Source organism: Mus pahari, chromosome 2 (genome assembly GCF_900095145.1).
Source record: "Mus pahari chromosome 2, PAHARI_EIJ_v1.1, whole genome shotgun sequence".
NCBI lineage: Eukaryota > Metazoa > Chordata > Mammalia > Rodentia > Muridae > Mus > Mus pahari.
This window is the reverse complement of record NC_034591.1, coordinates 106,306,230-106,375,973: the sequence shown is the minus strand read 5'-3', so window position 1 is coordinate 106,375,973 and position 69,744 is coordinate 106,306,230. Positions and strand designations below refer to the sequence as shown.

The following is a 69,744-nucleotide window of genomic DNA, read 5'->3' as shown; positions in this document are numbered from 1 at the left end:
AGTGCAGTCTGCAGGAGCCTGGAAATCATGGGGTTGAGGTCTCTTACAGCCTGGGCCTGGGCCATCTCTGGGGAAGAAGAGGGCTCAGCTGAACTCTGGCTGTTCTCTTTGAAGGGCTGAGGAGCAGCATCCTTCCTGGAGCCTTGAAGAAGGGACCGATCATGGGACCACAGACCATGGCCCCCGTGCCCTGCAGTCTCTAACTGAGCACCCGTATGCCTTGAGCGTGGGGCTGCCATGCTCAAGAAACAGTATGTGCTACTGATTGAAAACAAATAAAGCAGATGTCTTTGTTTGCAGTCATTCACTCATTGGCACCCAGTCACTTCTGTTGACTCTGTGTCCAGCCGTCTGTTGGTCACCAATGACACAGAGCCTCACAGGACAGACTGCTTCTCTGGGGGAATACTAGGCCTGGCAGTGGATAGCATGGAAACCCATAACTACATGGTCACACAAAAGCCACCATGGAGCAAGTATGAGAGGAAAGAAGAGAAGTGGTATTTTGGGGGGATGGTGCCAGCATCCAGAAGGACCTTCTGTTTGCTCTCAGGAAGGCTGGTAGGTAATTGCAGGACAGAGCAGAGCCGTGAGGAGTGGGCCCCAGGTAGGGAGGAGCAAGGTGCTCTGTAGCTAAGGGGGCAGTGGGCATGAGAAGAAAAGGAAGTTGGGGAAGGGGCATCAGGGCTGGGAAAACCAGGCCTTGAGCAGAGGCAGTGCTGTTCAGGCACCTGGAGCCATGTCATTCTCCCACAGGAGAAGACTGAGGTAGGGCCACACCAGAGAGCACTGTGGTCTGCATTGCCCAGGAAGATGAAGCCACCCTGCTCTCGTGGGCCAGAGCAGGCGTCTGAATAGGAGATAGACAGGGTGGACAGCTTTCAAGGCTCTAATACGGTGCAGGTGGCAGCACTGTGGTTCAAGTGTGAGGACTGGCCTGCCAGTGCGCAACCTTCTCTATGACAGCACACCAAACACCAGGATCACACTGTAGCCTGCATTATGTCCTGTTCTGACATGGGTTTGGGTGGAGCTTGGGGTTCTCTGGCCTTTCTGCTGGTAACCTTGTACTTCCCATTCAGGTTTGCTCAGGGAGTCCCTGCACCATCTGGAGCTGAATGCCCCACACTCTGGCTTAGCAGCTCATCCCTGTACTTCTCCCTCAAAGCCCAAGGGAAATGAATATTTGAGAGACACTCACAACCTAGCCAGGTTTACCTGACGGTCTTATTTAGCCACACTGTGGGATCAGTGGTCAAGAAAGGCAGCACCCTCCCTCTGTGTTCTGGGTGAGTGCCTCACAGTGTGTAGGGAAGTTGAAGAGTGCCCTAGCCTGAGCCCTGCAGGGAGAAAAAACTTGCTGGGATGAGAGAGGTCACAGGTCACATGGCTTATTGATTGACCTTAAGTGATACCAGAGCAGTCCTCTATCAAGGAACAATGATCCTTTCAGACCCTCCCCCAGAGACCTGGCTACTCCACACTGTCTGTGTTGGAAATCCCAGAGTGGCAGCATGCAGACGTCCCTCCTGTTGTGCAAGCTTAGTCAGACTCCAGGGCTAGGCATCCGACACTGCCAGGTGTGTGAGCACTATCCTGTGCCAGCTCAGTCTGCTGGAAAGCAGGCCTCCCCCAGACCTGGCATAAATGGCAGCATATATGTGACTTCCAGCACTGCTAAGCAGAGCTTCTATCCTGCTCTCTTTCAGCTTCCCGGTACCTTGCTTGTATCTGCAGACACTGGCAGGTCAACAGGCCACTGGCCCCTAGGATCTCCCTCTCACTCCCCTGCCCAGCAACTGCCAGACTACATAGCTTTCTCTGTGTCCCTCTGCAAGCCAGGACTGGTCTCGAGCTCAAGCCATCTGAGCAGTAGCTGCAGCAGATACATACTCCCTCACCCCTGGCCTACAGCCTCTAGTGTAAGTGCATTGGTGGCACTGCTGGCTGCTTGAGGTGGAGAGGGAGGGCTGTCTTGGCCTCAGAGCCATTCTCTGGGAATGGCAACACTGACCAGCCTCAGCTGGGGTCTGTCTAAAGAAACCCTGGGGCTGGAAGACAGGAGCAGCTTGTCAAGGCATCTCACTGACAACAGGTGGCTGTGAGGCTTATCTAAACTACAAAGCCTAGAGGGTCTTAGGACCAAAAAAGCAGAGCTCAGAAAAAGCTGACTTGGGATAGCCTGAGGAACTCCAGTCTTTATCAAAGGTCAGGACAGTATAGGGGCACGGGTCCTTGGGCTATATAGTGTTCTGCAGGCTGCCTGACCCTCCCTGTGCCCTTTATACAGAGTCTCAGCCTAGCTTCCTGGCCACCTGAATGATGGCAGCCATCGAATCACAGCAGGGAGGAAGATCTTAATTGGCTTTCACTTGTCATTCTAAAGCTGGGAGATGCCTAGTCCTATGAAATGATGAGTGTCTAGAGCCAAACAAAGGAGGCTGACTTCCTAGAAAGTGCTGGGGAAAGCAGAAACCCAACACAGGAGATTAGCCACTTCAGAGTTAGTCCCCTTAAAGAAAGCACAGAGGGGGGCACTGCAGCGAACTTTCCCTTGTGATTGGCCACTGAAGGGGCTCCTGTTCTAGGAAAACTGGCCCATTTCAGAGTTCAGCGGGAGGACTTAGAACCCAGCAGGAAGGAGTAGCTTCACTCTAGAATGGTCTTGTCTACTAGGGCCCTAGAGAGGCTAAGCTGAAAGATGGCCATCTGTGAACTGTAACAGTGCTGTTAGCCTGGGTCTCCCAGCATTGTGTCTCTCCACACAGCACATACATACAGTTCACACCACACACCAAACACAGACAGACACACACACCTCACACCAGACACAGACACACCTCACACCAGACACACACCCACCCACACACCTCACACCACACACAGACACAATACACCTCACACCAGATACACACACACACACACACACACACACACACATCACATCACATCCTTCTGCTTTTCCTTAGCTGGTGCTTAGCCCTAAGAGCAGGTTGTACTGTTCCAAGTGCAAGTGGGCCTGGCTCCCCCCTACTACCTCCCCAGAACTCAAGGCACACCACCCCCAGCCTCTACCCTCCCTTCCCACTATACCACAGGCACCCCTCCTGGCAGCAGAACCTCAGGGAAAGCTCTCCATAAAGTCTCTGCCTCCACCTCCCAGTGCCACCCTGACAAAGCCAGCCCATCCAGACTGAGGTCCTTGAACCTCCACAACTCCTGAGACTTGAGTGGGGAGAGGAGCCAGGTCTGAGGAGTGGACAGATTACCTATCACAAAAGCCTCCATCCATCATCTCCTGCGCTACACTGTTTGCTTCTGGGATGGGTTGTCTCTAGCTCAGAGTGGGAAAGCTGGCATGTGATTACCAGAGAAAGAACTTGGGCCTCAGACCTAGGGACTCAGTCCCACAAGTCCCTGAGCTTCAGATTCCTCATCTATAAAACAGCTAAAGCCAGGTCCAGGATCTCTAGGGGTAACTGTGACTTGTTGTGTTCTCTTTGACAAACAGTTCAAGTTTGCAGGGAGTGTCCCCTCCTAGCCCTAGTCTCCCCTCCTCCCCCAGAAGAAGAGGGTACCCAAAAGTAGAGCGGACAGAGACACACCACACGTGGTCAGAGAGCCTGGATGGGCCAGACCGGAAGCTAACAAGGCTGTTTCCTTTCAGGTGTGTTGGTCAGAGGTTTTCTGTCGTTTGCAGCAGAATCCCCAGGACAGAGCATGGTAGTAGAAAAAAACCCTGTCACGGTATCTTGACTTCCCCTCTTCCTGAGCTAGGCTGTTGGGCTGAGGAGGGGCTGCAACGATGATGCAGCAGCATCTTCCACAGGCACCCGAGGAAGTCTTCCATTCAGCTTTGGTCAAGTCGGGGACAACAGTGCTGGGAGGGGAAGTGGTCATCTCAACTAGGCATCCTACCCACCCTTAGTGGCCCTGTGTCCCCACCCCAACCTTGGTACTCCAAAAGAATGAGGGTGTGTTAGCTGCCTCCATCAGATCCCTGTCTCTGCGTGTCCCCAGGTGGGATTGGAGGGGGAATGGCTGAATTCTCACTGCACCTTTCTCTTCCTGGGTCACAGGTTGCATGTGTGTGGTGTATGAGTGTGCAAGTGTGGGTGTGCCCATGTCCATAGAGGAGTGGGAGTTCTGTGCTTTGTGTATGTCTGTATGGTCCGGTATATGTTCTCCTGTGTATACTGTTGTGTGCCTAGATCTTATGTCTGTTCTGTACCCAGGTGGCTAGCCTCCCTCAGCACACCTGCTAATATAGGCTTGATATAGGCTTTCCCCAGCCTGGATCTCATCCCATCTCCATGCCTTCGCTGATGCCAAAAGCAAGGTTCCTTTTAGGAAGTGTGTGTGTGTGTGTGTGTGTGTGTGTGTGTGTGTGTATGGGGGGGTGGGAGAGGAGAGGAGAGGGAGACAATGCATGGTGTGTTCCTGTCTATGCACATTGGTACACCCAGAACCTTGCCTGGAGGAGGTGTATGTTAGACAGTATGCACTTCAGGAATGTCCTGAAACAATGCTGGTAATTCCTGCTGCTGGTGAACAATGTGATTTGTCATTCTCAATGCTACCAGAAAAGTAGAGAACAGCATGATTATTGAGGCCAGAGGGAACAGAAAGAGGCAAGAACAGAAACCTCACTGGGTGTTGTGATGAGCAACAGCAGGAAGCTCCTGGCCCACCAGGACTAGAGTCACAAGGAGAAAGGATTGCTGGCACCATGGTGATGCCAAGGGGGTGCGAGGCACAGCTACAGAGGAAGGGCTGCCCATGGAGGAGAAAGAACTGTCCCCTGCTTAGTGTGCTTCATCCCATCACCCATCATCACTGAGCCTCCCCAGCTGGACACAGCAGGGAGCCAGAGGCTCAGGAGGCTGAGGGAGATTCAGCTGCCCCTACTGAGAAGAAAGGGTCTGAGTCGTGGCGCAGCTGCTCACTGCTCTGCCTTAGCATGTATACCTGTGCCCAGATGGCCATGAGCAGTGGGTGTCAGTGCAGGGATGGGCATGGACCTGTGTGGTTTATACCCTGTCTTAGCAGGTAGTGGACAGCTGGCGGAGAATGATACCAACAGCCAAATCTAGCACTTAGCAGACTTTAAACAGGAACCAGAACAGTGCATGTTTGTTTAAAGCCTTACACAGCAAGATGGCATAATTACTGCTTTAATCATCTCATAGATAAGGACAGTATGGCGTAGAGAATGTGAGTAACTTGCCAAAGAGTACACAGGAAGATCCAAAGACGGGACTCAGAGCAGCCTGGCTGGCCTTCAACCCCTGCCCTCAGACTAACACTACACCACCCATTGGAGGTGGGCCCTGGCTGTGTCTGGGACAGAGCTACCCTTAACCGGCTCCTGAAATGCCCTTGCCTGTTCCTGGCTAACCAGACAGCAACTCTGACACAAGTCCAGTGTTGGCTATAGCGGCTATATGATGACAGCCCTTTCCTCCATCATGACATTACTGTCCACAACAATGAGTCAGCATCAGCAGCCAGGTGGCCTTGAAACTCTTGCAAATTGGGACAGACTAGATCTGCCCCACTTTGTCCTTCCATTGTCACCTTAGGCAGACAGACACCCAGAGTTAGTGCAGGGGGCTACAAGAGGATGAGAGTACTCAGTACAAAGCAGGGCAGTCACTGTGACTTCCTAGGGGTGCTGGCTGGGTGAATGCATCAAACTTTGTCTTTTAAAATGCAGGATCCCAGGGCTAGAGAGATGGTGCAGTGATTAAGAACCCTGGATGCTCTTCCAAAGGACTCGGGTTTGATTTCCACCACCCACATGGTGACTCAAAACCTTCTGTAACTCCAATTTCCAGATCAAACTTCCACTAGCCTCCACTGACACCAGGCACACAGAGTAGTGCAGAGACATATGTGGATGCTAAACGCCCATGTATAATTAAGTAAATGCAGCCTCACAGAGCATAGTAGTGCATAGCTGTAATCCTGGCTAATCAGAAGGCTGACAGGAGGACTGCAAGTTTGAGACCAACCTAGACAACTAAATTAATAAGACCCTGTCTCTAAAATAAAATATTCCCAAGAGCTGAGGATGTAGCTCAGTGGTAGATTTGCCTAGTAGCCAGGCTGTGGGTCCAGTGCCACAGACTAAAAACAGAGTTTCCAAGTTCACAAAAAGCAAGCAAGCAAAAGCTTTCTATGTGCTGCCTACAGAAGATATCACCCTAGCTCTGGGGGCACAAGATGACTAGAAGAAAAGGGGGCAGGGGTAGAAAAGGACATGCCTGCAGCTGCCTCCAGGAGAGTAGAGGAGGCAGCGGTCTGAGACTGAGACAGAGGGTACTTCCAGACTGAGCCTTTTGGAACAACAGGAGACAGTTCACGGGAGCCTTACACACCTTACACTAAAGCTGCAACAACAGGGGGGAGGGGGACAGCTCATGGGAGCCTTACACATCTTACACTAAAGCTGCAAAATACACAAGATCAAATTTGCAGATTTGACTGAATAAGCCAACACTGCATTTACAGATTTAGGATTTGCATAACTCATGTCCAGTGGTTGTCAGAACTGGTGCTAGAAGTCGGGGGTGACGGGGTGGGGAGAGTTAGTTTTCACATGGATGTGTAACAAACAGTATTGATCCAGGCATCTGCTCAGGCCAAGATGCAAAGGCCTGACAGATGAGCCCAAGCCAATTCTTCCATTGGCCATGAGCAGCTCTTGTGCCATCTACCTTCTCTCTTTATATGTATCCATACAACCTGCCAGTGGAAGGAGCTGAGACCCCACCTGGTTCCTCCAAGACCTGCCACTGTGGGCTGCTGGTAGCCCTACACTGAGTTCTTCCTTCAGGAAGGACAAGCTGAGGACTGGATCCTACATCTGATGGGGAGTGACTCAGGCTGGCTCTTGTGCTCAGTGTGGGGTAACTTAAAAGGTGGACCTTGCAGGGCTGGGCAAGGGCTAGGAGACTCTGGTAGCCCTGCTTCTCCCTCTGCCTCTACTGCCTGCCCTTTGCCAGCACAAGTTTTCTCTACAAACATCCTGCAGGCTCCTCCTTGCTTCTGCATCGCTACACAGAGGACAAGTGTCCTAGCATAATCACTGTGTCCTGAGGAGACTCAAGGAAGGGTCATACGCAGTCCATTTTCTCATGTTGTTAGAGTCCAGCAAGAGAGATGGGTGTCCAGTGTCAGGTAAGGTGAGTCTATCAGTGGGAAGCCCTGAGAGCTCAGAGCCTGGGTCCTCTAGCTCAAGGATCAAAGTGGAAGGAGGCAGAGATTAGAAAGGAAATGTTGAAGTCAGAGCTAAACCAGAACTGACTTGGTGAAGTAAGTGCCTGGTAAAGGACAGGAGATGGTCCACATGCCTGTGGGTAGGGGACGAGAGACAGAACAATCCATAAGCAGGGCCACTCCAACAAGAGTGTTAGGTACTTGCTGTGCAGCACAGAAATGAATGCAAGCCTCTTGGAATGAATGAAAGGAAGGAAGGGAGGGAGGGAGGGAGGGAAAGGAAGGAAGAGAGAAAGAAAGAGAAAAAGAAAAAGAAGAAAAGAAAGAAAAGAAAAAGAAAGGGAAGGAAGGAAGGAAGGAAGGAAGGAAAGAAAGAAAGAAAGAAAGAAAGAAAGAAAGAAAGAAAGAAAGAAAGAAAGAAAGAAAGAGAAAGAGAGAAAGAGAGAAAGAGAGAAAGAAAAAACTTTACAAGGACACAAAGATGGGTGTCCATCCAGAGAGAAAGGCCAGAGGTTCAGATCATGTCATCAGCTCTTCCTTGGGAATAGGATAATGGCTGTGTGTGATACTAATACTATTTTCTAATATTCTCAACTGACTTTTTTTTTTTTTTTTAGTTAGGGTCTCACATATCCCAGGATGTCCCAAAACTCGACTGTGTAGCTAAGGAGTGGCTTTGAATTTTTTTCTTTAACTTTTTATTGATTTTCTTTGTGAATTTCACATCATGCACCCGAATCCCACTCATCTGTCTATATCTTCATCCCACCCTTGCAACTTCCCCCAAAATAAAAATAAACAAACAAACAAGCAAACAAAACAAAAAAATCTCATCCCGGCAGCTGTGGTGTGTCACACAGAATGCCTATGTCTAGGGTCCACACATCTTTACTTGCAAATGTTCATTGCAGTGAGTCGTTGGTCTGGTTCAAAGCCTCTGGCTTCGGCTACACAGCAGCACTGGGTATGGTTCTCTCTAGGACTCACCTCAGATGTCCTGTTGTTGCCTTGTGTCATAGAGATGTACAGAGCTTTGGAACTGCACAACTGGTCCCCTCACATGCTCCAGCAGTTCAGAGATGGGGTAGATATGTGGTTGGCCAACTCAAAGCCCAGGAACTGGGAGTAATAGTTGAGTTGACCAGCCCACTAGCTCTCATGCACCCACACCACCAGGGAGAGCTTTCTAGCACTGCCCACGCTAGCTCACTCAATGCCATAGCTGGTAAAGGGCAGGGCCAGCTCTCCCACCTGCCACAGGTGGCAAGGGTCAATGTGGATGAGCGTATCTCTCCCTCACCTGTGCCATCACACTGCAAATGGGGGGGTGGGACCAGCTCGACCAGCTCAGCACACTGCTCCGACATCAACATGGCCTCAGGTAGCAGCCCAAACCAGGGCTGTGTGCATGGCCTTTGGTAGTAATACAGGTCTCAGACATCAACACAGTCACCTGCTGCTACAGTACCAAGGACCAAGACATGACCTGGTGGCAGCATGGGCCCGGATGTCAGCATGGCCTCAAGTGGCAGCACAGAATCCTCATATCTGCCCATTCCTCACTGCATGGAGTCTCCAGTCCACCTTCCTCCAGTGTATAAACCCTTCAGCATCATTTTCTCCCCCAACTCTCCACTACACACTCCATCTTTCCCATCTCTCCATCACCTATTCTGTCACTGTAGTGGTGTCCACAACGGGTGCCTGGGTGTCTTTCTTCCAGATGCTCCTTGAATTCTTGATTTCCCTGCCTTTCGAGTACTGAGATCATAGGCCTGCACTACCAGCTTATGTAATACTTCAGTATCAAGCCTCCTGCATGCTAGACAGGTGTCTACCAACTGAGCTTTCCCCTAGCTCCAACAATGGGCAAATGAGAGGGTGTGGCCCTTAACAGCCTCAGGTCAGGAGACAGGCAGCTCTTCCCTCCGAAGTATCTGAGCCCTTGGCTCCTGTTACCAAGGCTAGCTTTGCTCCAATCCTGGACAGTTTGAGCCTCCTTGAACAACAAGGTGCTTCTGCCTTCTAAGCAGAGGCCAGCAGAGAGGCAGGGTCTAGGGTATTTAGCCTTGAGAGAAGACCAGGCAAGAGGCCTTTCTGTACCCACCAGATACCCATACAGACCGCCTTGGTATGCATCACAGTCACTCTTAGGCACTTGCTGAAGACAGCACATTGTAAAACCAGGGGAGGGTGCCTTTGAGTGTGGAGACCTGGGGGAAGACAGATGATAAAAGGAAACTAGGTAGGGTCACAGAATGCCTGAGGTGGGCTCTGGTGCTCTGCTTTTCCCCTCTCCAGGTTCCCACTGCAGACTCAGGCTAGCCTGCAGTCACCCTAGATCTGGGACCAGAAAGTCCAAAGCAATTCACTCTGAAGGAAGTACATTCCACCTCACATGAAAACCTGCCTCATTAAATTTAATGTGCTGGTTATTCCTGTTAAATAAACATCAACTAATTATGAAAAACATATTTGCTAAAGTTTGGCTATGGAATGTATGAACCAATTACATGGTTATTCAGCCTCAAAACACACGTGGTAATGAGGTGGGTTATAGACTAGCATCAGGTAGAGACGGCTGAGCCTGCCTCAAAGGAGCTCCTTTCCTGCTTCCTTCCCAGAGAATAGGAGCCCTGAATAATGCTCATGTCCTGGAGAGTCAGTGTCTAGGCATACTGGGGTCATATGAAATCACAGTCCTTCAGCATGAGTAACAGACTCTGGCTGACAGCCGACTTAAATAAAAATTCTTATCAGATTGAGTTGTCAACCTCAGGCATAGCTGGATCTAGTGGTTAAAATCCATTTATTGAGACCTAGTCTCTTTAGCTGTTTTTCTCTGTTGCCCTTGGGGGTCCCAAAAAAAGCCTCAGTTTAACCCTATGAAATTTCTTTTCCCTATTCTTTCAGATTTGGATTCAAGATCATTTTTAGTTGGTTGGTTGGTTGGTTGGTTCTATGTAGCCCTGACAATCCTGGAACTCACTCTGTAGACCAGGCTGGCCTTAAACTCAGAGCTCTGGATGCCTCTGCCTCCGAAGTTCTGAATTAATAGTATGTGCCACCACAGCCTGGTGATCCACACTCATTTTTTAAACCACCTTACAACTAAATATCTAACATGGAACTCTTGAGAGTTTCATAAATCTAGGCATAGGTGCAGCTCAAGGAAGCACCCGTCTCGTGTGTGAAGCCCTGAGTTCTGGGCCCTGTTCTGGGAAGGCAGAGCCATGATAATTTGCTGAGGAAATGCGAAATAAAACCATAAAAAGTCCTATATACCCAGCCATGGCAGAAATGAAGAGCAAGCAGCCCTACACAGGCTCCTGATGCTGCTACTAGAGACAAGTTGTGTGGAAGGCTTGGAAATGGCTTGGTGGGGTTTGGAGAGAAGGGAGATTTTTGGTTTTTTGTGTGTGTGTGTATGTGTGTGGATGTTTTGCCTGAATGTATGTCTCTATGCCACATGTATGCAGTGCCTGCTGCAGAGGCCAGAAGATATAGTGTCACCTGGAACTGGAGCTACAGAAGGTTTTAAGCCACCAAGTGGATTCTGGGAAATGAATGCCAGTACTCTGGAAGAACAGTCAGTGCTCTCAACCAGTTGGTGGCTTCTTAAGGAGCTGAGATACCATTGCTTCTTCCTTGGCTTGGCACTCAAGAGAATGACCACCTTTGTCCTCTCTGCCCATACAGGACGTCACATAGATATATTCACAGAAGCTAAGGACTTAGAGCAGCCCCAACCTACCTGTGTTGGGAAGTCACACTACACAGTGAGGAGCTAGAACCATGCAGTCCTCTAAGAGAGAGAAAACCTTCACAGAACCCAGAACACAGATGCTGTGTTTACTTTCTTTCAAGATCATGTGCATGCATGTATGTGTGCATGCGTGCACATGAATGCAGGTTCCCACAGAGGCCAGAGGCGCTGGATCCCTCTGGGGCTAGAGTTACAAGGAGTTGTGAGCCACCTGGCATGGATGCTGGGAACCAATCGCCAGTCCTCTGGAAAAGCAACTGAGCCATCTCTCCAACCCACATGTTTGCTTGCTTTTGTTCCCTCCCCAACAGGACCACAAACCTGGGCTAGCCCAGCACACATCTCACCAATCTGGGTTAATGCTGAGCACAGTCACCTGCATCGTCAGTCACTCAGGCTGCAGAGTAGACGTGTCCAGACTGCTCCTCTGGAGCAAGACTTTACTGTGTGCACCTGGCTGCCACCAGCATCCATTTCCTTGCAGCTGTCTTTTTGCTGACGCTGGGCCCAGCTCCTGGAGGCCACCAGCTGTCTCATGGCCCTTGATTTTATAAGGCTCTCTTCTCTTGCATAACATTTATGTTCTGAGCATCCCTGCTCCTTTTCCCTATCTAGAAGCTAGTCACACACCTAAGAGGAGGCAAAGATGTGACATAGTACTTCAGATCATAGATACAAGACTACAGCACTCATGCTGGCATGGGGCAGGGGGTTGGGGGTGGGGTGACAGGGCTACCTGGAAAAGCCTCCCTGGATACTTTTCATTTCCTTTGTCATCTCCACTCCCACCCTAGATGTGGAGCAGGTGAACATGCTATGCCAGCAGGAATGAGGGACTGTCATATATGTATATAATCATAAAATGGTGCGGTGCTGCATGTTTAAGGCTGTGTACTTTATGGAAATGAAAGGGAGGAAAGGGGAGGAGGAGAAATGGGGAGGAGGCAGGGTTGAGAAAATGGGGAGGTATTCATCTCCAGGCACTCCTGAGGAATGGTCGCTCAACCTTTCGGTAAGAGACAAGACAGACTAAGCACATGCGTGAAGCTTCTGAGTAACAGACTGTGTCTACAGCGGACTGGGGATGTCCTACGCTTGGCTGTTTGAGCCCAGGCTGCTATTGATTCTTTCCTGCTGTCCTGAGTGGGGCTGGAAGACAAGCTTCTCATTGTGTTTCATTTTATGTACTACTTGAATAAAAAGAAAAGAATACCTATGTTAATCATGAAAACATGAGTTGTTTCGGCCAAAGGCTGGGATGCATGGAGGCAGGGATCTGGGGCTGTCACCATGCTGCCCCACACAGTTGAGAGGTACATGCTGCGGTTTTAGGCTAAGAAAAAGTCTTGTATTTCCTAAACTGTGGCAGCAAAGAAGGACTGTTTTGCGTGGTTCTATTGCATCAGAGCCATGTGAGAATGATGGATTTTTCAGCATATGAGAACAGTGCTAAGGTGGAGCCAAGTGTCCCTGGATCCAGCCGTGCCTGAAGTTCAATGTCCTTGGGCCAGAGTGAGTCTGCAGTTAGTAAAGCCAGGTTTCCACAAGGACGGATATCGGCCAGCCCACACCTGTATGCTCCTGCCCATTGCTGATGTATGTTGTCCATTCTAGTTATTAAATAATTGGAACATCATTTTAGAATCTGCTCCTTGAGTCAGACAATATTGCTACTCTGGACAGTGCTTCCAGGGCATAGAGTGTGGGCCAAGTAGTATGTGCCTAAGAGGAGCAGGCTGAGCAGTTGGATGTGAAGCAATGACTCTGGTACCTTCATACAGTCCCTGTTGATCTAAGCCCATGATGAAGAATTCCAAAGCCCATGACAGATGTCACTGCTTTTGAGCACAAGCCCTAGAGGCTAGCAGGGTCAGAGCAAGTCTTCGGGGTGGTGTCGGCTGCAGAGAAGAGCCTCTCTCTCTCCACAGACTGTTCTGTCACAGGTTCTCTGGATTTGGTCCCCAGCCATCCAGAGTACTCTGACCTAGAGCATGTCACTCTGCTTCTTGATGATGCACACACACACACACACACACACACACACACACACCCCTCCCCCATTGGTCACAAAGCCTGAGTCTTTACATTTTGCTTTTGCTCTGGTCTTTAGTGACCCTAGATCTGCCCATGAGCCCCCAAAAGAGGCTGAGGTGTCTGCCTGTGTTTGTGCTTGTAGACCTGTACTCTTTCTGAGGGAGACTATGACTATCCTGGGACATTCCTGTAATGGAGGCTTCCTTGTAGAGTTGATGCAATAGGGATAGAAAGTGACCGGACTACCTGGAAAAACCTCCCTGGTTACCATCCTTTCCTTTTTCATCTCCATTCACACCCTAGACTCAGAGCAAATGAACTGTGACAGATGCAGAGCATCAAGTGGTATAGGTGTGGCCATGCCCTAGGCCCTGCTTCCGCCCCAGGGCTGGGCTATATCTTCCAGGGACTCAACAGGACTTCCAAGTGCTCACACAGACAGGCATGAGGCTGAGATTGGCACTCTCCCCATGTAGGTAGGGATGCTTCTTTCCAGTCCCCCTTCCTGGAGTCATGCCCTGAAGCCACAGTGCAGGAGGAGCCATGTCACAAGCCACACAGGGATCAGGTAAGGCACCAAGGATTCCAGCCTCAGAAGAGTTGTAACCTACACAGCCAACATGTCAGTGGTCAGGGATGAACCACAGCCTGTGGCTGTCCTGCTTTAAGGATTCAGCCACTGGAATACAGACTGCTCTTCCTACTGCCTCTCTGAATACTCAGCAGAAGCCAGGGATACTACACAGCTGCTTTCAGAAGCCTTTCATCTCAGGGGTTAAGGACATTAATAAATGCCATATTCAATCCCTAACCCAGCCACACTCCAGCTGTGGCAGACACTGAACTACTTGGTTAGGGTGATGGGGCCTGGCTGCATGGAGTTCCCATTCTGGGGTAACCAATTACAGCTAAGTTGACAAAGGAGTACTAAGAACTGAGGAATAATGAATCAAAGTGTAAAGCATCTCCCATGAAGGGCTTGGCGTTCTGGAGAAAGGATGTGTGAGCCGACCTCAGAGAATGAAGAGATAAGTGCTGGGATCTGGAGACTAAAGCTCTCTAAGCCCCTAGAGTAGCTTCCGAGGGTGGACCCTGGAGGCCCTGTAGCAGCCTTGTCCAAGAAGCAAAACTTGCAGCAAGCTGGGAAAGGGTCAAAGCAACAGTTAAGGAATTTTCTAAAACTTTATTTTGAAATTGTAATTATTATAGACTCACAGGAAGTTGGAAAGAGCAGAGGGAGTCTTGTGTTTACTGTTCTCAGTGGTCATACCATCTTGAGATGAGGGCATTGATCCTGGTGTCAACAATTTCTGTGTCATTTTGTCATGTGGACTTATGTCACCATCACCAACATCAAGTTATGCAATTATTCCCTTGAGTTGGAAATAGGCGCTTACTCATATGACCTCAGCATTCCAGGGGTTGAGGCAGGAGGATTGCTGCAAGTTTGAGACCCAGCCTAGGCTGCATAGTGAGTACCAGGCTAGCTGATGCTACCTGGTAAGATCCTGTTTCAGATGAGACAGGAGGTGAGAGAGGGAAGGAAGAGAAGAGAAATATGTCTTGGCTTGAGGTTCTGACAGTCCAACGTCAAGGATACCATTTGGTGATGGTCTCTTGCTATGGAATCTTGTTGCTCAGGGATCATGTAAAGAGAGACAGGAAGCATGAATGTGTGTGCATTTTCTGGTCCTGCCTCCCTTTTCTTTTAAAGCCACCAGGATTCAAAGGGGGTCTACATTTGACATTCTATATCCTAGTCTTCCCACAGGCCCTGCCCTAAACATAAGGAGAGTTTCTACTCCTTAAAACTCCATAGGGGGATTAAACTTGAATACGCAAACCTCGGGGGCCCTGCTCTAATCACAGCCAGACCAGCACCCTTGTAACCTCTAGTTTACCCTCCATCTCTGTAATTTTGTCATCTCAAAAATATTATATAAATGGAATCATATCATTTGTTTTTTGTAACTACTGATGATATGGCTATCTGCCATTTTAATGTTGCTTTGCTTCTGGTTTGTTGTTTTTGTTTTCTTTTTCCTGTTTGGTGTTTAATATTGTCTTCTCTACCTTATTTTTAGTGTGTACAGGTTTCTGTGGCTGGTGTTACATCATCTACTAGGATACCAGACATCTAAATTTCTATACTCTGCAACTGTCCATTGCATATATCTGTTATCTTTCTCTTATTTTTTAAAAGTATCTCAAGATTCTTTCTTTTATCATTTCCTTTCTGCTGTGTCATGGCTTTCTTTAGCTACAAGGAGTGTGCATATGTATGGACTGGATAGTCTGCTGGTGAACACCTCTCATTTCTCCTTTGCCTATGGATTTCTCCATTGAGGTCCTGGAAGGATAGGTTTACTGGGTATAAAAATCTATGATTACCATGTCTTCTTTCAGCATTTAATAATGTTCTGCATCTTTCTGGACTTTATAATTTCTTTTTGGGGGGGCAGAGAGGCATGGGTTTCAAGACAGGGTTTCTCTGTATAGCCCTAGATGTCCTGGAACTCACTCTGTAGAGCAAGCTGGCCTTGAACTCAGAAATCCACCTGCATCTGCCTCCCAAGTGCTGGGATTAAAGGTGTACACCACCACTGCCTGGCCCAGACTTTATAATTTCTAATGAGAAATCTGTGTTATTTGAATCGCATACCTGCCTAAGGAAAAGTAGGATTCCTCTAAAGCTGCTTTCAAGGATTTTTAAAAAGTTTTGGTGAGTGTGATATGTCTTAGTGTGCATTTCTTTAGGTTTTGCTCTTTGGGGTTCACTCAAATTCTTGAATATTTATGGCTACTTCTGTTTTGGCAGAGTTAAGAAATTTCCAGTCATTATTCCAGCTTCCCCCTTTTTCTCCTCCCTCTGGTACTTGGATGACATGGATGTTATAGGTTGTTCTATCCCAGGAGGCTTGAGCTTCTCCCCTCCCCACATAACTATTTTTCCTCTGCTTTTCAGACTGGGGAGTTTCTACCACTCATATTTCTACCACTAGATTGTTGTTCCTCTGTCCCCTTTGTCATGTTGTAGCACTATCATTTGAGGGGGGGCTTGTTTTTTGTCTTTATACAATGTAGTTATTTCCTTAGTCACACTCTATATTTTCATTGTTTCCTTCACGATCATAGCTGCTCATTGAGACATCTTTTATGATGGCTGCTTTAAAATCCTCAGATCATGCCAACACTGATGTCATCCTTGTTGATGATACCTTTTATACCATTTGAGATGGTCCTTGCTATGACAGGTGAGTTTTAGAAATCTTTTCACTGAAATAGAATTATTCATGTCTCATTCCCTTTCCTCCCTCTAGCCCCTCTCAGTTACCCTCCCTCCAGGCCTTCCAGTGTCTTCCTCCCACCTTCAGGTTGATAGCTTTTTTTCTCTTCATTGTTGTTACATGCATATATATGCTCACATACCTATATAAACAGAATCTATTGAGTTTGTTTATGTTGTTTGTGTGTATGTGGCTCTAAGGCTTACTACTCTGTACTGGACAACCAATAAAGGAGCTCATCCCTGGATGAAGCTAAGTCTCCTTTTCCTAGCAGTCGTTAGTTGCCTGTAGTTCTTTGTCTATGGGTCAGATCCCCTCCTGTGTTAACATGTCTATAGACAATACCATTGTTCCAAGAAACCTCCTTTCAAATGGTTGGTCAGGGTAGTCAAAGTAACTCCCAAAACACTAGACTATAGAGGTAGCACTTGGTTGCCTCTCAAGTTTTTGTTTGTTTTTTAATCAGCCCTTGAATATTTTGAGTTTGGTTTGTTAAGATTCTAGATCCTGCTTCCTTCTTCTCTGTCATAGTTGTTCTCTCCTACCCAGTACCGGTGGTCAGAGTGGCACTGCCCATCACTGTCAAGAGGGAAGAGAAGTCTAACCTCTATACTTCTGTCTGGTGGTTTATAGAACTGTGGGGGTGGGGGTGTTGGACAAGACAAAAACCAACCAAACAAACAAACCAAAAACCAATCTCCTGTATACCCAGGAAGCTCATGTCTTGCTTCTCTGACACTTGGCACTGCAGTGGCCAAGAGCTCCCATGAGGGCTTCTGGAGTGGCCAGAGAAGCTTTCCATCCCTGAGGACTTCAGCAGCACCACTGACTTGGAGTGCCAAGGCCCCAGTGAACCCAGGTCCTGGTGAGCTGCATCCATCTACCTGAAGAGAATAGGCAGGCTATGAGGGTGCTTGTGGCTAAGCAAGCCCTCTCTCCACAGTCCCAGCTCCTAGCCTAGGCACTTCTCCTCTTCCTCCTTTAAGAGGGCTGGACAAGAGCCGAGACCAAACATGGGGCCTGTAAATACTTTCCACTGACAACCTCCTGATTCTGGCCCTGAACAACTGCTCACATTTACGCTAATTGTTTCTGTCCAGGGAGCAGAGTGGGCTTTTCATGGCCTAAGGTGTGAAGACAAGCCAATGGATGAGAAGCTCTTCTCTTACATACCTGCTCAACAGACATCAGGGAAACCATGGGGCCATGCCACGGGCTGGGTATGACTGGGTGTGCAACGCTGTGGCAGAAACAGTAGAGGAATGTTGTCAGAGGCTGGAGTGGGACTTGTCTCGTGTGTGGGTGTGGGTATGTGTGGAGAGGGAAATCATGCATGAACTGGAGGGGCATACTGGTAAGCCAGAGGGGTGAGCAGGCCAACAGGTGTACATATGGAGCCCTCTGTGCTGGGGAGCAGTACAGTATATACTTGTGAATATGTTCTGTATACACAAGTGTTCCCCAGGTATGTGCATGTGTCTTTATGTGGGCTCATGTTTGTGTGTACATGGCTATAGATGTGGGTGAATGCAATGTGTATGTACAGTGTACAGCCTACACATGAGTGTCCTGTATATGTGCCTATGAGTACATATGTGTTTATATATCTGAGTGTATGTATATATACCTGTACATGTGTGAATACTTGTGTGATGTGTGTACATGTGCATGCCTCTGTGTGTGTGAATGAATGCATATATATGTAGAGAGTTCTGAACAAGAGGCTTTCCACCAACTCTACTTTAACCCTTGAGTCATGGGTGGAAGCCAGAGGCAGGAAGGGCCCACAACCTCCAGCTAGGAGGTGGCAGGAGGGAAGAGGATGAAATGGGCTAGGAGGCTCTGATGTGGGAACAGGGGAAAGACTGGAATGACCTGAGGCTTTAACCTGGGCCTGGGAGAAATGGGTCCTCCAGCATGCCTGGGCTCTCCCTATACCTTCCTCCTTCTCTCTTGCCCCTAATATGGGGCTGTCTGAGGGGAGGAAGAGCCAGCTGAGCCCATCTGTAGGAGGGTCTGTCACAGGTGCAGAAATGGCCCTGAAACTGTTCTCGGTTGGAGCATGTGAAGGGAGGGGCCTTAAGAAACTTATTAGGCCCCCTTGACAGAACCTTGCTCTTGGGACGCCTCCTCTCCTTTCCAGTTCCTGCAGGGAAGTGACCCCCCAAGGGGGAAACCCAGAGGGAGGACCCCTGGCAGCAGCAGTCACAGCAGCTGTGCTGACTCACTTCCTTTCTGTGCAATGTGGTCAAGCCAAAGCTGCAGGCCCAGGTTCAATTCCAGCTCTTCTATGGTCACAGGCTTTCTTCTGTTGCTGCTTCTCGGGACTCAGTGAGGCCACATAAAAATGAGCTGAGACATCAGCAGAGACACAGTACAGCTGAGAGGGATCAGTGGAAACTACTAACCGGTCCAAAGCAAGAGCCCTGGTCGGATTTCCTCCAGAAAAGGGTTAGCAGAGATCACCTATCCCTCCCTGTGGGATGGTAGCCTTCTTTGTGTAGATTCTTTGGCGTTCTTCATATATTCTGGATACCTATCCACTGTGCGTGGATCACAAAACAGGAAGAGCCGTGAGCACCTGCCTAGCCGTACTTTGGAAGGCAGGTTGGCAAAGGCAGGTGTGAGCAGAGGCAATCAGCCTCTGAAGCCAAGGAGCAGAGGCAACTCAGGGAACAGCTGGACAGGCACATCCCCAGTGTGCCTGTAACCTCCCCAAAACATTGCAAGTAGATTACCAAATCTGTGAGGCAGGTAAAGCTGTGGACTGGAGAGCAGAGCCAACTATTGGGAGCAGACAGGTGTGCAACTGGGAATCCCAGGGTTTGAACTGCACCTCTGGGCTGGACTCCAGGCTCTGCCACCAACAAGAGAGGGAGCTTGGGTAGGTCACAGGGCCTGCACAGTCTCTGTCTACCCCGTTTGTACAGCACAGCAGAGATTTGTACATTCGGTATGTAGTGCCTGTGGAGTCAGACTATGGAGTGTAACTGTGGAAGAAGGGTCTCACACATTCAGAAGCATAGAGAACCAGTGCCTCCTTTCAGCCTGGCAAAATCAAACCATAACCTTTCCCACTGTTGCTGACACTTCTCCATCATGTGGAGGGGTGGGGTTTCACTTGGGGGAAACCAAGTTTGCATCATCTGTTGAAGCTAAAGACATACCTACCAAGGTATAGAGCAGGGGGCCCCAGTCCAATAGCAGAAGGGAGGGTTAACTATCCAGAATGGCCCATGCCACACAGTGAGAGCAAAGACTGACCACACAACCCTGCATTCCTATCAGAGAGAAAGGAGGGACACCATTTCTATAGCATCCTCAAACAAGCTACACAAAAGAATATGTCATTCAGGGAGACAAGATGTAAACGGTCACACCCAAAGAAAAGCCAGGCAAGGATGAGCACAGGGAAAGAGGGTGATGGCTGCCTCGGAGACGAATGAGTACGGACAATGGTCCTTACCGGATGAGCTGCACTGGGTCCCCCACAGGCTGTGCCCAGTCAGCACTCGCCCCTCCCACGACCACCTTTTCTGGTTGCTCTGTTCTGTTTTGCGCGAAGCTGCCTGCTTTGGTCTGGATGCTTTGCACTGGGTGGCCTTATCGAGAAAGGTTCTCTGCGCGACCCAGACCTGGCGCATCCAGCTCTGCAGGCCAGCCCCGCGCCCGCGGTCGACCCGGCGAGGTCTCTATCCTGCTGGGGTAGTTCTAACACGCCCCGCTGCAGGACCGCGTATGGGACGGGACAGTCGTCCTCTGAGCTTAGACATCCTGGCACGCGCCACCTCCTGGGGCCTGCGGGGTGCAGTGCCGGTCCCATCTAAGCGATCGTTGCGCAGGCCGAGATGAGCAATAGGACCAGGGCAAGTGCTTCCTCCGGACTCAGTTTACCCTTCCGTGCACGAAAGCTGTACTTCCAGCCTGTGCTCCTTATAGAGTGCATCGACTCCTGGAACCACCCGGACCACCTCACCCACTCCCACCCCAGTCCAGAGTTTTAAGGCTGAGGTGGCCATCGCCCTTTGAAGGCAAGCGGTGGGGCCCGGCGCGCGCGCTCTCGCCGCGGGGCCGAGCGCCCCCTGCAGGCCATCGCGGGTCCCGGCCCCGCCCCCGGCCCCGCCCCCCGGCTTCGGCCGGCGCATGCGCGCGGCACGGCGCTCCGCGGGGCGGCGAGAGCGAGGCCGGTCCGCAGCCGCGCGGAGCTTAGCGCCCCATTCATGCTGGGCAGCGGCGACGCAGCCACGCAGCGGAGCGGAGCCCGGGCGCGGCGGCCTCGGCCTGGGCGGCCTGCGCGGCGTGGGCGGCCCCGCGGAGGGGCGAGCGGCGGGGCGCAACGATGGCCAGCGGCGGGACGCGCCCGGGGTTGGCGGGTGAGTCGGGGCGCAACTTTCCCCGCGGGCGGCGGGAGGCTCGTCGCGGCCCGGGGTCCCGAGTGGCCCGGGGGCGCTGGCGGCGGCCAGGGGGGTGTGCGCGGGGACTGCGGCGCGCGTGTCCGCGGCTGGCGTGTCCTGCGGTTCCAGCCGGGCGCCCGCGTGTGTCCGGGCGCGGTCTCCGCTATGGGCTGCCGCGTCCCGGCGGGTCGCAGCACGTCCGGGGCCCTACGATCGGGGTAGCGCAATGTCTGTGGCCGCAGTCGCGGTCCCTTCCTCCAGGCAGGAGAGAAAGTTTGCAGTGGCCCCGCGGGAAGGGCCCTGCGGGTGCCCATGTCGGCCCGTGTCGCGCCGGGTCGGACCGGGCCGCGGGTGGGGACGTGGGCCGCAGGCGAGCGCCGCGCTGGGCAGGCCCGGGCAGGGCCGCGGGATTCGGGGCAGGTCCCAGGCTGCGCCTCAGGCCGGCCTGAGGCAGTGGGGTGGAAGTTGCAAGGCTTCGTGGGGACCCCCGCCCCCTCCGGCTCCGGCGCCCGACTGGGCGCCGCAGCCAGCCCAGGCCCGCAGGCCCTCCACCCGGCTGCAAGGGGCGGTGCGGTGCCACCGGAGAGGACGACGGCTCGGGCCTCCTCGGCCTCCCCCTGCGCAGGGCCTCCACGGGTCAATCCTTCCCCGGAGGATTCCCCCCTTGCTTCCTGGACGGTCCCAGGCCTGGTGTACAGCGAGAACGGCGGCGGTGATGGGCTGACTCTGGCTGCTGTAGGGAAGGGCGAGTGTAGATTCCTGGGAGGCCCCTCTGCCTGCAGAGACCCCAGGTGCTGCCCTGGAAGGATACGAGAGGGCTTCAGAGAGGCTACTAGGTGGCCTGAGCCGTCTCAGTCTCATCGGTGGGGTGCTGGGGCCACGCCCCTTGAAAGAAAGGGGTGTGTTGAGGGGGATGGGAACGAACTGAGCCTCTGCCCCTCTGCCAGGCTCCTACCTCTGGCTCTGGCTCCTGGTGCTGCCTACCTCTTCCAGCAGGTGCTGCGGGTCTTCACTCCCGTCAGGGTGATGCTATCTTGTGCTTCTCCAGCCCTCCTGGAGCACCCTAGTTTCCCCGGTCCATTGCTTGTTGGGGGTGAGCAGGAGGAGGTGGTGCTGCATTAGGCTGGCCAAGAGTCTGCTGGGTTGGGAAAGCACTCAGCCAGTGCCCTAGGCAGAGGTGTAAAACAGGGATTCTGCTTCAGGGCTAAACTGTCAGGCAGTGGGGAGGTGGCAGCTTGGAGCCCACCAAGGGTGTCTGAAGGCACAGAGGACAGCATGGGTGGAGGCTTGGGGTGTGTGGACAGTGTTGGCTGAGGAATGTGTTCTTGGGTTTGGAACCAGACAAGATGTGGTGGTCAAAGCCACATCCCATGGAGCACAGGGCCAGGAGTGTGGGACCCCAGGGAAGACTAGAAGCTTGCACTCTTTCTGGAGAGCACCACTTCAGGGCCTCTATGTAGAGAGTAGACCGTTGGAGACCAACTCCTATGACCTCCCACATCCCACAGGGTGGGGCAGGGTGACAAGGCAGGGAGATCCTTCTCTTGCAGCTGATGGGGAACCACTAGGTGAGATGTCAGTAAGATCCGCCTGTCCACAAACATAAGGCAGTAGGGCACAGGGAGCAAGCTGTCCTCCTGTGAGGGCTTTGAGGGCTTTGTTTCTGAGCAAGAACCATAATGTTATCCAGGGTTGGGAGAGGGCAGAGTACCAGCTCTCTGCAGTCCACTGGAGGCCTGCTCCAGCGTGGCCCCTGGCTGAGTCCCCGCTGCATCTGCAAGCCCAGCTTCTCTCTCCCGGTCCCTGATGCACACACCCAGCACACCACCATGGCCCTCCTGTTTGGCTTCTCACTTGTCCGTATCGGGGAGCTGTGGCCATTTGTGCTGCTCCCATCTGCGTGTCCAGCAGGTGTGTTCTCCATGCCGTCCCCCTAGGTCACCCCCACCCCACCAGCATCCAGTGGACCTGGTTGTTGTAGAGCAGATGGAAAGGCGCCACCTGGGAGTTTCCGTAGGCTACAGTGGCCAGGCAGCTCGCAGAACCCAGAGTCTGCTCCCCTCCCCTAGGCTAGCTCAGCACGCAGTATCAGACCATGCTTCTCAGGCAAACATTGTTTTCTGAGGGACCTGGCCCCTGTGCTGCCAGGGTCTCCACAGCAGCTCTGCTTCCTTTCTGTCAGGGCTGGCTGTGTGACCTTGGGTCTGTCTGGATCCCGAGTCTTTGTATCTGGAGAATGCAGACCCGGGCGTCTTTGCTAGTCTTTGTGCCCTGGTAGGTGTAGGCTTGGGATCCCCTCTTTCCTGGATGGCAGCCCTGTACCCCTGGGCCAATCCCTTCCCAGCAGCTTCTGTTAGGAGGCGGGGGAGTGGGCCCAGGGCCAGGCTGGAGTTTGGATGGTGGCTTCTTCAGCCAGGTCCCTCCTGTTTAATATAAAAAGTAGGGCCCGTAATTGCATTAAGACGTGTATAATTATCCCGGAGGAGGGGAGAGCCCAGCCCCTGGTAATTGCAGGCCTGCTTTGAACTGATAAACGGTGAGTGATTCATGTTTTCTTTAGAGTTCACATAGACTCAGTGCTCAGCCCAGGCCCGTTTTGTCTGCAAGCAACCTGCTGTCTAGTCTGCTTTGGTTTTGAGGGCGGGAGGCCGATGGTGTGCTCCCCTTCTGGCTGCCTGTGGAGGCCCCTCTTGGCTGCTGGTCTGGGGGCATAAAGCAGCTGACAGCCTGCTAGGAGAGTTCCTGCAACGAGGTACCACCCTGCATTTGCTCTGGGATTTAGGCCGACACTCTCTGCTGCTCTGACCCTTAGCTTCCCCTTCTGCATGTATGGTGAGGATAGTTTTGCCCAGGCATAGCCACTCCTAGTGTCTTTACTTACTTGCTCACTCAATCACAGAGTTTGCCGATTCTGCCTGGGCCGGGTGGCTCTGAAGAGAGAGTGTGACCTATTTGCACCCAGCTTGTGTTCTTTTGGGAGAACATTTGAGCAATACGTAGCCAGAGCTACTAACCAGACCTATGCCACAGATTAAGACAGGCACCTGAGTGCTGCCAGCTACTGCCTGTGCAAGCAGATCAGAAGATTCATCTCAGGGTCACCTGAGCAGGTGTGGGGCAGAAAGAGCAAGGTGCCTTGTGCTCTAGACTCTGACCAGAGGAGTAAGGGCTGAGCACCTGTGACTGGCTTCCTACCTCTGGCTAGTTCCCCACCTGGACTTACAGAAGGCACCATCTTTAAGCCTCGGTGTTCCCAGCTGTGAGTGGGGCTGTGAGGGAGGACATGCGTGGGAGTATAAAGAAGCTGTGTATACTGGCTGACCTCCCACTCACCACACTAAACACTTCCATGGGCAGATAACAGCCAAGGAGTGGGGTAAGAACCACCCCCACCCCCCCCCCCCCCCCCCCCCCGCCACAAGCCCATAGGGCAGGCTCTGTGGCCCTGCTGTCCTTAAGAGTGCGGAACCTGCAAGCACCTGTCAATCAGTACATAATCTTCAAACTGTTTCATCCAGTTTGAAACAATTGTTGTCTTTCCTTTGGCAGCTAGGGAAACTGAAGAAAAAGGATTGTCTCCATTAACAAACACTGCTCAGACCTGGAAGGTGGCGCCTTCCAGGGACAGTGGGTATACAGCTGGATTTGAGATGCCATGCTAAGGTTTGGGAGGCAGTGCAGGCCTAAAAAGTGATCCAAACTGTATCATGGCCGTGGGTGGACATGGTGGAGGAACCAGACGTGGGCTGAGGGCTGGAATTTAGGGAGCCCTGCATCTCTCTGGACATCTCCTTTGCTTAGAGTCCAGTGTGAGGGTGGAGTACCTGGGAGGAGGCATCATGGGGAGTGTCCTCTGACAGGGATGTGGGGATTCTAGTGGGAGCTGCTGCCTCTAGATCTGTCCTTAAAGTGCTGGCCTTGTAGTTTGTAAGACACTGGGCCAAGGTCAGCCAGGGAGCAATGCCAGGGTCAAGATCCCATAGAAAGTGGCGCAGACTAGCCTGACCCAAGCTCAGAACAGGTGTGTGTGGGGAACATTCTGTGGCCCTTGTGGGCATGGATGCTGCGCTGGGGGCTGGTTAGAGTCTCAGGGGAGCAGTCTATACATTGGAGGGTATGTAATAGTGTGGAACATGGCTACCCTAAGCCAAATGGTGCATCAAAGCCACTGGCACTCTGTGTGGAGAGCATATTTCTGCCCAGTTTTGGTGGGGACATTGATGTAGGAAACATGTCACCCATTTGAGATTGAGGATTTTGAGGGATCTTGACCCTTAAGGGATGGGCAGGCTCTGGGTCAGGGTTATATACATTATAACCCAGGCCCTTGGAAGTCACTGGGTTCCTGGGTCCATTCTTGTCTTGCCAAGGGTGGCAAAGCATAGGCTGCAGCTGAGCACCCTGCTGCTAGGCAGGCATCCTGTGCTGCTGCTGCATGCCTGAGACACTTGGCTCACCTCTTGCTGCCTCTGTGTCTCAGGACGTGAAAGTACCTTCTTTGCTCTAATATGTCTGGGTCGTGGTAGAGGGTCTTTTTGGAGGTATCTGCATAGCGCGCACACATGTGCACGTGCAGCAAACACACACACACACACACACACACACACACACACACGTGAATAGCTCAGAGAATGAGGAGGCCATACGTGGATGCCCTGTGCATATGTGGGCAGCACCACACTCATACCCTCTTTTCCCTGTTCTTCCTAGGGCCAAGGAACCCAGTCCCATGATGCTCGCCCCTATAGGACCTGAATACTTTGGCTTGAGGCCCCAGCCCACCATGCCACTGCCACCTCTGAGCCCTCGGACACTGCTGCTGCTGCTGCTGCTGCTGCTGAGGGGTGTGTGGATAGCTATCAGCTCTCCCCCGGCTGGGTTGGGTCCACAACCTGCCTTCCGCACCTTTGTGGCCAGTGACTGGGGCCTCACTCACCTGGTGGTTCACGAACAGACCGGAGAGGTATATGTTGGCGCTGTGAACCGTATTTACAAGCTGTCAGGGAACCTAACACTGCTTCGGGCCCATGTGACAGGCCCTGTAGAAGACAATGAGAAATGCTACCCACCCCCCAGTGTACAGTCGTGCCCACATGGTCTGGGCAGCACAGACAACGTCAACAAGCTTCTGCTGCTGGACTATGCTGCCAACCGCCTGTTGGCCTGTGGCAGTGCCTCACAGGGCATCTGCCAGTTCCTGAGGTTGGACGATCTCTTCAAGCTGGGCGAGCCGCACCACCGCAAGGAACACTACCTGTCCAGTGTGCGAGAGGCTGGCAGCATGGCGGGAGTGCTCATTGCTGGGCCGCCCGGCCAGGGGCAGGCCAAGCTCTTCGTGGGCACACCCATCGACGGCAAGTCGGAGTACTTCCCTACCCTGTCCAGTCGCCGGCTCATGGCCAACGAGGAGGATGCCGACATGTTTGGCTTTGTGTACCAGGATGAGTTTGTGTCATCTCAGCTCAAGATCCCTTCAGACACACTGTCCAAGTTCCCGGCCTTTGACATCTACTATGTGTACAGTTTCCGCAGCGAGCAGTTCGTATACTACCTCACCCTGCAGCTGGACACGCAGCTTACCTCGCCCGACGCCGCTGGCGAGCACTTCTTCACCTCCAAGATTGTGCGGCTGTGCGTGAATGACCCCAAGTTCTACTCTTACGTGGAGTTCCCCATTGGCTGCGAGCAGGCTGGAGTGGAGTACCGCCTGGTGCAGGATGCCTACCTGAGTCGGCCGGGACAGGCCCTGGCCAAGCAGCTGGGCCTGGCTGAGGACGAGGAGGTGTTGTTCACCGTGTTTGCACAGGGCCAGAAGAACCGTGTGAAGCCACCCAAGGAGTCAGCGCTGTGCCTGTTCACACTGAGGGCCATCAAGGAGAAAATCAAGGAGCGCATCCAGTCATGCTACCGTGGAGAAGGCAAGCTCTCACTGCCTTGGCTGCTCAACAAGGAGCTGGGCTGCATCAACTCGGTGAGCAGGAGTCGGGGAGGGGGGGGGGCTCCTGCCACCCTTCCTGGGGTCACATTTTACCTACACCTTGGTGGACCTGCTCTTTGTTGGATCTGCTTTCTACTTTTTCCCCTCCCTGGTTCCCCCAACCTGGTGAGGCTGGACCTGAACTCGGCATATTGGGCCCCAAAGTCTGCTCCTAACCATGACATTGCCTTGTACCTTAGGAAGTGGCTGGTGGCATCTGTCCACACAGCTCCAAAGCCCTTGGGACATTGAGTGGTGGTGACCATTTTTAGTTTGTTTCCCTTTTACAAATGAGGTTATAGAGAATCAGAGGGATAGATTTGGTTTGCCCAAGTTCACACAGCCAGTAAGAGGTAGAATGAGGTTGGAGCTAATCACAGGAGCCCAGGAACTGCTTCTGTGGAGTTAATCCCATATCCTCCGGGCAGGACCCCAACTGTGCCCAGTGCTAAGTGCATGCTGGGTGGATACACTCCAAGAGGCCCTGAGCAGCCCAGCTACCCTGTGCCGGATGCTCTGCAGCCCATGTTCCCTGCCCCCAAAGCCAGCTATTCCCTCTGGAGACAGCAGGTTTTCTATCTCAGAATTGGAGCCACAGGCTGCTCCTCAGAATAGAGTAGAACAGCAGGAGTGCCCGGCTCCTATAGGGGTGATGTGAGTGTGACTGGTCTCTGAGTGCAGCGGGAGGTGAAGCTACCGCTTTTCTCTTGGCTTCTCAGGAAAAGCATTGTTGTCCCCACGTGTCCCCTTGATGCCCTGCCCCTGGTCTCAGACCTGCCCATTACTCCTTATTTCCGGGGATTCCCAGCCAGACTGGCCTCCCTCTGCATCCATGTTAGTAGCCTCTACCCCAACAAACCTCAGTCCCCAGAGGAGGACCAGCTGTCTTCTTCCTTCTCCCCAAACTGCTGTCCTGCCTCTCCACCCCCTCCTGGTGCCTCCACTCAGAGCCATCTCCGGAACCTTGAGGTATTGATCACTTCTTGCACGCACAGCAAGTCCCTCTCTCTTCTCTGCGCCTTCTGCTTGTACCCACTCCCTCCTGCCTTAAACACAGCTTTTGTTTTGCAAGGTACAAATGTAAGATTTGCAGAAGGAAGACTTCCATTGGCTATCCCCCAGCTCGAGGCCATTTCTTTCTTTGTCCAACATGACAACTTCTTGAGGGGCTAGCCTAGTTGTGGTTCCTGAGGCTCACCTGCCCTGCCTTCAAGTCACCCTCTCTGGGCCTTTCTCCCACTTTGGGCATTCACTGGACCTGGGCTGCCACAGACTGTTTCTTCTCCACAATTTTGTAGGCCTTGTTTAGGTCTGGGCATCATAAAACCCCCAGGTCCCGCCCAGGCCTGCCTTCCCCAGCCTTGTCCCTGTCGTAGGTGAAGGTCCTTGAAGCTGCTAAGTACTTAACCTTACCACTTCTTACAGCCCCTGCAGATCGATGATGACTTCTGCGGGCAGGATTTCAACCAGCCACTGGGGGGCACGGTCACCATCGAGGGCACACCCCTTTTTGTGGACAAGGAAGATGGCCTGACTGCTGTGGCTGCCTATGACTACCAAGGCCGCACCGTGGTTTTTGCTGGCACTCGCAGCGGCCGAATCCGCAAGGTCAGGCCTGTGTGGGCTTGGAAGGGCCACCCTGGATGGTGTGTTTGTGTGTGTTCAGGTCCCATCCAAGAAAGAAAAACCAGGTTTTCTCTGACGGGGAGACTGGGTCTGCGTGAGGTGGGTAGGTGCATGTCCCTGTGACCTTGAAGGGCTCAAATGTCCGGGTGCCTCTGAAAGGCTCCCTTCTTTCTGGGCTTCCCATGGGAACTTTTCCCCAGTCCTTGTGTTGTTTATCTGAGGACCCACGGGTAGATGGGGCTTGTGAGGAGCCGGGGCTTCCCCCTTTCCTGTGATTGGCTTTGTTCTGTTCCACAGGGTTTTCAGGGCTACTGTACAGGCAGAAGCCAGGGTCCTGGAGGCTTGGGTGTCTGGATGCTTGTGTCGATGTTGCACTGGGCAGGACTATGCAGCCCCCCTCCCCATTCGCCCCTTCTTTCAGCCCTGGGAGATCTGGTGTCTGCTGACACAGCGGTCTGCCTTGGCCAGCCCCACTCCCACCCACCATGCAGCCAAGCCATGCCGAGGCCAAGGGCAGGACAAGGGGAGAGCCCTCCCCTGTCACACCATACCCTTCCTGCTGCCCAGGGAACTGGTGACTTGAGTGACAGAGGGCCCGGCTCAGGCCTTGGGGTGACCCTGGCTTTATGTACTGGCCTGTTTGGTCTCTAGACTCTCTTCCTTTTTAGGTCAGGGAGGGCTTCCAGAGGCTGTGGATCAGCCTGTCACTGGAAGGGCAGTAGGTGGGGCCCCACCTGGGTGGAAGAAGCCTCAATAACACTGGAAGGTAGAGTTGCCTGGGTACCCAGAGGACCAGGAGGGCCAGGAGATGAAATAACAGCTGAGAGCTCTTGCTGACACAGCCCTCCTCCCTCTGGCCTGCCTACTCATGAGCCGGTGGGTGAGACTGGGCCCAGGGAGGGCCAGGAAGTCCTGGCCTCTTCTTAGTCCTAGCCTTGCATGTGGGAACCACATCCCAACCTTGCCTGTTCTCTGGTCACCGTCCTAGGCTAGGGTGCTGTTGGTGGTCTCGAGGCCTTGGAACCTGAGACTTGAGGGGCTTGGTAAACAAGGAATCTTGTGGACTCTCTGTCGTAGACCCAGGCACCTGATCAGTGGAGGTGGGTGGTTAAGCAGCTCATACTAGGCCTCCACTGCGCTTGGAGCCCTGACTTGTTTGTTGTGACTCCTAGGTGGTATAGGTGTGTCCTGGAGCTCCAATATAGCCTCTTCTGTAACTGGTGTGCCTCAAGGAGGCCCATGAGCCTGGGGAGCCACTGAGTGAAGTCAGTTAGATGTGTGTTGAGAGGGATTATGGAAGGTAGGGTACAGGAAACCTAGAGACTTTCTCTTGGGGTTCTCTAGTACCTACCTCCCAGCTAGAGATGGGCTTCTGGGTTGATGTCCTGTGGACTGAGGGGGTGGCAGACAGGCCCAAGTGAAGCTAGGAGAACGGGTCTCTCCAGTCCTGTCTCGCCTGGCTGCCTCCTGGGCCCCAGGGGCCCCTTTGGTTCCAGGTTGTGACTGGTGAGCTCAGAGCATACCTGTTCCCCAGAGTCTGGCTTGGCAGTGCTCCCACAGAGAGGAAATGGAGTCCTGGCATGTGGACAGTCTCCTGGGAGACTGTCCATGAGCAGAGGCTGCATTGTGGGTGACCCCGTGGAGGAGGTTGAGTTTCCAGCCCTCTCCCATTCCTCTCTCCTACTCCCATCTCGCCCATACCCATGCTGGTGGGCAGAAGTGGAGTCCCCTCTGCTGCCTTGAGATTGTGTATGGACAGCCGCTAGACAGTCCTGCTGAGGAAGTGGTCTGAGTGCCCTTTGCCCTAGCCAGTGTCCTCCTCAGGCCAAGGACCTCTGTTTCTGCTCACCACCACCTCGCCTGGGACTTGGGCCTCCTTGCATCCCTGGCTGCATCTGGGCTAAGTGCAGCTCTTGAGTGGATGTGGCCTTTCTAGGGTAAGGGATCAGATGTGTGTGAGGGAGGGTAGACAGTTAGACTGACATTTTGTTTGGAGCTCATTTTGTTTGAGCTGGGTACATGCTGCACCACCCAGGGCATAGATAAAATTGTGTCCTGGGGCCCCTGCCATCTGAACCTTCTCACCGACCCACCTGTCCCAGTTGTGGGATCTCATCAAACAGTTCAACTGGCCTTCCTGTCTTATCCATCATCTTTTGTTGCCAGTGTTGTGCAAATGAGGTGTTTCTGAAGTTTTGTCAGCTTGCTCTCTGGCTGTGTGAGCCTCTCTAAGCCCTCTGTTCAGTACTTCTCCAGAGCCTGACAAGCTCCTTTGCTGTGAGCATGTGCCCAGTGTTCTTGTGACTGACTCACCAGAAGCCTCACAACAATCCCAGCTCTGTTTCACAGATTGGGAAACTGAGGCACGGAGCAGTCATGTCACATGACTCCGGGGCCCTTGCTTCCTCCCTCCCTCCCCTCTTTAGAGGGTCCTTGGAGGATGACTGGAACCTAGAAGGGCTCTGAGACCCAGGCTGTGCTTCAGTGATTCAGAGGAGCCTCTTCCCTTGCTGTCCTTTCTGTTGCTGGTCCCCAGGACTGCATCACGGGCTGCTATGATGGCCTTTGAGATTGGCATGGCCTCCATGTAGTACCTTAGATTGTCTCTGGGAGTGGGGTAGAATTCCCTCTACCTGCTGGTTTGGCTTGGAAATGCCTGAAACTCCCACTGCTGGGCCTGGGGCCTAGTCCACCACCAGGCAACAAGATTCCCACAGCTTGTATTTCCCCAGGTCATGGCCCTGACAGATGGGCAACTTTCTGTGGTCCCCCATTCAAGCCAGCACTAGTCCGCTGCTTGTGTGCTGCAGGCCACCTTCTGCATCTGGGCTTTGGAGTGGTCTCCTGAGCCCTCTTTTTTTTTATCCAGGCTCCTCCTACCCCTTAGGCTTCTGGGCCTGGCTCTGCTGACTGACTGCATGCAGGGGTGCCCACCACTCCACCTCCTCCCCAGCTCTCAGCTCTGCTTGTTGGAACCTGTACTCTGGGGACCCCAGGCCATTGCCTGACCTAGGGCAGGCAGACTGGGCAGGCCCCTCCCATCTTTCCCAGGCCTGGGACTTCCAAGGCTTTAAAAAGCATCTAGGGAGCTCCAGAGACTTGCCTGGCCCTAGGCCAGGCCCTGCCAAACGTGTTGTTGTGTAAAATTGTAGCGATTAATTTAAGACCTGCCAACTTCAGCTGCTCAAGCCTGGCTGGGGTGCCCCTACCTCCCCCTTCTTCTCCAGAGCCCTGCCTGCCAACATGACCCTCCCCCAAATAGAGCCCATCTCTCTGGAATGCCCTTCCCAGCATCCTCCTGGGCCTCCAGAGACCCAGCCCTGTGAGTAGCTCCCCCTACAGCCTCCAAAGTGCCATTTCTGGCCTGAGTTTGCAGTTGCAGGCATTGTTTGGTCCTGCAAGATGGCCCAGGTACCTTTACAAAAATGGGCTCTGGACTTCTGCCCAGTACTTGCTCCAGGTTATTGCAGAAGCCTAGGGAGGAAGGGGCACCCCAGGACAGTAACCCTGCCTGCTTATACTGCAGGGCTGAGGTCCAGCCGGGTCCTCTGGTAAGTGTGCCAGGCAGAAGATAGCTTCTTTTGCTAGAGCATTTTTGTTTGTTTATTGTTTCTTTTCAGGATAATCTAGATTATCTGTGGGTTTTTTTTATGTATGAGAGATTGTTCAGTGTTGGCAATTAACCCCTTGTTTCTAAAAACCTCTGTAAACCACCTAATGTGCATATGAAGCACTAGTTTGGGGCCAGAGAACCATGCTGTGGCATTGTACCACTGTGAAAAGGCATCACCAGCCAGTGCAGGTGACAGGGCTGAGGGAAGGAAGGACCTCAGGCAGCACCTGATGCTACACTCTTCTGCTCAGGGGCCCGATGGGGCCCAGCCTTTGAGGAGGTCTACCCTGGTCAGCCAGCTTCTCCTGAAACCTCTCTCCTTTCCTGGACTTGCATGAGCCCAAGCCTCCCTGTGAGTTGGCTTGGAGAGGGTAGAAGATTGGACTGGGGTCGAGGTAGGATGGGGTAGTGGTCTTTCAGTTATGACCGAGGACCACCATTCTCTCTTGCCCTCTTACTGCTGTGATCCTTTGGAACAGGTGTGGCTGCAGTGCCCATTGTCCTGCCAGACCATGCTCACAAGCCTTGAAGGCCTTACCCTTCACAGGCAGAGATATCTGGCTCTCCCAAGGGTGTATGCTCCCCAGGGTATTAATCACAGTATCTCCAGATGATGTTCTGAGGGGTGAGCATGGCTCTGCTCAGCACATCTAAAGCCTGGAGCAGGAGTGAAGCCTCCAACCGGCTTACTCTGCAGTTCAAGTGTGCCAGTGGCCTTCATTTACAGCTGTCTCTCTGCTATCAGAGTCTGTGCTGCTGCAGCCTGGCTGCCTGGGGACAAGCAGCCCTGCCGCCAACACAGGCCCTTGACCTTGGATGCCTCCAACTTGCCCTTTTTTCCTCTGCACCCAGCCCTGCTAGAGACCCTGTGTCCTCAGAGGCACCCATAATGGAGCCCGTGGAGAAGGCTCACTGGAGGACACACTACCAGCCATCTCCAGAGCCCCTCCCAGGCTCTGCCTATGCCCTGGCTGACCCTTTGCGGCTAAGGTTCTGGGAATGGGCTGAGTCATGTGCATTTCCTTTGTGTTTTTTGCTCAGCTGCCGCCAGGCTCATCCTGACCACAGTGCCAAGCTGTGGCCTGCTCTGGGTCTGTGAGCCACATACAGGTCAAGCATGCAACCCTTTGCTTGACATACAGTGTTTCATGCAGCATTGCTCCAAGGACCTAGCCTTTGGGGCATAGGTTCTGACAATGTTGGAAAGAATTGCAGGGCTTTGATCTTGGTCTTTCCATTCAACCTCTAGACTGATGTCTTGTTTCAAGCACTAGGTGGGACCCATTTCTACTCCAGATTCATTTCTGTTTTCTTCCCCTGCTAATTGTAAGTAGGGAATGGAGGGGCCCAGGCTGTCTGCCTTCTGTGGAGTAGATGTGCCCCTGTGGCACCCATGTACTCTGGTAGTGCTGAGCAGACATCTGTCTTTCCTGGGAGCACTGCTTCCTTCTTCTGGTTCTAAAGGAGACCTGCCGTCGGGGGCTGAGTCAAGACACAGACCTGATCAGTGCTAGCTAGCTACTAGCCCAGGCTGATGGCATATTAGCTCCTAGTGGCAACAGGCTACCCAGAAAGTCTTAATGGAAGTCACTCTTAATGTGTTTTACTCCTAGTACCCACCCTGGGCAGCTCCTCCCCTGGGAGCAGTTAGGTTCCATCCATGGCAGAGGAGGCCACAGTAGTGTAGCCCGGGGCTGTTCTAGGAAACACGTTCTGTGAGTGGGGAACAGTGGGGCCATAGCAGAGGGTCTCCAAGTAACCTCCAATCAGATGTTCCCACCTGTAGGACTGCTGGCCTCTGAATTCTCAGCCCTAAGAGTGATCCACTGGGGGAGGTCAGTGCTGGAGCAAGCTACAACTGTCCTCACAGCCCTGGCTGTCCTTTGCCTAGAGCTCTAGCCTCTTGGCCCACACTTTTATGTGTGACAGAGTTAGAGGTGAAAGATGTAACCCCTGGAACCACTGCCTATACCTGGCCCAATTATAGCTATTGGGCACCTGTAAACCATGTTTTGTCATCCAGTTATGGACAGCTAAGTGCCAGCTACTCTTATACTGTCAAACTGCCTGGTCTTTGAGGGTGGTGGTGATCAGGGGGTTAGAGGAAGGGCCTTTACAGGAATGGAGGCTGCCTTATGTAGCCCCTTCTATGACGGCCTCCTACAGAAGACGGGCTTGGCAGTTTTATCTGCAGAAACTACTATGCTCACTGGCTGCTGCCCCTGAGCTCTTCTCTCCTCTAGACCCTGTCCTGGAGAGTGAGATCACCCAGTATACTCTCACAAGCAGGGAGGCCAGGGCTTAGTAGTTTGTAGGGTCAGCCCAGTCTGCTATCTTGGGACAAGCGGAGTAAGGGACCTCCTCTCTTAGGTTGAGCAAAACTGGGCAGCCCCCTGCCTCCGGGCAGCTAGGGCGCGTGCCGGCCTTGGCATACAGCCTGGATAGCCCAGACATCCTCTTCAGCAACCCCGCCTGCCCTCGGTCTGGATAATGGCCCCATTGTTGGCTCAGGGCTGGACGGACAGCTGACCTGGCCAGGCTGTCAGCTGCCTGCCCACCCGCCCTACAGCAGTTGGCCAGGGCCTTAGAGGTGATTGGAGCCTAGCAGGCAGGCTCTGGTGACAGCCTCCTCTTCAGCCTGACCAGGTTTCCTCTGTATGGTCTCTCCTGAGGTGTCCTGGGATCCATGGGCAGGGTGCTCCTGTCCATTGGAGAGATCAGAGTCTGACCTGGCTTCTCTCTTTGGTCAGCTCAGGTTTCAGGTCCATCTCAGCAGATAAGATAGAGACCTGAGGCTTGAGAAGCACAGGCAGGATGGAAAAGACCATGTCACCAAGATAGGGTGAGTAGGTAGGTGTTGGTGCAGCTTGGGGCTGTGTCCAAGGAGGCTAGGTGGTTCTACCACAGCTTCTAGAGGCAATGTGCTGTTCAGTTATAGAGGATTCTGGTGTCTGGGGAAAAGAATGAGAAACAAGAAGGCAACAGCTGGTGATGGTAAGGATACCCAGGATGCCCAGCCCATGCCTTCCCATGCTCTGCCAGTTGCCCAGCTGCTTTGCAAGGGGCTGCCAGAGCAGCTGTCTCCAGGTGGGTGGCCCTAGAGTGGACAGCTGTGGGCTGAGCCATTGGCACGTGGGCTCTGCTGCCATGTCGGTGCTGCCCTGCTATTATTGCCCTGGCCCTGTGCCTACTCTGCCTTCTGAAGCTCTTGCTTTTGCCCTCCTGGGATGCCCTCCTGGCTGGCTCCCCAATGTTCCAGGGCAGACTGTGTTCCCAGTTACAGTCAGGTGCCTAGAACTTGGTACTTCTCACAGGCTCTCTGAGTCTCAGTTTACTGTCTATGGGGTCTGATGAAGCTGGCTATACTTTAGTGACTCTAGCTTGGTGAGATATAGCATGACGTGGGGACCATCATTCCAGTCAGGATAGCATGACTTGGGGACCATCATTCCAGTCAGGTGTTCCCCTCATGTTTGCACCTGGGGACCCCATCAAGTACATATATCCACAGTAACCACCATTACATAGGTATATACAATGGGGACCCCCTTCACACATGTATTTATACAGAGACCCCATTACATTTGCTTGGGGGGCTTACACACATGTATCCTGGGGGATTTTTTCATCTGGCGACTCCATCAAACAGGTATATACTGAGACTTCATCATATGTGCATATATGGGATCTCCACTACATGTGCTTGCATAGGTCCTATCAAACACATGTACATGGGGACTTCATCATACATATGTGCACGTGGATCATATCCTAGTTTGCCCCTTCATACATATGCCCTTAAGGACTGTGTGATGCATTGTCCTGGGGACTATCTACACATGTATATAGGGACCCATTATATATGTACGTATGGAGAGCCCATCACATGTATTCGCAGGCTTTACTACACATGTCCATGTGCTCACACAGAGACTCATCATGTGTATACATACCTACATCCAGAGACTAGAACATGTATGTACATATACATACCCCATTATATTTGTGTATGCAGAAGCCACATCATCACACATATGTACACACAGGGTCCTATCACATATATACTCTGAAACCCCATTCACACATATGTACATTGAGGCCCTATCACACATGTGCACAGTAATCCCATCATCACATGTGAGTCCATGGCCCTTGTCCCAAGTGTGTACACAGGAGCCCCATCAACTGGTGTGTACACAAGAACTTGTCATGGATACATCTGTTGCACATATGATCACAGGGACACTATATGTATACATATAGGAACCTGTTTGTGTGTATACACAGGGATCCCATCATATATATGCAAAGGAACCTCATTACCCACATGTGTACAGAGACCCCATTCATTAGGAATGCACTTAGGGACTGCATCACATGCTATACACCCAGGGACCCGACCCCGTTATATATACACCTAGGGACTCCATCACATACATGTGCACACAGGGACCCCCATCATGCATGTACCTAGGAACTCCATCACACAGATGTTGTCACAGGTGTCTTGTATTTTTTTTTTTCTGATTTTGTGATAAAATACCTACCCTGACAAAAACAATTTAAGAGGAAAGGGGTTTATTTCCGCTCACCGTGGGATAGAGTCCATTATAGTAGAGGAGGTCATGGCAGCAGAAAGGCAAGTGGAGCCAGACTGTAAACCTCAAGGTCCACCCCAAGTGATGTACTTCTTAACAAGACTCCCATATCTAAAAGATTCTGTAACCTCCCTCTACAGCACCAGCAGCTGGGAATGAAGTATTTAAACACATGAGCCTATGGGAGGCATTTCATATTCAAAACATAAAATGTACCCAGGGGCACTGTGACAGTGATGTACACAAAGGTCCTGTCAAGCCTGAGCATGGCTTGACTCAATGCAGAGTACTGCTAAACACTCATGTCTATAACCTCCCTGATGCCCACACTTCCTCTAGCTCAGAAATGGTTTCCATGCTCTTCCAGTTGCCCCTCCCTAGAGTTAGCCTCTGTGGGCTCTGTCCCTAGGACCTGGTTGTGCATGTGGACCAATGCTGGGCAGGTGGATGGACAGCTGAACCCTCATGCCCCCAACTGCAGCTGTTGAGACCACCTGTCCCAGTCAATTAAGCTGGCAGGCTGGGGGCAGGGCCTCCTGAGCCTGGATGGCCTGCCATCCTTTCCTTATGGACTCTGGAGAAAGGCTTGCTCTCTGTTCTGGCCTGTCCCTTCCCTGCATGCCTGGAGCTAGTGTGTCTACCTAGTCTGGGAAGGGTGGCGGCAGGCAGGATAGGGCTGGGGGTTACGTGGTCATTGTGGCAGGAAGAAACTCCCCGAGTCTCTGCCCAGGGCACCCTGTATGCTGGGTGCAAGGCCAGGAGTGAGGAGGATGGGATCTTTCTGGGGTGTGGATGTGGGTGAAGTCTAGGGTGTGGGGGAGTAGAGTCATGGTCTTGGAGGCTTGGAAGACATTGGTCTAGAGTTCTCGGTCCCCTGCCCACTGAACAGGCTTGTTTCCTGGCACCTGTCTCAGGCAAGCTTTTCTGTCTCTGTCACCGTCGGGGGAGGGGGAAGCATGATTCATTCCCATTTCAGGAGTAGGAAAACAGGTATATCTAAGCCAAGTTTGGCCTAGGTGGTGTGAGGCCAGCCCCGTCTCTGGCTGCCTGCTACCCACTTAATACAGCAGTGTAGGCTAGCCTGATATGATCTGCTCTAGCAGTCATCCAGGACCTGGCTCCCTCCTCTGCTCTGGCATAGCTGGGCAAGATAGGTTTAGGTTAAGGTTAGTGTCCTTGCCAGCTCCAGGGGTATTGGGCTGCTGAGGGCCCTTTCTGTCTCAGCTAGCTGTTCCTGCTTGTCCATTCAGACGCCAGAGGAATAAAGTTTGGGCAACTATTAGCCCAGCCCCTTAAGGCCTCCCAGGATCTCCCCACTTATGCAGCTCTTCCGGGTCTGGTTTGACTTAAGCCTGTCTTGGTGGAGCGGCAGCTGAGCGGATGTGGGGGGTGGCCCAGGCTCTCAGGAATGTGACCCTCCCCCTCTCTCCCAGCTAGCAGTTTCTTGGCCCAGAGACACAGGCCCCACCCTGGCTGGCCCCTCGCCCAGCTCCTGACAGAGCTAGCCTATGGCAGGGTGCTAGTTTTTGCTGCCCTTGCTGCCCCCAGGTCTGCTTTGCCCCCTTACTGTGGGGTACAAAGAAGGCCAAGCTCCCTCCAGCCTTGTACCCAGAGGTAGAGAGGTAGGCCAGATGGGCTAGAAGCTGGAGGTTGATGTTGGCTGCCTTAGCTGCACAGTGGGTAGAAGCAAGCTGCAGGTCCTGTGCCAGGAGACTGTGCCTGGGCCCAGCTAAGCTGGGCAGACGCGCCCCACGAGTCCCATCTTGAAAGCCCCCATGGGTCTCTCTGTTAATTAAATACATTTGTTTGGTAAAAGCAACTAAAAATACTTGCAGCACCAAGGCTGCAGGAGAGGATCAGGCTAATTAGCGCCTGGCTTGTTTGGGATCTGAACTATATTTCCACACTGATGAGATCCCCTTCTCCCTGCCACTTTCTTGCTGGGGTATCCCTCATCCCAAGACACCAAGGCTGGCCTTGGTCTCACCATGTGTGAGCCCCTGGTCTTGTTCCTTGACTATACCGATCACAAGGTCTCCTGCCCTCTTACCTCAAACTTGCTTTCTTTCACATGCCTCATGGTGGCCCATGAAAGAGGCTCCTGCCTGCCAGGTTCCCTGCAGCTTGATGGTAGGCACCGGAGCCCACATGGACCCTTACCGCTGACTTGGTGTCTGGACTGGTCGAGGACCCAAGGCGCACCCACCTGCAGTGTGTCTCGTCCTGTCTCTGTCTCTGGGGTGCCTTGGGTCAGCCCTGGCTCCTTCTGAACCACCTGGTCTTTGGTGAGAAGGTGCTTGTTAGAGTGTTTGGGCCTTTGCATCAAATAAGGTGGGTCTAGGATAGAGTGCTGTGGGCCTGCCTCATTGAGCACCTTTGCTACTACAGATTCTGGTGGACCTTGCAAACCCCAGCGGCAGGCCAGCCCTGGCTTATGAGAGTGTGGTGGCTCAGGAGGGCAACCCTATCCTGCGTGACCTGGTCCTCAGCCCCAACCGCCAGTACCTCTATGCTATGACGGAGAAGCAGGTGGGTGCTGCTGGCTGCTCGGCGTGAGCTTTTAGGGTGGGATCCCCAGTCAGAGATCCCAGTCATAAAGAACCTGAGGAATGGCTTGCTTGGGATCAAGAGACTGCTTTTCCCCCTGGAGGTGTCCTGTTGGCTATAAAACCTGGCATGACACTACACACAGATGAGCAGTGGGCCTGCTAAGAAGTGTGGTTATGAGGGCTCCATGCTATCCATGTAGACTCCCCAGGGCCTCATATGGAAGGCCCTCGTTCTCTCCCTGTGACCTCTAGCCCTGGAAGTTGGCACTTGGGTGACTGCACTATCCAAAAACAGGTGCCTTTGGAGGATTGAACTGGGACGCTCGGCTGGGCTTATCTGGCTCAGGCTTTGGCTGTCTACAGTGGGTTGTGGCTTATGGCCTTGGTGAGACATGGCCAGCCTGGCTTGCCTAAGTCTTCAAGGTATTCTTATGTGCCCAGCCTTACCAGCTTAGTGCCTGTTCCTCCCCTTTCTATGTAAACTTGCATCCCTATGGCAGATGGGCAGGTAGTAGTTGGAAGGGAGCAGGCAGAATGTCAGCTCTTGCTTCTCCTCTGCAATCTTGGTGACCCAGCCTGGCTTTTGAGTACACTGAGCTCCTTTAGGATGGGCTGGGAACCTGGGATGGATGGGCCTAGGTAGGCCTCACATTGTGATCCTCCCCCAGGTGACGCAGGTGCCTGTGGAAAGCTGTGTCCAATATACTTCCTGTGAGCTGTGCCTGGGGTCTCGGGACCCCCACTGTGGCTGGTGTGTCCTTCACAGCATGTGAGTCTGGGAGGTCTGGCTTGAAGAGGTGGGTGGCATTTGGCCTACTGGCCCCTGGAAGCCTGCTGTGTGTATCTCAGATAGTCATAGCTGCCCTAGGTCTCATTTGACCCCACTGACAAGTGATGGGGGTGTTATCAGGTAGGGGCAGAGGAATCCATGCCCTCGGCCCAGGGACCTATCTCCAGTGGCCCTGGAGACTCTGGACCTATAAACCCAACCTGGGCATATTATATTCTTCCTGCAGCTGCTCTAGGCAGGATGCCTGTGAGCGGGCAGAAGAGCCCCAGCGTTTTGCCTCTGACCTGCTGCAGTGTGTGCAGTTAACTGTCCAGCCACGCAATGTGTCAGTCACCATGTCCCAGGTGCCGGTGAGTGTGGCTGTTGGAGGTGGCTGGAAGGGAGCAGTTGTTGGGCAAGTGGGGCAGGTAAGCACTTACAACCATTCCTTCTGCCACGGCCAGCTCGTGCTGCAGGCTTGGAATGTGCCTGACCTCTCAGCTGGTGTCAACTGTTCCTTTGAGGACTTCACAGAAACTGAGAGCATCCTGGAAGATGGCCGCATCCATTGCCACTCACCTTCTGCCCGGGAAGTGGCGCCCATCACACAGGGTCAGGGTGAGTAGGTTCTTCCTGCTCAGCAGTTGCAGGTATAGGAGAAGAGTCAAGAGCAGGTGTGTGGAGCCAGACAAAGCTTCTGAAGGAATCAGAGTGGAGCTGGAGTCGTCTGTGCTGCATGGGAGGAAAGCCTGGTGCTGGTTTGAGCACATGCCTTTCTGCCTGCTAAGGTCCATGTTCAGTCAATGCTTGACAAGTAGCCCACTGAGCCCATTTAGCCCAACCTTCATGAGGGATCTGTGTTCTGATTCCTTACTGGCCAGTTAAGGAAGGGGCATCAGCTATCAGGGACCTGGGCTAGAGGAGTGATGGGTTGGTTTATATCTGGGCTTTCTCTGTGGGTGCCAAGTCTATGGTCTGTGGCCCTGGTGGCTTAACCTTCATGTTCTGCAGGAGACCAGCGAGTGGTGAAGCTCTACCTCAAGTCCAAGGAGACAGGGAAGAAGTTTGCATCTGTGGACTTTGTCTTCTATAACTGCAGTGTTCACCAGTCGTGAGTGTCCCTAGATCCTGGCCTTGCTGCACTCGCATCCCTGTGGTCTTGCTGCAAACACTTCTTTGTAGGCCTGCTCTCCTGTAGCTGACATCCGGTCAAGCAGACAGGATAAGAGACCCCCACAAAAGCAGCCTGCCAATTGAAGAGCTATCTGGGCAAGGCCCTGAGGGTAGCATGGGAGGAGGCTGTGGCTGGTATTGCAGCCCCTGTGGGAGCTGTTTTAGGAACTGGGTGGAAGAGTGAGATATGCCTATGAGAAGCCCTGCTGGCCAGCAGAGTGGGGCCAGGGCTTCCAAGGGAGACATTGATCTGGGCCATTGTGGAACCCAGATATGACAACTCAGTATGTGCTGACTCTGGGCCTGGAAATAGTTGCTGCACAGTAGGACACCCAGGCATTGGCATCTGCCTGGTTCTTGGGGCTGTTGGGTGGGCACAGGGAGCTGGGCAGGGGTAACATTGTTTGCGTCTTCTCATCTTGGCAGTGAGTACCTGGCTTCAGATATAAGGAAGCTGGGGACGTAGTAAGGTTCATTACAAGCCAGGGCACTGGTCAAGAGAGGGTCCTTAGAAGACCAGGGCAAGGGTGGGGATTTCAGAGAGAATCGTATCAGGCTTGGCCTGGGACATGGGGTTGGCTGGCTTTTCAATCTTGCCTTTATTTATTTATTTATTTATTTATTTATTTATTTATTTATTTATTTATTTATTTATTTATTTATTTATTTGAGAGACTCCCACAGCTTTCTTGGAGTTGTCTTCAGGAGCAAGGTGACCAGAACTGGTAGGGCTGTCCTGTAGGGCAGGGAGGTGTATTCTGGAGACCATGAGGCTGTCTGTCTCTTTGCAAGCCCCCCAGGATTATGAGATGCACACTGAGCAGCAACTCCCTAAGTAGAACAGGTTTGGGTAGGACAGGCAGAGGAGGACTACAATCTGAGCAGTTAAGGGAGCCTGAGCCTATTGGAGTGGAGCGTGTGACACATGCTCCTGGTGTGCTCACAAGTACATTCTGCTTCTGTCATGGGGCCAGGGCTCACTGCAGTAACCAGTACTGGGTTGAAGAGGAAGAGAGTCAGAGGAGGTAAGACCATTCTCAGTTAGCCTGTGCAGCAGGCAGCAGGTCTGGTGACCTTCTCAGCCTAGGGCAGCCATTGCAAAAGCCCTGAGGTAAGGAGAAGCAGCATGCTAGGTCCCTGTGGTGGCAGCACAAGCTGAAACTCCCTAGGCCTAACTGTCCCATTTCCCCCTGCAGCTGCCTGGCATGTGTCAATGGCTCCTTCCCCTGCCATTGGTGCAAATACCGCCACGTTTGCACCAACAATGCGGCCGACTGCGCCTTTCTGGAAGGCCGTGTCAACATGTCTGAGGTAAGGCTAGATGAGTGGCCTGGAGGCTTCAGAAGTACCAGTGAGCCTCAGGGTATCATCCAACCATACCCATGGGTGGCTAGGATGCCAGTTGTATACTATGAGGTGTGACCAAGGTGGGGACAACTTCCTGCGTGTCATAGCCTGAGGCCAAACTGGGACCGTTTGCTGGTGGCCATGGGTGTCCTTTGTAGTCCTTGGGAGACAGAGGCCCTGTGGTAGCTTGTGCCAGGGCGGTCTGAGAAACATGTTTCATAATAGTTCTTTTCCCAGACAAGGAGGGAAGTTAACAGTAGAGTTGTGGGGGTTTCTGAAGCTCCACATGGTAATTGCTGCTGAGTCTGACTGTATGAGTGGCAAGCCACTTCTCCTGGAACCTATGACATCCTGGGCATACAGGATGGGAAGTGGGGCCAGGGTCCTAGGGTCTATGTTGGTGTGGGGCAGGACCTAAGTCAGGACCCATTCATTTCACTGTGAATACTATGAAGGGGAGGCCGTGAATTCTGTCTCTGTGGGAGCTGCAGCCAGACTGGACTTATCTGAAAAACTTGGCAGGAGGTCTTATATGAGTGGGGCCTCATGAGCTGCCCTCCTCTGTCCCTCCTTCCTGTACCCTCCCACCATCCTGCTACTTCCTGGCCTCATGTCTCCTAGACAAGGTGGCAGTTAAATGTAAGACCCTGAACCTAATGGTGAGGGAACTGTGACCGTGGGTGGGGCAGGGGACACAGTGGGGTGATGGGAGCTGTGACAGTGAGTGGAGCCGGGACACAGTGAGGATGAGGGGATGTTTTTAGGAGGGTAGCAGTTGGAGAACTGGATCACAGTATCTAGGGTAGGAAGTAGGAGCCAAGTCAGGGGCCTTGGGACCTGGCCAGGGCTGGCCTGAGGCCACTTCCAGAGGCCTGTGCAGTGCCCTGGAGACAGCAGTGTGCTAGTAGAAGGCAGGGGAGACCCCTGTTGGTGGTTCCTGAAGCCAAGGTAGTCCAGGTTTCTTCTCTGGTGTCCCTCTAACCCTGCTCTGAATAGCCTATCACCTCTAGGAAGTTTTATTAACAGAGGACTCTCCCTGGAGTGGTAATCCACTCAGGTTCTCATACCCAAGCATCTATAGTACTCTGGGTGGGATAGGCAGCGTAGAGCCTGGTTTGCACAGGGCTGGCGTCAGGGAAGGGTTTTTTTGGAGAATGGGTTGATCCCATGTGTGCATACTCTTCTTTAGTTGCAGCTTTGTATGGAAGGTCACCAGTGTTATATAGCCATAGACATAGCATATACAGTGGCAGGCAGCACGCCCCATCTCCCTGCCTCTGGCTCTGGGGGACCTCATGCAGATTCACATAGTTCTGTGACTTTCTAACCCAAGATCCGTTTCTGTGCCCAGAATACTGACTTAAAGATGCAGAAAGACCTGTAAGCACTCAGCTTGCCACCCTGTACTCGGGGGCTTGCGGAACAGGTAGTGAAATAGGCAGCCAGCATGGGGTGGTAGGCCCTAAAAGGAACCTCATGGAAACCTAGTCGTCAGAGCTCACGCTGACAGTCCTGGGGACCTGGCATGTCTTAGTAGTTCCACATTCTGACCTTGCTATAGGGGTGGAGAGTGACCTTCCACAAGGACCCATCATATGGCCTCCCCAGTGGTCTGGTGGATCTCATGCTTGGCTTCTCTCCCTTGCTAAGCCCTAGGATGACCTTGAGTTCCCAATAGGGAAGTAGACTTGTCTGCATGAGGGAGAGGGCTGTGGGTCAGATGACTAGGAAGCTGACCAGAGTCCGAAAACATTCCCTTGTCTTGCCTACTTCCAGGTTGGTCCTGGAGTGAAGGCATAATTAGGAGTCCTTAGGCAGGGGGACACTGGTTCCACTCCGCAGTGTTTGCCAGGCATGCCTCGGGCTGCAAGGAAATAGTTACCTTTTAAATAGTTATAGTCAGTCACCTTTCAGGGCTGCTGGTCCCTGAACCAATAGACCCCAAAGGCTCTGTGACCTCTCAGCAGGGCCTGAGGTATAAGTGGCTGGTGGGATAAATTCCGCTTGACCCTGTGAGCCCCACGGGTCCCACTCAGCCTGGCCTGTGAGTTCTAGAAACTATAATTAGAAGATGCTCTGCTGGGCTTGGATAGGATACAGGAGGCTAGGTGAGGTGGAAGCTACACCAGAGGCCAAAGTAGGTCTTCCATCCAAGATGTGGCTGGTGGACTGAGCTGGGAAGACAGTGTTGGTTTAATGGGGCAGGCAGGAGGATTTGCTAGGCTCCATTCAGCCATGTCTGCCCTTTGTCTGCTGTAGTCACACAAGGGTATTGCAGGGGTCAGTGAGCAATGCTGGGCTCTGGGCCTGGTATGTTACACTAGATAAATGGTAAGCTCAGTTCACAGGGGCCGTTGGGGGCTCAGGGGAGGCTGACGCTAAATTGATGCTGTTGTCTCAGCTAGGTCCCATCACAGCTTGAGTCTTGGGTTGTAGTCACCAAGTGCTCCCCGATGGTATGGAAGACAGCAATGTGGATGTGACCCTTCATACCAGTGTCTTCACCCGGGCTGCCATCTGAGTTGGGGCTAGTGGCCAGTGAACATAGGGCCATCCCACAGTCTTGCCCACTGAGTCTGTCCAGATCTTCTGGGGTCAAACCATGAGAGGCTGGGTCAGAGGTCAGGCTCTTTGGGCCCTGCAGAGCAGATCCTGGGCCTACATCTTGGGAGCCAAGCCAATCCCCAGGGATCAGGCCTGTTTTCAGCATCCCTATTTAAAGCTGCTCCACACGCTCCCACGGGGCGCCTCCTCCTGAGGCTGCTGCCAGCCATGCTGCAAGCAAGCCAGGCGTTGCATCAGTTATTGTTGCTGAAACCCTGGCCCTGGGGAACCCTGCTGTTTTTCTACAGGGCCCAGGCTATTTTTACACTCCCCGGGCCCCTAGCTGAGAGCCTGCTACCCCAGCACCCTGGTTTTGGCTCCTGCTTCGAGTCTTTGCAGCTGTGGGCCAGATGGGGTACCTGTGGCCACGAAAGTGAAGAGTGGGGTCCTAGGATATGGCAAGAGTATAAGGCTAGCCCCGTATAGCCACAGCCTGGTTGGAGCAGGACCTGAAGACCATTGTCTTTGTGGTGCCTAGATGCAGAGTGACACAGGGAGCCTGGGCTTTGTGAGTCCCCTTAGCCTGGGCTGCAGTGGAACTTGCACCTCTTGCTGCCATCAGACCCAGCTCAGCCAGTACTTTGCTGTCCTCAGGACTGCCCACAGATCCTGCCTTCTACCCACATCTATGTGCCAGTGGGTGTGGTGAAGCCCATCACCCTGGCCGCACGGAACCTGCCGCAGCCACAGTCGGGTCAGCGAGGGTACGAGTGCCTTTTCCACATCCCAGGCAGCCCGGCCCGAGTCACTGCACTGCGCTTCAACAGCTCCAGCCTGCAGTGCCAGAACTCCTCGGTGAGAGAATAGCAGTCGGGCAGGGAGGTGGGGTGCTCCATGCTTTGGAGTGGGTCATTGCCTGCTTGGTCCCAGACCTGGTTTGTTAGCAAAGAAAGGCTAGGATGGCTTATGTGCCAGGTGGACCCTCAGAAGATCCGAGGGCCCTGTTGGCTTCCTGGCCAACGTTGAGTCCTTGGGTGAGTATGGGTGGTGTAGCTGAGTGGGATGGTGGTGGGACTGCACCATCAGGTTCTTAAGTGAAACAGCCAGGTAAAGTGACCATAGCCTGTGTCTGTGTCTTTTGGCCACAAAGGAAGACTACCCACGCCATGGCCATCTGAAGATCAGCAGGTGGCCTTGCTGGGTGGGTAGGGAAAACCCATGGTGGAAATCTCATATCTCATATCTCACAGTGACATTCCCAAAGTTGCCACAGAATTTAGCAATCTGGTACTGAGGACTTTCCTAGAGCAGAGTTCTTTAGAGAACAAACCCTTTCTGGATGTGCACGGGACACCTGAGCTCAGGTTTTGAACTCTCCTTTGGCTCCTGACTACTGGCAGGCCTCATTTTCCCCGTCCAGGAAGTGTATAGTCAGGAGGACAGTGAATTTTTTTGAAACAGGCTTAGGCCCATATTAGCAGAGCTATGGACACCGGGTCGTTGGCAAGACTTCAGTTGTCCTCCTCACCCCTGGTTCCAGCAGCCCCTGACTGACAGGGGTATCCTACAGGGCAGGAGTTGGCGTCAGAGTAGACAGCTCTCTACCAAATAGGGAAGGCTGTGCTCACCTCTTTTACTTCCCATCCTTTTACTGGCTCCTCACATAACCTGCACCCCACACTCCCCTCTGACTCTTATCACCCCTTTTTCTTGCTTCTGCTTCCTGTGTCTTCCATCCCTGTCTCTGTTGTCCTCTTCTCTGCAGACCCCCATTTATCTTCCCTTCAGCAGTGTTTAAAGGGAAGAAAGGGTATCAGGAAATTTGATAGGATCCAATTAAATTCCTCGAGATAAAATAGTGATGAATTGCTGAGCCACCCCTTTGAGATGCCAAGCTGCAGGCCTGGGCCCAAACACAGTACAGAGCTGAGGTCATCAGAAGCAGAAAGTGGGAGGCAACTAAGCCTAGGCCTGGCCCTTGAGAGGGGCTGTACCCTAAGTGCAAGCTAGCCTGGGGAGAGGTAGGAACAGCACTCAGTCCCCAGTGGTCTTCTGACCTATGCTCAGGCTGTAGGGTCACAAATACCACACACCTCAGAAGTCCTGGCCAACTCAGCAGACAAAGACTCACGTTCACAGAGCTTTCCTGATGCTCCAGGCTCAGCCAGCCCTGCTCTCCCACAGCTGACTCCACCTCTCAGGCAGGACAGCCCTGCTGTTAAAAGTAGTGTGAGACAGCATTGGAGGATGACACATGGAGACTGACAGTTGATGTGGTTTCTTCGTGGCTGTAGGAGATAGAACTTGGCAGGAGGACACAGGGCCATGGAGCTAGAAAAGCCATGTGTGGAAAGATGACCAGAAGAGCTGTATGTGTTCTAGTCCAGCTTGCATGTAGGCAAGCCCATTCAGTAGTCAGTTTCAGAGATGTTGAGAGCCCCCCCCCCCCAGGCACCAGGGACCTTGCATGTAGCACGGGGGTGGTGGCCCACCACCCTAAGCATGACTACTGTGCCTGCTTCCAACAGTACTCCTATGAGGGGAATGATGTCAGCGATCTGCCTGTGAATCTGTCGGTTGTGTGGAATGGCAACTTTGTCATTGACAACCCCCAGAACATCCAGGGTGAGTAGCAGGGCTGGTGGCCTGGGTGGGTGGATGGTGGATGGAGGATGGTCCGTGCTGACTAACCTTCCCACCATCATAGCCCACCTCTACAAGTGCCCAGCCTTGCGCCAGAGTTGCGGCCTCTGCCTCAAGGCGGACCCGCGCTTTGAGTGTGGCTGGTGCGTAGCTGAGCGCCGCTGTTCCCTACGTCACCACTGCCCAGCTGACTCACCAGCCTCCTGGATGCATGCCCACCATGGCAGCAGCCGCTGCACAGACCCCAAGATTCTCAAGGTAGGAGCTAGAGACCCAGTTCAATGCCTAGCCAGCCCCACCCTTGTAAGCCCACCCAGTATCTCCTCCCACCCTGCACGTTAGACCTTGCTATGTCCGCCCCAGCCTCTGCCTTCCTGCAGCTGTCCCCAGAGACAGGCCCTCGGCAGGGAGGGACTCGACTAACCATCACCGGTGAGAATCTGGGCCTCCGGTTTGAGGATGTGCGGACAGGCGTGCACGTGGGCAAGGTGCTTTGCAGCCCTGTGGAGAGCGAGTACATCAGCGCTGAACAGTAAGGCAGACTGGGCTGGGTGGTGAGGGCCTCGGTGGCCGGGGGAGCTCTTTTGAAGTGCTGAGCCCCACCGTACCCACAGGATTGTCTGTGAGATTGGAGATGCCAGCACACTGCGGGCCCATGATGCACTGGTGGAGGTGTGTGTGCGGGACTGCTCCCAGCACTACCGAGCGCTATCCCCTAAACGCTTCACCTTTGTGGTAAGCCCCACCCCACTGCCCTTTGCTTCCTGCTGCCCCCAGAAAGTAGTTAAGGGTACTGCAGAAGTAGGTCTGGACTCATCTCTAGTATAGGGCAATGCCCCCGTTGCCCGTACCTAGGCTGAGCCCAGCCACAAGGGAGTGGTTACCCCTGCCCCCAGGGCTGCCTGTGTGGGAACACAGGGTAAGGGGCCCAGATGCTAGAGAATGCACCTAGGAGGGAATTCCCTCTAACAAGTCATCTTCCTGCAGACACCGACCTTCTACCGCGTGAGCCCCTCCCGTGGGCCTCTGTCTGGAGGTACCTGGATTGGCATCGAAGGGAGCCATCTGAATGCAGGCAGTGATGTAGCTGTGTCCATTGGCGGTCGGCCCTGCTCCTTCTCCTGGTATGGGGTGAGAGGAGTCAGGGGACACAGGGCTTTCCCTCCTGGCTCTGCTGTCCCCTCCTGTTGCCCAGGCAACGGGTATGGAAAACCTGGTTGGGGTGATCACTATAGAAACCTAGAGGCAGGAGAAGTTGCCATGGAGATAGGGGGCCAGCCTCCGGAGAGGAAGGGGGTGTGGCCTGGCCTCAGTGGGTTCTGCCTATTGGCTCCAGTAGCTCCTCCTAAGAAGAGGGGGACATCTCTCTTACAAGCGAAATAAAAGGTATTTTTAAAAAGTTTAATAGAGAAAACAGACATCTTAACAAAAGCCTCAAGACTTGAAGTGGATAATTTTAGATTAAGGATGATAATGGAAAGGCCCTTTAAATATTTTCCTCTGGTAATTACCCGTTATCAAACTAATCATTGGAGTTTGTAGTCTGGAGGCTATGAGGCCTCCAGGCTGTGGTGATACAGCCAAGGGACAGGGCCTCCGAACAGATATTGCCTTGCTAACTGCTAATGAAGGTGACCTGTGACCCCATGCCCCAGGCCAGCTTACTGTTGCTAGGTGCAAGGTCTTTTCCAGGTGTGTGTACAGTAGGGAAAGGGGGAGCTGGCTTGTTCAAAGCACTTGGTAGGTAGTAGTGGGACTCTATACTCAGGGTCTGAGGAAGGCAGTGCTGACAGGTGGGTAGGGTCAGGCCTGTAATTTAGTCTCTTTGACCTCCAGAGCAGTAGCCTGTCATCTGAAAGGTGTCTTTATCCCAAGCCTGGCAGGGTAGACTGGGATGGCTGCTGGTACTTGTTAGAAGACAGGCTTAGTCAGGGTCTCCCAAATAGCCAGCATCAGTAGGCAGGATTCATTTCATCCATCTTCATTAGAGATTATGTCATTAGAGTGCAGTGGGAGGCAAGACCGAGGGAAGTGTACAGCCCAATGTAGATGAGACCCAAGGTGGGGAACAAAGAGAGGCCAGTCAGGGTTTAGGGTAGGAACCGACAGTGGTGGGCATTCCAAGGTCAAAGTAGTCATCAGTAGCCACTGGAGGGAGGCCCCAGCCTTTCCCTGGGAGCCAGTTCTCAGCCACCAGTGGAGAGCTGCTGGTGTGTTTACATGCTATCCTCACAGTGCCCATGCCCATCTTCACCCCATCCCAGGAGAAACTCACGAGAGATCCGCTGCCTGACACCACCAGGGCACACTCCTGGCAGCACCCCTATTGTTATCAACATCAACCGTGCCCAGCTCTCCAACCCCGAGGTGAAGTACAACTATACTGAGGACCCTACTATCCTGAGGATTGACCCAGAGTGGAGCATCAACAGGTAGGAGACCTGCTGTGAAGCCAGAAGCCCCTCCCTGTCCCCCACTTTGGGTTAGGGAGTACCTCTCCAGGGTGTTCTATGGTGGTTTGTTCAGTGGCAGCCTCCTAAGGTCCTTAATCCTGGCAAACAGTGCTCTGGCTGAGCTTTGACCACCTGCTCATGCAAGAAGAGACTTGTGTCTCTTGTACTTCTAGGCCTAGGGCATTGTCTGACTCCTTTCTTCTTCCTTTAGTGGTGGGACCCTCCTAACAGTCACAGGCACCAATCTGGCCACTGTCCGTGAACCTCGAATCCGGGCCAAGTATGGAGGCATTGAGAGGGAAAATGTGAGTGGATGTCCTGTGCCTCTGATCCCCCACCTCACTCTGTTCTGTCCTCCTTCCCCTTGGCCATATGGGTATTTCCTAGACCGGTAACCACGGCTGCTAACACCCCTGCTTCTGCCTTCCCCTGCTTGCCTGTCTGTGCTGAGGCCCTGAGGACAAAGTGGTCAGCTAGAGGTGATCCCTGGGCCTGTCCAACCCTCAGACTACAAAGGAATGGACATCTTAAACAAGTGCTCCCTTGGTGCCTAGATCATCTACACAGGGAGCTGTCATTCCCAGGGTGGGGCTGTTATTGGGTAGCTGGCCCACAATGGGAGAGCTAGCCTGCCTGAGGTCCTGGTACCTGTGTCCCAGAGCTGCATGGTGTACAATGACACCACCATGGTGTGCCGGGCGCCGTCTGTAGACAACCCACAGCGCAGCCCACCAGAACTGGGGGAGCGGCCAGATGAGATTGGTTTCATCATGGACAATGTGCGCACGCTGCTGGTACTCAACGGCTCCTCGTTCCTCTACTACCCGGACCCTGTACTGGAGCCACTCAGCCCCACTGGGCTCTTGGAGCTGAAGCCCAGCTCCCCGCTCATCCTCAAGGTAGGTCTCAGCCACTGTGGCCTCCTGATGCAGAGGCTGCTCTGGGATGGGGCTTGTGGAGAGACCTCAGGATTACCCTCATTTCACCCTGACCCCTGTAGGGGCGGAATCTCCTGCCACCTGCTCCTGGCAATTCCCGGCTCAACTACACGGTGCTCATCGGCTCCACACCTTGTATCCTCACCGTGTCAGAGACACAACTGCTGTGTGAAGCACCTAACCTCACGGGGCAGCACAAAGTCACGGTACCTACCCTAACCTTTCTTTATGCAGGGAGCCAGGAAATCCCTGTCACAGCCTATCTGTGGGCTCCTGGAACCACCCTCCTGACCTGCTGACCCTACCCCCGCTAGAGCAACCCCACCTCTGAGAAAATCCCCATGGAGCTGAGTTCTAATGCAGGCCCCATTCAGTCCTTGCCATCTCTCCTACTTGGAGCCTCTCTCATGGCTGGCATTAACTAACTGGGCATCTGTCTGCTCATGTCCCAGCATCTTGCACCATTAGCCACTTTTGTCACCTGCTGGAAAGATACTGCCCACAGGCAGGTAGATAAATGCTGTGGGCGACTTACGGGCCATTGCACAGGGCCTTGGGCTCTGAGGGGACTGATGTCCTCTGAGTACCTCTATTCCATCTGGCAGGTGCGGGCCGGGGGCTTTGAGTTCTCACCTGGGATGCTGCAGGTGTATTCAGACAGCCTGCTGACCCTGCCGGCCATTGTGGGCATCGGTGGGGGCGGTGGCCTCTTGCTGCTGGTCATCGTGGCCGTGCTCATTGCCTACAAACGCAAATCCCGGGATGCTGACCGTACCCTCAAGCGGCTGCAGCTCCAGATGGACAACCTGGAGTCCCGGGTGGCCCTCGAGTGCAAGGAAGGTCAGCAGGGAGATGGGTGGGGCCAGAGCCAGAGAGGTAGTTTGAGTGCTGCGTCAGTCACCACCACTGGGCTCTGTCTGGCTCAGCCCCAGGGAGGTGACAGATGGCAGAATTGTCCTGCTGGTAAAAGGACCACCTTCCGTACAGCTATAATTTAGCTGTAATTTTATGCCACCTAATCTTTTGTGTCCCGTTTCCTGGTCTGTCGAATGGGCACAGAAACAGTGCCCACTCCCTTGGATATCACATACTGAGGCAAGAGTACATACAAGTGATCATGCTTATTAGCCCCTGAGAGTCCTAGATAGTCAAATGGTTGGCTGGGACCCTGCCCTGTAGACCACTTTGGTGGACAGGAAGCAGACATGAGCCGGGACTGGAGAATGGGGGCCCTTGGCTCCAGCCTACAGAGGGAGGTTGAAAGTCCATGAAAAGTACATGATACCTTCTCTGCCATCTTGGACCGGGCTAAGACCTGCTAGAGAGGGGAGGCCAGATGCCTGGCAGCAACCAGGAAGTGAAGCTGCAGCACTTCACCAAACCCACTAGGTGCTCCAGAGCCTGCCCTGCCCCTCTGTCCTAAACTAGGGAAACTGAGGCACAGAAAGGCACTTGGTTTCTTTAAGGTCAGGACCAGTGATCCTGGCCACCCAGTAGGCAGACTAGGACTGAGAAGGGGGAGGGGAACCTCAAATGTGCTTCCCTTAATCTCACATTGCCCCCGACCCCACATTTGGGCACAGCCTTTGCAGAGCTACAGACGGACATCCATGAGCTGACCAGCGACCTGGATGGTGCTGGCATCCCCTTCCTTGACTACCGCACATATGCCATGCGAGTGCTGTTTCCTGGGATTGAGGACCATCCTGTACTGAAGGAGATGGAGGTAGGACTGCCACCTTAGAGGTCCTTGGGGGCTGGTGGACAGCCAAGGCAATGGGGACTGGTATGGCCTTCCAGAGAAAGTTCCGGGGCTTGGCCAAGTTGGGAGTATGGAGTCAGACCCATATTGGTGCCAGCACAGGGTTGGGACCCTAAGCTCTGGGGCAGGGACCTAACTTCTGGGGCAGGTAGCTTGCCTTGGGTGACACCATTGCCCATAGTGTTTGAGGAAGCTGGAAGGAGTCCCTAAGCATAGAACAGTGCCCCAGGCTTCACCCAAGCTAACTGAACTGCCCTTTAGCCTGAGATCCTGCTTCCTCTCCTGTGCTTGGTTGTGTGGGGCTTTCTGCCGTCCACCTGCCTGGGTCCCTTGGAGGATCTAGGTACTGAGCCTCACTATGCAGTGAGGGCAGCCTGGCCTACTGGGTATTCCAGGCCCAAGTAGCTCAGTGTCCCAGAAGACCTTTCCCTGCCTTAGCTGTTGGAGCTATGTACCCCTTGGTCTGAGCAGGCCTATGTGTCCCCAGGTGCAGGCCAATGTGGAAAAGTCGCTGACACTGTTCGGACAGCTGTTGACCAAGAAGCATTTCCTGCTAACCTTCATCCGCACACTGGAGGCCCAGCGTAGCTTCTCCATGCGTGACCGTGGGAACGTGGCCTCACTCATCATGACAGCCCTGCAGGGTGAGATGGAATATGCCACAGGAGTGCTAAAGCAGTTGCTGTCTGACCTCATTGAGAAAAACCTGGAAAGCAAGAACCACCCCAAGCTCCTGTTACGGAGGTACAGTGAAGGAAGGTTGTCTGGTGGGGTCACTGTGGGGGTTGTGAGGGCCTGCCTGCTGGCTGGTGGAAGTGACTCCTTTGCCATTTGCTTCCCTCCCCACAGGACGGAATCAGTGGCAGAGAAGATGCTGACCAACTGGTTCACCTTCCTTTTGTATAAGTTCCTCAAGGTAGGCCTCAGGGGCCCAGTGAGTGGAGGGAAGGGCTGGGGAGGGGAGGAAACCAAGAAGGCACAGAGGCTAGTCATAGGTCCAGCCCAGCAACCCAGGTTACTTGCTCTTAACTGTTTCTTGTGTTGATACTTGCTGCTACAGAGGGAGGATAGACATTCACGCTCTGAAGTCAGTGCCCAAGCTCAAGTTTGGATATAAGCTTGGATCTCTGCTTGGTACCTGGAGCTGACTGCCAGCCTCAGAAGGAGGATACACCTAGACAGGCTTCTGAGGGAGGGCCTGACACTGGCCCTTGAGTGCTCCATGATGGGGTGTGAGTCTGTCCTGGGCTTCTAGCTCTCCAGAGCTCCCACAATCCCTGCAGGTGCCAGGGTGGGCTGGTTGATTGAACTGGTTGCCTGCACTTAAGAGACTGGGTAATTACACAGTTCCAAAGTCTGGCTTCCTCTGACCTCATGGCCAATGGGATGCATGTCATGAGTGGTAACAGTGGGTCTGCCTAGGAGTATAACTTGTGTATCAGCCCTGTCCAGTGCTCTGTAGATTCAGCGGCAAGGGTGGGGCTGGTGCTGAGTGCCGGCACTTGGACTCTGTCCTCCCCAGTAGGCTGCTGCTGAGCTCTGGATGAGCCAGAAGTGCCAGCACATGGGTCTGCTCAGAACAGGTCCCTGGTGGGATTCCTTTACTTGCTGGGAGGAGAGCCAGTGATAGGACATGGCAGTGAGTAAGAGACAGGAGGGCTGAGGGACCAGAGATGGAGAAAAGTGACCTGGATGGCACAGGGACAGCTGAAGAGAGGGGACCTGTGTATACAGCAGTCCCATGATAGTTATGTGCACATCTCCTATGAAAGTGCTGCCCTGTGGACAGTTGTTTACATGGTCATTAAAGCAGGCTCTGAACCAGAAGCAGCAAGGCTGAGCAAAAGCATCAGCACTCCAGCAGCTGTGCCCATGCTGGGTCCTGACACGTGCTGACCCCGTTTGATCCTCATTCTCCACAGCAAGAGAAGAGCGGGTGCAGTTCACCCTGTTGGGTCTCAGATCCTGAGCCAGCTCTGCAATGTCTGCTGCTGCAGTGTGGAGAGGCAGGCTGCCACTGGAAGCTGGGGCAGGGGGAGCAGAGCCCATCAGACATCTGGGACCGCCTCAGCCTCAGGGCAGTCAGGGTGTAGGAATGCCGATGGGAATAGGGAGCAAGTCAACTAGGGAAGCAGCCAGCAGGAAGGGAGGGAGCGAAGCTTGGGAAGTGAAGTAGGCTGCCTGGCCCAGGGCTACTCTCAGGTCCTCTCAGTCTCCTCTCCGCTCTGGCTTTTGTGTGGCCTTTTTAGCTGTACAGTGAAAACCCAGGATGAGCCCAGATTGGCCTGGGCTTGTTCTACCTCTGTCTGTGGCCGTGGGCCACACATAAGGCCTCTTGATACATGTTGGCTTTATGGTGCTGAGAGAAGATACACTTCAGCACCTCCCTTCCCTGAGCTGCAACAGATTCTCCTGTCCATAGTTCTGCCTTCTCTGGAGTCTAAGGCTCCATTCACATTCTACATAGCTTTCCAGAGTGCTTTCTTTCAATCATACGACAGGTTCTTCACCCTTTCACGGTTCAATAGTTGGTCTCTTTTTACCATGCCGCAGACTTAAAAAATGCTTTACTGGATTAAAACATATATAATACAAAATATACTACCTTTTAGATTTCTTTGAAATTACATTTTTTTTCTTTATTATGTGGGTGTGAACCACAGTGCACACGCAGAAGTGGGAGGACAACTTGCAGGAAGGAGTGGGTTCTCTCCTTTCACCATGTGGGGCCCAGGGATCAGACTCAAGTTGGCAGAATTGGCAGCAGGCTCCTTTACTTGCTGAGTTATCTTACCAACCCTTATCTTATTATTTGAGACAAGGCCTTCCTAGATAGCCCAGGCTGTCCTCGAACTCATGACCTTCGTGCTTCAGCCTCTGGAGCGTGTACAGGTCACTAGAGTTAATACATCTGTAAAGTGCAGCCCTTGTCAACCTCTTCTGCACCATTTGTCTTGTCTTCATGGTACACTCCTTGTCCCTCACCCCTCCCTCCACCATACCATCTTTATCATTTCTGCCTCTGAATTTGACTGATGTGGGGATGCCCTCTAAGCAGACTTATCCACGATTAGGGCCCCAGCTCTGATGGTCATAGCCATCAATATTCAGTGTGGGTCACTGAACTGAATGGAAGCAAATGTCTACAGGTAGAGGAACAGGCTTTGTTCAGATTTTTTGTCTTGAGTTCTGGCTGTATTGACATGCTGGTGTTCCAAAGTTCATCCCCCACCCCCACCTCCACCCCCAAGGCTGTGGTTGCCACGTCTACCTCCCAGTGCTTTTCACAGGGGGTCCTGGTACCCCACCCTGCTCCTCACTTCCTTTTTCCTCACCCCAGTAGAGTTAGGCCCTTGTCTTCAGGTAAGCTGGCACACAGTACTGTCACTTTCACTGTCCTCTGTCACACTGGCAGAGGGTGTTAGGGGAATGTGAATTCTCCCCAACACCGCAGGCTTCTGCTGGAGCTGTGAGGGCTTCCAGAGTGAGTGCAGGTGCACAGGAATCCTCATTTGCAGCATGAGCTGTGCTGACTTAGAGCCTTCCTGGCCTGGGTGCTGCGACACGGTCCCTGGAGATGTGCATGAGTACGGACAGCACGCTTCCTTGGCTGCCGTTTACTCTTCAAGTTAAACAACTTGCTTGACCAGCCACCTTCATTTTCTTTGAAGCCACAATTGTGTGTTTTCTAAGGTTTTTTTTTTTTTTAATATGGTAAGGGGGATTGGTATTTTAAATACCAACATTCCATCATTTGTAGCATTTATGCTACAGGTGAAGTGCATGGTATGAGGTAGGGGAACCTTGGCTTTCCTTGCAGATGGAAAGCTGATGCCTCATTTACTGCCATGTTCCTCCTGCTGTTGCCTCTCTATGAAAGGACTGTTCTCTGCACCTTCTCAGCAGGGTTGAGAGGAAGCTGGGGCCCCACCTTCCCCAGTCACGGGACAGGGAAATGAGGCCCAGAGAGAGAAAGCCCTTAGGCCTAGAACTGCTTTGTTCTGAGCCGCCTCCTCCCCGGCTCTCATTTCTGACTGCTCTTTCACAGTCTTGGAAAGCCTGGTGAAAGTGATAGTCCAGGCTGGTCCTCCCGGGTCTGAGCTTTCTCGGAGAAGCCCTGGCTTTTCTGGGACAGATGCAATAGGGTTGGGCGGGTCTGCATCCAAGGCTTTGGGCACTGCCCTGCCCACTCTGCTCCTTTTTGCTCTGCTCAGGAACCTAAGGGCAGGCAATCTAACCTGGAGAAACCGTATGAGGGAGTGTTTGCCAAAAGAGGCAGCTATTGATGGCTCTGAGTCCCAACCTGCTCCCCCTCCCTCCCACTTCCTAGCTGACTTAATGAAGCCAAGTTTGCAAATGAAACATAATTCCAAAGACAGGAGTGTTGTCTGAAGGTCTGGGGTGATCTGTGCTTCTGGCTGTTCCTTAGCAGCTGTCTCTTTAATTGCCTCAGATGCTAACAAGGAGCTAGGACATCTGGGTACAGGAGCAGAGTCACCATGGGCTTGCCAAGGGCCCACCTGGGCTAGTCTCTGGCCTAGGCATTCTCAGCCAGCAGCCACTGTGAGGCATGACTCATGCAGTCAGGGGTGGGCCTTTAGGGCCATGGGACCAGCCTGAGCTCCAGCATCTGCCCTGCTCACCTTGCTGAGTAATGTGACCCTACTTCTGGCCCCACACCTGTAGCGCAGGGAGCCAGGTGACAGGTAGCTGAGGGTAGGGAAAGTGCAGGCTCTTGCCAAGTGTGCCGAGGCTACCCTGCCAATCCCTGTTTCTCCTTGCCACCAGTCTGTGGGTTCCCTTGCCCCTTGGTGATAAGGAACATCAGGAGTCAGTGTTTGTCCTGGTGATCATGGTGAAAGCATGCTCTTCGTGATGCTGGGCTTCTGGCTAGGTTGGCCTCTAGTCATCCAGCAGATCATGATCACACTTGGTATGCAGTGAGGGTTGTATTTCAAGGATTTCTGTGTCTACAGTCATAAGGACACTGGGGGGTGTCGCTCACTAGATCTCCTTGCCCAGTGCTGGCTCCAGAGATAGGCTTGCCTTCGGGAGGAGATGAAGCTTCTGGAAATAGCTAGATAGCCCTTAAAGGGCTGACAGGTCCTAGCCCAGCCTCATACCCTACTACCCACACAGGAGTGTGCTGGGGAGCCGCTCTTCATGCTGTACTGTGCCATCAAGCAGCAGATGGAGAAGGGCCCTATTGATGCCATCACAGGGGAGGCCCGCTACTCTCTGAGCGAAGACAAGCTCATTCGGCAGCAGATTGACTATAAGACCCTGGTGAGCCCCCTGCACCCCCCTCCCTGTCCTGGGTCCTCCCCTTCCGGTGAACTGAACTGAGTGGACAGGACTAGCAGAAGTGAGGGGTGTGACTGGTGCTACCATACCACCCTCCTCACATACAGACCCTGAACTGTGTGAACCCTGAACATGAGAACGCACCTGAGGTTCCTGTGAAGGGGCTGAACTGTGACACCGTGACCCAGGTCAAGGAGAAGCTACTGGATGCTGTGTACAAGGGTGTGCCTTACTCACAGCGGCCAAAGGCTGGGGACATGGACCTAGGTGAGTGGTGGGCAAGTGTCCTTTGATGCTGGTCAGGGGTCAGGCCCCTTGTCCTATGGTAGGAAGGTATTCAAAGGAGGTGACAGGGTAAGCTAGGGTTTGCAGGCCAGAGTAGAGTGATGGAGGAGACCCATGGAGAAGAAGTTTGATATTCTCTGGGAAGCCAGGGCTTTTGGGGCTGAAGGAACAGAACTTTGCACTGGGGAAAGTCAAAAGTCAAAAAATGTGGGACACAGTTCTGGGATCCTGCAGGAAATATGTCTGGAATGGTTGAAACTGGAACCTGGGTAGAGCAGGGCCTACCTCTTGGGCTCAACCAGGCACCAGATGAAAGGCCAACCCCACGGGCAAACCTCTGCGCCTGAGTGTAGCTATCCAGTGGAGGAGCCTCAGCTTCTAGCTCTATCCCAGGCTCTTCCTCAAGTGCAGAGCAAGCCCCTCCCTGTCTTCCTATCTTCCCCCACTCCCTTGTTCTATGTACCAGTAGAATGAGGAGCTTGGATAGAAGGTAGGGAGGAAGAAAAGGAGGGAGAGAAGGAAGGGGGATCCCACCTCTAATACCCTACTTCCTGTAGAGTGGCGCCAGGGTCGCATGGCACGCATCATCCTTCAGGATGAGGACGTCACCACTAAAATTGACAATGACTGGAAGAGGCTGAACACACTGGCTCACTATCAGGTAACTCTACCATCCAGGGACCACTGTGTGGGCTTTCTTTCCCTTAAACTAGAATGTGCCTAGTCAGGTATGGACTGTGCCATGCCCAAGTAATTATCTGCCCTGGAACCATCCCAGTGGAGATTTAGAGTGGTGGCATGACTTGCCTCTAGGGACAGAACCACGGGTGTCTTTAGGTCCCCCCAGGTTGGGCAGGACACTTAGTGGCTATCTGGGACTTGTATCCTTGATGTCTGCCCACAGGTGACGGATGGGTCATCGGTGGCACTAGTACCCAAGCAGACATCTGCCTACAACATCTCCAACTCCTCTACCTTCACTAAGTCCCTCAGCAGATACGGTGAGGGACCGGCGGGGTTGCAAGCAGGAAGCGGGTGGGCAGTGGACATGGATGGGATGCCCTTCCTACTGCTCTGACAGTGTGTTGGATGCCAGGACTAAGGGGACATGTGGCTCGTAGCCTTCCCATCAGTTCTGAAAGAATGCCTGTCTCCATAGCCTATAAACAAGGGACCTCACGCTGCTCATGTGACCACAGTGGCCATTCCCCAACATAACCTAGCAGGAGCCTTGGTGCCCTCTGGAGGAAAACTGGCTGGGGTAGGGCAGGGTCTGGCCATGGGTGAGGGACACAGCCCTGCCAGCTGACAGGCTATTCCTGCAGAGAGCATGCTGCGTACAGCCAGTAGCCCCGACAGCCTACGCTCACGAACACCCATGATCACGCCAGACCTGGAAAGTGGAACAAAACTGTGGCACCTGGTGAAGAACCACGACCACCTGGACCAACGTGAAGGCGACCGTGGCAGCAAGATGGTGTCTGAGATCTACCTAACAAGGCTGCTGGCCACCAAGGTAGGTGTATGGGAAGATGCCCAGAACACATGGCCAAATCCAGAGCTCCTACAGACCTGTCCAGGACACCTAGGAGGGTGGTGCCCTGGGCAGCCCTGAAGCTCACTACTCACCCTGCAGGGAACACTACAAAAGTTCGTGGATGACCTGTTTGAGACCATCTTCAGCACTGCGCACCGTGGCTCAGCCCTACCTCTGGCCATCAAGTACATGTTTGACTTCTTAGATGAGCAGGCCGACAAGCACCAGATCCATGACTCAGATGTGCGCCATACCTGGAAGAGCAATTGGTGCGACTACCATAGGGGTGGGACTGCCAGGGCCTGGGCCTTACAGTGCCAGGATCACCCTGGACCTTCCCAGTTTCCAGCCCTGGACCCTGCCACAACCCCACTACTCTGGCCTATAGGAGTTCTGTGGGTGAGGGGCTGTCATGTAAGAAACAGTATGGTGGGCCAGACCCAATTGATAACATAGAGGAAGTGATGTCCACCCAGACCCCAGTGGGTTCACTCCAGTGCTTCCTGTGACTCCTGTGTGCTCAGCCCTGACCTGCCTTCTCCCAGAATAGATCACCTATGTGTTTAGACCAGTCCTTGATGCCTGCAACCTATCCATGCCCCCCCCCCCCAGCCTCTTGCTCCTGATTGGAGCTGCTCAGTGTTCTCTGGCTTTGGCTGACAAGCACAGTTGTGGGCTTCTGCTGGGTGTAACCCTGACCCAGCAGGCTCTACCGCTGTGTGTGGTCTTCCCACCCCCATAGCCCACGACTTTAGAGGAGGGACACTTGGACTAAAGACTGGTCAGTTGATCCTCCTACAAGGTTGCACCAGACCTCCATTCTGCATTCCCACCAGGGCCTACCTTTCATGTCCACACACCGTTAGCACCTTTTACCCTGAAGTTGTGCTCTGACCTCCAAGTAGAGTTGGCCGTTAGCTTTCCTAATCTCATGACCCTTGGCCTAGTGTGCTGGATGGTCCTGGCCTCAGCCTAGAGCCCTGTACCCTTCCCCTTCCCTTCTCAAGTGTCCCTCCAGGGCTGTGGGAGCCTAAGACCCAGGGCCATCTGGACTGCCTGTCAGGGGTCCCAGCAAGGGAGGAACTGCTGTGGACAGCACTGGCTACTCTAGAGCAACTGCCTCAGCCATGTGGAGTTAGCAGGCTTTTGGCACAGGCCTATGGTCACAATAGCCTCAGTCTCCAGTTTTATTTAGTTAATGTTTGAAAAACATGTGTTATGATTGGGTGCCCGACCAAGGCTGTCTGAGGCCTTGTGGGGCATAGGGGGTGGGCGTGAAGGCATATGTGCTTGGACTGGAGAAGAGCACAGGAGCAGGATATAAACCAGTACAGGCCTCAGACATGGCCATGGACGTAAGCTGAAGGTGAGGATTGATGCTCTGAGAGGCACCAGGTTGTTGGCAGCATGTCCTGTCTGGCCAGTGGGGTGAGGGGCCTGCCCCAGTTGAGCATGTGGGCATCCACTCATTGACTGGGGACAGAGTCAGGCCACTCTAGCTGCTGTCCAGAAGGGGATGGGCTGCAGAATGGCCATCCTGAGCACTCTTGGGCCTGCTTGTCCACAGCCTGCCTCTGCGCTTCTGGGTGAATGTGATTAAGAACCCTCAGTTCGTGTTCGACATCCACAAGAACAGCATAACAGATGCCTGCCTCTCAGTGGTAGCGCAGACCTTCATGGACTCCTGCTCTACGTCAGAGCACAAGCTGGGCAAAGACTCACCCTCCAACAAGTTGCTCTATGCCAAGGATATCCCCAACTACAAGAGCTGGGTTGAAAGGTAGGTGGCCAGCAGGAGTCATGCAGGGGCCACAGGTTGGTGGGTGAGTAGGCCCTGTGACCCCGCCCATGCTGACCCTGCCACCTACTGTCAGGTACTATGCTGACATTGCCAAGATGCCCGCAATCAGTGACCAAGACATGAGCGCCTACCTGGCGGAGCAGTCCCGGCTGCATCTCAGTCAGTTCAACAGCATGAGTGCCCTGCACGAGATCTACTCCTACATCGCCAAGTACAAGGACGAGGTGCGCCCTTCCCCAACCCCAGTTCCACCTGTGTCTCAGAGTTCACCCAATACTTGCTTTGCTTCTGTACCTGTCAGCCCAGCTTTTCCTAGGGGTAGTAAGGAAATCAGAGATTCTGGGCACAAAGAAGGCTCTCTGGGGCAGGGTGGGGAGTCGGGGTGACAGTGTTTTCCTGGATGGATAGCTGTGGTCCTATAGTAGAGTTTATTGGGCTGGATGGTATCTCTGGGCTTGGCAAAGGTTGCTCCTTGTCCTTTGTCAAGAAGCAGCTCCCCTGACTCTTCTCTCTGGGATGACTTGTCTCTGACTCTGGGCTGGAGCTTATGGGTACCAATAGCCAAGGACTGGGTATGTGTGGGCAGTGCCGGCCAGGCCAAGATCCATAGAGTCTACATGGCTAAGCTAGGGCCCACCTGGGAAGAGGCAGAAGATATACAGGCCAGGGTGACCTAGTGGAGGCTTGGAGCTTGACTGTGTCCCTGAACCCGATGGATTGTTATAGGTCTAGACAGGCAGGGAGACCAGGGTCTGCTTGGCAGTGCTGAGCCAGTGAGGTAGATAGCCAGGCAGCTTGTCTGGAGGTAGGAAGCCACAGAGACAGGTCTAAGATTGTGGAGCTATGGGCTCAGAAGGGCTCTGGGATCAAACCATCCATGAAAGGGCTCACAGGTTGTAGTGATTAAGGGATGGGATGGGAGACTGGGCCTGGGCTCCCACATAGACGGAGGTAGGAGTGTGATACTCAAGAAGACAACCAAAGAGCGTAAGAAACCCAGCAATAGTAGAGAACAGTGGCCATTGCCACATCAAATGGCAGGGCGTGGAGCCTGTTGATGAGGGAGATGAGGGTGGAGGTAATGACCCTGTGGGCTCACCCTCAAGTGCTGTAGTACCCTGGATCAGAACTGTTTGCACAGCTAGGAACCGGTAGTCAGGCACACCAGTGTCATGTGTGGTGGCCCAGCTGCTTCCCTTAGAGCTTCCAGCCCATGGCTGTGGGTAGCAGCTAGCCCTGACTCTGACCTGATCCCACCCCTGCAGATTCTGGTGGCTCTGGAGAAAGATGAGCAGGCTCGAAGGCAGCGACTTCGAAGCAAACTGGAGCAGGTGGTGGACACAATGGCCCTGAGCAGCTGAGCCCTGGAAGTGCCCACCCAGCAGGAGGCAGAGCAGGAGGGCAGCAGAGGACCCAGGAGACAGCCATTGGCCCACCTGTACCAAGTGCCAGGTGTGGGGGCTGCAGTTGGGTCCTGGTCCTCGCCTTCCTCTCCCTGCCGTGCAGGGCCAATTCTTATCGCTGTGGATGTAAGGGTTCCTGCTGAGCCACCTCTGTGCCTAGGGCTTGCTGCCTTGGGGCAAGGATAGCACAGTGTGGCTGGTTCTGCCCAGGGATATTTGCTGCCTGGCAAGAGCTGCTAGTGGTTTTCCTGGGAGAGAGGTGGCCTCTGAGGGGCCGAGATAGAAGGCCAGGCCCTCCAGAGCGAGGGCAGCAGGACAAGGGGCTGGACCAATTCACAGTTCTTGGCTTCTCCAGCTGCTACCAGCAGGCAGAGTCTGAGGGAGAGGTGAGATTCCCAAGGCTAGGCCACATAAGTCACAGCCTGGGGCTGTCCCACCAGCCTCTACTCCAGCACCCCGTGCTTGCCACCACCCTCAGATTCACCGCGTGCTCTGCGCGGCCAAGGCTGGAGTGCCACATCCTTCTGCTGGGGAGAGAGGCCCCACTCCCCTCCTATGGAGGGCCTGCAGACCCCACTTCCAAGTGACATGTGGACAATGGCTAGGCGAACCCTTCTCTGTCCTCAGGGCTGTGCCTCTGGGAGCCCCTGGTCCTGGGGCTCCAGTCAGAGTGCATGTTCCCGTTATTTATTCCCCGCCTCCTGCTCCTGTCGCAGCCCACCACGGAGCTCTGGAGGATAACAGGCCACCACCCCACCATCCTTTATCCTCCCCGCCCCTGATGCTCCCGGTGGCTTCCAGTCTGGCCTCTCAACAGTGTCCTGGCCCCTCTGCAGTGGGATATCTGGGTACTGCTTTTAAGGGAATAAGAAATCCTGTGGTATTTTGCCCTGGGGATGTGGGGGGCATTTCTGCCACCCTGCTGGCCATGGGCAGTGACCCAAGGGACTGGAGGTCAACTCTGTCCGCCTCTGCCCTCAAGGAGCAACAGTACGTTTTTAATGGACCCTGTACATATATATATGTATGTATGTGTATATATATATGTGTGTGTGGCCCTGGCCCCAATGGGGTGCTGTACAATTATTTGAGGGAGGAGACACGGAAAGGCAATTCAGGAGGAACCCAGGTGGAAGAGAGCAAAACCAAGGGCCCTGGAGCTGCCATCTGATGTGGCCTCTACTTCCCCCAGATGGAAGAAGCCGCTGCCCACGATTCCGTGCCCTGAGCTTCGGGTGCAGAGCTGTGGACCTGCATGACTGTGCTAGCGTTTAGTCTGAGTTGATCTTTTCAAACTGCAAGTGTTGAATACTAGAGGTGGTTAGACCTTTTTTTTTAAATGCTTTTTTTTTTTTTTTAAATTAGTCATTGGAAAAGCAAGCAAGCGGCCTATTCCCTTTTCAAGTTCACCTTTTTGATGGTACTAAAGATTATAATGGATTTTAAGGGACAGCTAACTGTGGCCAGGCCCATTGTCAGTGCTGGGGACAGCACACCCCACATCCATGGGCTGCTAGTCTTGTGGTCCCTCACACTCCAAGCTAGGGAGCCGATGGGACAGGGTGGAGGTCAGATTAGAGCTGCGCCTTTATTAGCTATGGGGCAGGTACAAGGACTCAGGGAGCAACTCCTTTGTGGTAGTCACGAGCCTAGGTACCCTGGGCCATGAATTCTGGTCAGACTCCCACCCCAACTCTGTGGCTCACCCCCCGGGCTGATACTAGGGTCAGAGCCAAGGCTAGCTAGCCTGGATATAGCCGTTTCTCAGAAGCCCCTGTTGTTGCCTGGGGTTTTATCCATGGATTTACCCCTCTCTTCCTTCTGATGCCTCCAGGCTGTGCCTGGTGGGAGCCTCAGTTTCCCCTAAAGTCTTCCCTGGTTGTAGGCTTCAGACGTAAGCCCCCAGTTCTTCCAGCTCTGCCTGGACCACGCACAGCTTCTAGGCTCAATGCCTTCACTATCCAGCCCCACATCCCCAGGCTCCCTCAGAATAGGCCAGCCTCGCTCTGTACTACAGGCCATCTTGCCCATGTGGGTGTCAGGTAGGAGGTGAGGTGGCCTGGAGCAGCTTCCCAGGGTGTTTGTTCGCAAGCACTTTAGCGTTTCTGTTTACATGCGAACTGCCCTAGCTGTTCTTACCACACATCTTCTCGGCACAGCCATCAGGGCCAGGCCTCACTTCCCTGCCACTTCTGGACTGGGCTCTGACATCTGTTTGTCCTTGGTCTTCTAGAGCCATCCATCTTTGTGGTATCCTGCAAAGGGTTCCACTCCATCTTCAGTATGACTTGGGGTGAGCCCACTGCACACTGGGTGGTGGATGCTCAGAGCTGCCCTACAGTCCTAGGGCCCAGGGAGGTGGGCAAGCACTACTGCAGCCAGCCTGGCCCTAACACTCCTGGTACTGCCGTCCTGCCATGGGCCCCACCCCCTTCCTGCCTGCTCTTTCCCTTTGCACCCAGATTCAGGAGTGCCTGGGCCATTCCGAGCTGGGCCTGGGTGCCTGGCCTCCACATGCCTTGGGCTGGCTCTGCTCTCCAGCTGCCCCACTCTTTTACGGTTGGACAGCTAGGTAGAGCAGCAGGGATGAGGGCCTTGATGTGGCCCCAAGAGACACTGCATTGAGTTCCAGGCACAGGCCAGCAACCTCTGTTGGTACAGAGGGGCCCGACCACCACCCTCTACTCCAGTTTCCCCAGTTTGGATCTGGTGGCTCACATCGGTGCTACACAAGCTAGAGTAGATATATTTAGAGAGAGAAAGATATTTTTAAGGTGAAGCCCATGATTAGCTGTCCTTTAATGCCGCAGAACACTCCCTCTTACCCCTCCCTCCCCCACCCCCCCACCCAAAAAAACCCTGGTCATTTGGATGGTCTGAGTAGACCAGGCCTCGGCCATTGCTTCTCTGGAAGCGGCAGAGCCAATATGCTCAGCCATCAGATGTGTAAATATACGGCTATTTCCTATTTTACGGTTCTTCAGATTTAGTACTTGTAAATAAACACACATTAAGGAGAGATTAAACATTTTTGCTAAAGCTCGTGGCTCTGAGTCTTATTTTAGTGGGATGGGAATGCAAGAGGTGACCACAGAAATAGCTTTTATCCTCAGGAGTGACAGCGGGCACCTTGGAGCTCCTGCCCCACAGTTTTATCTAATGCAGAAAACAAACAGCATGCCCCCTCATTGAAACAGAGGGAACATCCTCAGTGGTAGTCTGTTCGGCAGGACCGTGTGCAGTTGTCACTGTGAGCACACCCATCTATAGGGCAGGATTACCATGGCCTCACTAAGGAGCCTGGAGTGGGACTGCCCATGTGCACACTCATCCAGTTTCATGGGCGAAGAGTTCATAAGTCTGCTGTTTGACAATGTGGCTCAGGTACCTTGTCTTGCCCTCCTCAGTTTGGAGGAGTGTTGTGTCAAGTTGGGCACAGTAGCACTGACAGAGGCAGCTCTCTGCTGTGGAGGTATACCACCTCCTTAGGAGGTCTTGATACCTAGCAACCATGTCCGATGATAGTGCAGTTCACCCACTGCAGAAGGCTAGGGAGTGAGCTTCCCAGTGGTGAGGTGAAACTGTCCTCAGACAACCTGGGGAGCAGAGGCCCCCCTGGGCTCTGAAGCACTCTAGCTGCCTGACTCACTTCATTCCTTTCTGGACTCTGAAGACATTCCATAAGCCACAATCAGTCCTCCATTCCTAGCCGATCTGTCCTGCCAGCCTGCTCAGTTATTTAAAAAAAAAAAAAAAAAAAAAAAAAAAAAAAGGCAATGTAATCACCATAAAATTGCATGGGAAACAGATTTAGCAAATGTGGTCCCGTTTGGGGTGTGACATGCCCTGTTTCTGTCTCTTGAGCCCTCCCAACTTTCTGGCACAATCAGCTCTGCCTGAATTACCCTCGTTAGGCTGCCACAGGCTCCAGCCCTGCCACCCGGGACTGAGGCAACCTCTCAAAGAAGCAATCAGTGCCCTTGCACAGGGTGATCAAGCATGATTAGAGCAAGCAGGGTCTGATTGCCACACAGCTTATAGAAGGCAGCAATCCATCCATACAGCACTGTGGTGGCTCTGAGCACATAGGGCAGAGGCTTGAGGCCTGTCCTCAACACTGTGGATCAAGAGGACATTTTACTGCATTTCTTTCCTGGGTTCAAGAGCAGCCCCAGGACTCCAGCAGAGGACAAAGCAGTAAGCTGGGATGAAAACCATGTCAGAAGATGTCTACTGAAAGCCTCAAGGAAGTGGGGAAGCCTAGCAGAGGCTCAGAGGGCCAGATCAGGAGCCAACCAAAGCCAGCCAGAGGTGGGAGAAAAAATGGAGACCTGCCAACCATGTAGCCCAGAGAAAGGAAGGGCCATTTGCAGAGGCAGGAGTGACCTAAGCATCAGGGCCAGTGTAAAGACCTAGGAGAGGCCCATGTGTGACAGAAGCCAGCACAGGCTGCTACAGAGGAGTGAGGGCGCCAGACCTTGAGAAGCAGGAAGCCGACTTAGGTTTGCGCTTGGTGGTTACAGCTGGTCATCAAAGGCTGCTGGGTAGCACAGCTTCATCCGCTGGGAGTGCCGTGTGGCAGACATCTCTGGCAGGTGGCTGTTCTGGTGTCTTATTCTCTGAGAACCTCACTCCAGGAGACCCCAGGTGCCCAACTAGGTTTGGCCAGTCACCTCCTAGATAGTCAGAGACTAGAACAGCCACCTGCCAGAGATGTCTGCCACATAGCAACCCCAGTGGTACTTTATTCTTGGCTGGATACAGGTGATTCTGTGAGGTCACAACACCCCATCTTTCTCCTCCTGTCTTCCTCATCTCCTCAAATTAGTTCCCTGGTGGCTGTCAAATTGCAGGGCAGTGGTCTCTTTGGTTCAGGTGGAGATTTCATTAGCCACCTTTAGGGAAGCTACAAGTGTTTGTTTGAGCCCATTCATCTGGCCTGGAGGAGATACTCTGGTTAGCTGGACACAGGCACATGCCCAGGAGAATGGCCAGTGCACTTGAGCCTGAGTTTTGCCAATCATTCAGAGCTATGGCCATGCACAGGTCTTGGTCTGCACAGTCCATCTTCTTTGACATTGGAGCATTCCCTCCCGGAGAGAAAAGGGAGGCTTCTAAGACTCATGAAGCTATACGATCCATGAGACATGCCCCCCCCCCTTCTGCAGTCAAATAAGCAGTGACAACTTCTGAGCAAGAGACTTTCCTGTGGAACTGCCTGAAAGTTGTGCAGGGAGCTCCAGGGATGCAAATTCTGAGAGGGGGTCCCCACGCTAGGTCAGACTTTTCAGTGGTTCAGCTGCTATGAAGTCACCCATGCACTAATCAACTTGTTGGTTCCCTAAGTGAGGCTTGGGTGGAATCGTTCCTTTGGTCAGACATTGGTGCCCAATTGAGATGATTGATTAGTTCTGCTTTCTTGGACGCTTGTCCCCTTTGCCTCCAACAAGAGAGGGAGCAGAGAGAGGAGGGAATGAGGGGACCTACATTGCCACACAGGAGTGAAGATTTACATAACAGGAAAGTGCGAATCCTGAGACCCTCAGTAGCAGCAGTATACCAACCACGAGAGGCTTCAGGTCTTACATACAGCACAATGTTCTTAGGCAGACTTGAGGATACCAACCCAGAGACTGGCAGCAAGCTTACAGCTCCAGAGTCTAGAGGGCTTCTGGAACCCTCAGACATGGATGCCTCTGACAGGACTGTCCCCATTAAATTTTGAGGTCAGTCTTTCTTCTCCACAGAGGACCTGGAAACTTGACTAGAGCCAGGAGCCTTCTCTTCGTCAAAGTATGCTGCAAAGAGAAGTGTTGGAAAGTTTGATGTAGGACCGAGTAAACTCTGATTGGCTGAATGTATGTGTATGCAAATAAAATACAAAATGGGACCAATAAGCGAAGAGCTATCAAACCGCAAAGAGAAAAGAGAAACCCACCTAATTTTGAGAGATACCTACGCCCATTTCATGTTTCAGAGAAAGTTGGAAAGGTGGGAATCTCCCCGCAGCTTTTCTTGTTTGGTGTACTGCCCGCCCAAAGACTGAGCTTGCTTAAGGATCCTGGGGACTTGGAACCAGGCAGCCTGATCAAAAGCCCAGAACTGTTCAATCCTCTCAGCCTGCTGCATCCCAGGGTTCTTGTGTGGGCTTTGCACCAGCCAGGGTGTGAGTTTGTGTGTGTGTGTGTGTGTGTGTGTGTGTGAGCGCACATGTGTTTCATTCTCTTACTACCTGAACAACTGCGAGGTAAGAAGGCAGTCAGATGGTGGCACAGGAACCTCTTAATTGTCCCTGGACCACTCCAACCAGTTGTGGCTCTTGGCTGTCAAAGAGAGTCCGCCCAGCTCTTTCAGCTCTTCATTTCGGGAGGGTCTCCTAATCCCCAGCACTATCTGCTATCAAGAGATGTTTGTTCACACCTTTGAACACCTTCTTGTCCATGAACTCTGGTTCACGGTCAGCCCACCAGCTTACCTGCAGCTTGGGTCTGGCCATGATCCTTATTCAAAGCTGTCCCCACTCAAGCTCTCTGTCCCACTGGTTCTGTGACCCTGTGTGCTTCCCTTTCCAGTGCCCCTCATTTTTGCCTGGGAGGGTCTCTGCTGCAGTTCCATGTCATATCTGTGTGATAGGGAACTTACCATACCCAGTGATGCCAGGTTCACACAAACTGAAGCCCAAAAGCACAAGCCAGGAACCTGGAAGGCTCCACAGAGGAA

General features: G+C 53.2%; 2 protein-coding genes across 2 annotated transcripts in view; both read left to right on the top strand.

Annotated features, from left to right (window-relative positions):
- Nucleotides 1-311, top strand: part of Chchd6 (coiled-coil-helix-coiled-coil-helix domain containing 6) — a 204,991-nt gene extending 204,680 nt beyond the window's left edge. The window contains exon 8 of the mRNA XM_021190791.1: nt 115-311. Coding sequence (XP_021046450.1) covers nt 115-120 — 6 coding nt within the window. The 3' untranslated portion in view covers nt 121-311. The remainder of the gene's footprint in view (nt 1-114) is intronic.
- A 20,169-nt stretch (nt 312-20,480) lies between these two features.
- Nucleotides 20,481-66,063, top strand: Plxna1 (plexin A1). The gene is made up of 32 exons (XM_021190894.1): nt 20,481-20,681; nt 25,413-26,673; nt 28,105-28,287; nt 38,905-39,045; nt 39,734-39,834; nt 40,082-40,205; nt 40,299-40,452; nt 40,846-40,945; nt 42,204-42,318; nt 45,553-45,753; nt 47,427-47,523; nt 47,606-47,799; nt 47,922-48,073; nt 48,156-48,276; nt 48,529-48,665; nt 49,806-49,973; nt 50,206-50,299; nt 50,654-50,893; nt 50,995-51,138; nt 51,538-51,772; nt 52,516-52,658; nt 53,182-53,438; nt 53,544-53,610; nt 57,834-57,980; nt 58,106-58,265; nt 58,841-58,944; nt 59,188-59,284; nt 59,609-59,799; nt 59,920-60,089; nt 61,388-61,600; nt 61,695-61,845; nt 62,887-66,063. The coding sequence occupies exons 2-32, from the start codon at nt 25,432-25,434 to the stop codon at nt 62,980-62,982; spliced, it is 5,739 nt and encodes a 1,912-aa protein (XP_021046553.1). The 5' UTR covers nt 20,481-20,681; nt 25,413-25,431; the 3' UTR covers nt 62,983-66,063.
- The last annotated feature ends 3,681 nt before the right edge of the window (nt 66,064-69,744 follow it).

Excerpts from the sequence above, each read along its gene's own strand:
- Plxna1 (XM_021190894.1), top strand. The coding sequence starts at position 25,432 with ATGATGCTCGCCCCTATAGGACCTGAATACTTTGGCTTGAGGCCCCAG. Across the intron at positions 53,611-57,833 it reads TTTTGTATAAGTTCCTCAAG|GAGTGTGCTGGGGAGCCGCT; the intron begins GTAGGCCTCAGG and ends CTACCCACACAG. Across the intron at positions 57,981-58,105 it reads AGATTGACTATAAGACCCTG|ACCCTGAACTGTGTGAACCC; the intron begins GTGAGCCCCCTG and ends CCTCACATACAG.